The sequence below is a fragment of the Anser cygnoides genome, chromosome 28, assembly GCF_040182565.1.
Source record: "Anser cygnoides isolate HZ-2024a breed goose chromosome 28, Taihu_goose_T2T_genome, whole genome shotgun sequence".
Lineage (NCBI taxonomy): Eukaryota > Metazoa > Chordata > Aves > Anseriformes > Anatidae > Anser > Anser cygnoides.
The window spans coordinates 2,121,595-2,191,610 of record NC_089900.1 but is presented as its reverse complement, the minus strand read 5'-3'; the positions used below and the strand labels follow the sequence as shown (position 1 = coordinate 2,191,610).

The window sequence follows — 70,016 nt, the reverse complement described above, 5'->3', positions numbered from 1 at the left end:
TCAATTAGACTGGTGCTTTAGCAATTGGTTGTCTCCTCATAGGCTTTAGTGGCAGAGAGAACAGCCATAGCCATGGACACAAATATCTCATAAGACAGCTGTCTATGAAGCCGGCCTGGTTCCTGGTGACCAGGCACCTCTGCTCTATGGCATCGCTCGTGGTGCCCAGGCCCTCCTCCTCCTGGGCACGGCTCACTCAGCATGGTCCCAGTCTGCCCTGATGTGTGGGGTTACTCTTGTGTGGTACAGGACTAGGCTCTTCTCCTTGTAAACGTCAAGAGGTTTCTGCAGGAGAAATCCTGGGATTTCTCAAGGTTCTCCCTGACTGACGCTCCATTCTGTCAGCTGTTAATATCTGCAGGCGGATGGCTCACCCTGACTGTGCTATCTATTATAAGATAACTGCATCAACAATTGCAGGACTATTTGGACAATACAGGATTTAGTGGAATAAAACTGCAGCACAGTATCACAGAATGATAGGGGATGGAATTCCACTGGATTCTACCTTTTCTCTGCTTCCTTCTCATGCATGCTGTCGTTTTGTTTGGAACCGTATCCTAAATGTTGTGAGGCTGTGCAGGGACAAAATTAGAAGGTCGAAAGACCAACTGGAGCGCAATTTATTTACTAAAGATATATAAAAAATAATATATATTTTTAAATTCATAAAATTAAAAAAAAAAAGAAAAGATATATGAGAATCTTCATCCTCTATTGGTTGTGGGGGGAAACATAGGTAAAAGTGATGAGGAAAATGCTGAGGTTTTTATTGCTTCCTTTGCCTCAGTCTCCAGCAGCAAGAACAGTTGTTCCCCTGGTACTCAGACTCCTGAACTGGTAGATAGGGACAGTGAGTGGAATGAAGCTCTCATACTCCGTGAGGAAATATTTAGAGACACGCTACTGCACGAAGATATATACAAGTCTACAGGGGCCAGATGGGATCCACCCAAGGGTACTGAGGGAGCTGGCCGAAGCACTCACCAAGTGGCTTTCCATCACTGATCAGCAGTCCTGCCTATAAGGGGAGGTCCCAGTCAACTGGCGACTAGAAAAGGTGACGGCCATCTACAAGAAGGGCCAGAAGGAGGATCTGTGAACTGCAGGCCTGTCAGTCTGACCTTGGTGCCAGGGAAGCTCATGAAGGGGAAGCAGATTATCTTGAGTACCATCACACAACATTTACAGGACAACCAGGAGATCAGGCCCAGTCAGCATGAGGGAAAGTAGTCACCATGAATAGATGAGGTAAAGTCTGTGGATATGGCCTACCTAGACTTCAATGAGTCTTTTGAGACCATTTCCCACAGCATTCTCCAGGAGAAACTGGTTACTCGAGGCCTAGATGGATGTATGCTTCATTGGGTTAAAAACTGGCGGGGTGGCCAGGTCCAAAGAGTCATGGTAAGTGGAGCTAAATGCAGTTGGAGGCTGGTCACTACTGGTGTCCCCCAGGGCCCAGTACTGGGGCCAGTTCTCTTCAATATCTTCAACAATGATCTGGACAAGGGGATTGAGTGCACCCTCAGTAAGTTTGCAGATGACACCAAATTCAGAGCGAGTGTTGATCTGCTCGAGGGTAGGAGGGCTCGGCAGAGGGATCTGTATAGGCTAGACCCATGGGCTGAGTCTTGCACTTGGGGCACAACAGCCCCATCCATGCTGGGGGAAGAGTGGCTGGTCAGCTGTCCGGCAGAAAGGGCCCTAGGGATATTGGTGGATAGTCGGCTGAATATGAGCCAGCAGTTTGCTCAGGTAGCCAAGAAGGCCAAGAGCATCCTGGCTTGTACCAGGAATACTGTGGTCAGCAGGCCTAGGGAAGTGATTGTCCCTTTGTTCTTGGCCCTGGTGAGGCCACACCTCAAGTACTGCTTTTAGCTCTCAGGCCCCCAGCACAAGAAGGACATGGATCTATTAGAATGAGTCCAGAGGAGGGCCATGAGGATGATCAAAGGGCTGGAGCATCTCTCCTATGTAGACAGGCTGAGGGAGTTGGGGTTGTTCGGCCTGGAGAAGAGAAGGCTCTGTGGAGACCTTACAGTGGCCTTCCAGTACCTAAAGGGGACTACAGAAAAGCTGGGGAGGGACTCTTCATCAAATAGTGTAGCGATAGGACTAGGGGTAATGGTTTTAAACTGAAAGAGGGTAGATTTAGATTAGATATTAGAAAGAATAGGTTGGAATTATATGATCTTTAAGGTCTTTTCCTACCCAGACCATTCAGTGATTCTGTAAATATGAAACACAGCACCAAAGCAGCTATTAGGAAGAAAAATTATCGCAGCCAAAACTAGGACAATATCCCCGCTTATTCCATACATTCTACATCATGCTCAGGTCTGACACTTTCCAGTCAATCACTACCACCTTTTCTGTCTTTTGAGACACATAAAGAATGTCATGTCCTTAGTCTATTGGTGTCTATAATAATAATAATAATAATCATCATAATAATTCCTTTTGTGTCCTATGAAACAGCCTTTATCTCAACCCATGAACTTTTACTTTTTTTTTTTCTCCCAGTTCTCTCCTCCATCCCATTGGATGAATAGCTTAGGCATCTGAGCAAGAGAGCTTGAAAATCTGGGGCATTTCACAGAAGAACTGGTCCACAGCATTACCTTGTCAGAGGGTCAGTGAAAATATGTTGGCAGTGTGCAGGACAGCATTGAGAAAGCCACTGCCCCAGGCAACTGCTGCCATCTTCACAGAATCACACGGAGAATCACAGAATGTTAGGGATTGGAAGGGACCTTGAAAGATCATCTACTCCAATCCCCCTGATGGAGCAGGAACGCCTAGATCAGGTCACACAGGCATGTGCCCAGGTGGGTTTTGAATGTCTCCAGAGGAGGAGGCTCCACAACCCCCCTGGGCAGCCAGTTCCAGTGCTCTGCCACCCTCACTGTAAAAAGGTTTCATCTCATGTTTAAGTGGAACCTCCTATCTTCTAGCTTGCACCCACTGTCACTTCTCCTATCATTAGATGTCACTGAGAAGAGCCCCTAGTTCCGTCCTCCTGACACTCACACTTTACATATTTATAAACATTAATAAAGTCACCCCTCAGTCTTCTCTTCTCCAAGCTAAAGAGACCCAGCTCTCTGAGCCTTTCCTCATAAGGGAGATGCTCCACTTCCTTAATCATCCTCCTGGCTCTGCGCTGGACTCTCTCAAGCAGTTCCCTGTCCTTGAGCTGAGGGGCCCCGAACTGGACACAATATTCCAGATGAGGTCTCACCAGGGCAGAGTAGAGGGGGAGGAGAATCTCTCTCGACCTACTAACCACAGCTGTTCTGATACACCCCAGGAGGCCATTGGCCTTCTTGGCCACAAGGGCACAGTGTTAGCTCATGGTCATCCTGCTGTCCACCAGGACCCCCAGGTCCCTTTACCCTTTGCTGCCTCTGCATGCCCATGCTTGGGCACAAGATCTGGGACAAGCCTGAGTTTGGCCCTTGTGCCACAGCTGAGGTGCTGCAGCCCAGATGTGCCCCAATGCCCTCAGCCTGGGGCACAGGCAGGAGGAGCTGAATCCCCACCGTAAGGAAGCTGCGTCAGCCTTAAGGAGTGCACTGCATCTGTCCCAAGCTGTTCACCCTACTCTTCCCTTTGTCTGCAGCACTGCCCTACCCCTTTCCCTTGCCACGAGGTGCTGAGAGTATGTTTGCCATTCCCTCGTGTACTACTTCTGCCTCCTACATGGCAGACCGGGGGATGGTGCTGAGGCCTCAAATCTCAGAGCCGCGTGAGATGTCCGGGAAGGAAGGCACTGGCATGTGCTGCAATTCCCTCCATATAACACATCCTACTTCTCCAAGTGAGGGACATGCATTGAAGAGGAGTTCAGGCATACCGAGGGGCTGTCTTTGCATACTGAGCTGCCTTTGCTCCCATCTTTTGAAAAAAGCCCAGGCCTAGGACAAGCCTCAAAACCCACCTTCCTGGAAGGGCTCCCAAGAGCAGAGGTGTGTTGGTGCAGGGTGGCAGTAGTGACGTCTCCAGGGCTCCACCTCCTATATTCCATGGGCTTGGTCACCATTTGCAGATGTTCCTGGTGGATTTGTCAGGATCCTGTGGAAAAGAACTGGGCAGAAGGGAGGTGACTGTTTCTCAGGACAAGAAGGGAAATCTCTCATCTCTCTCCCAAGCAGTGCCGTCTCCATGCTGCTGACCTCCCAGGCCTCCAAATGACACGTGCTGATGTCACAGGGGGATGAATGCACTGCATCACCAGGATATCGTCACTGGAGCAGTGGCAGAGCCGGCACTTCCCTGCAAGGCCTGGTCCCTGCTGGGCACTGCTTGGGTGCTCCCCACTGCTATCCTTCTGTGGCCAGGATTGGGGGCAGCAGGCTGCGAGGTTGCACTGGGTGACACTCACTGATGGGCGGAGGAGCAGGGGCACCTTGCAGAGGAGCTGTGATTGAGGAGCCAGGGTGGGCATCCCTTGTCGTGAGCTGAGGGCCAGCAGCAAGCGAGATGGATGGCTGCTGGAGTGTGACCATCACCTCCAACCTGACTTCCCTGTTTCCAGTGCTCCTGCAGCTCTCCTCCAAAGGTGAGGGTGTCAGGAGCCCCTTTCCAAGGGGTGTCCCAGGGGCTGTCAGCTGTCCCAAGCTGCAAGCCCTGGGCTGTTTTGGGGGGCTGGGCAGGACAGGTGGCTGCTGCAAGAGCCCTGCCTGAGGATTCCAATGGGCTCAGGGGATGTTGCAGCAACCACGACTCCTTGGTCCTGATGCTAGGGCTGCCCTGAGCCCCAGGGATCCACTAGGCATGGCTCAGCCTCGTCGTGATGGGGGACAATCCAGGGCCAGGTTTCCCTGGGAGCTGGTGCCTCTTTGGAATCTGTCTCTGGGAGGAAAGACCTCTGGTGTCCCAGAGACTGGTGTGGCCTGCAGCTCCCACAGGCCTCTCAGGAATGTTCCAGCCATGCCTGAGTTGGAAATCAAGCCTTCCCCTTGTACTGCTCTCCTTCAGGGGAACCTCTGTTCCTTCCCTCCTGTTCCGCCAGGCTGGCAGAGCATGTCCTGGATGCTGAGATGCCATCCCTGAATGGCCACAATCCTGGTGCTGAACCCTTCCTACATCTCTGCTATGGTGGTTTTACCCGGCTATGCAGGTGAACTCCACAGCAACTGCTCTTTCACTTCCACACCTACAAGGAAAAGGGGGAGAAATATGATGAAAAGAGATCAAGGGTTCAGGTAGAATAGGAGGTCACCCACCAAATATCCTCATGGGCACCAGTTATCATCGGGGCAAGACAGATTTAGCATAGGCAGACTAATATAATTAATTGCCTATCACCGGTGGACTACAACTGTGAGGAATTACAAGCAAACTAAAAACACCATTCCCCCTATCCACACTTTTAAACCTCCTTCCCCTGAGTGGAACAGGGGAATGGGAATTGCAGTCAGTCCATGGCACTTGTCTCCACTGCTCCTTGATGGTCAATCTCTGCCCCTGCATCCCTCCCATGGGATGCCGTCCTTCCCAAATGGATCCTGTGCGGGGCCCAAAGGGTTGAGATAATGACAGCTATGAATGGATCATGTTAAAATAAATCTGTTATAAGCATTATATCACCTTCATGGTTGCTGGCCACAATGTTTATTTTGTTTTTATCTCGACGTAGTAGCTCTGTTTGCCCTCAGAATTGTGTTGGATAGCACATTACATACTGTGTGTGTTCCACGTTGTGCTGTTTATCCTTTCGGGGGCTGGTTTCTTGTTATTAGTTCACTCTACTGCGTAACACTGCCTTATGTTATGGTAAAATTGCTGGTCATGAGACTAATCTGGTAGTTGTACTCAGCATTGCTGTCACCTCCATACTTGAGGAACCTTCTCTCGGAAACTATTCATAATTAACAGTCTTTGCCTTTTCTCCTCGGGGAGCCAATCTATGGGAGGAATGAGGGGGGACACTTCTTCTCCCCACTTCTTCCCTCTCCCTTTCCCCTTCACCTCCCCCTTTCTCCTCCAGGCTAGTTACAATACCTCTTCAAAACTTCAAATATCCTTGGGATGTTCAAACCTGTACCTATTGTTCTATCTCCTGAATGTGTTTCATTTTTTGTTTATGATTAGGGTAAACTATTTCAGAATGCCACACAAAGATCTGCTCTGAGGCAGGATAGCTACGAGTGGCAGGGAGTGTGGGAGGATATGGGCAGGCACCTACAACAGTGAGCACCTGCAGTGCCTTGGAACTTCACCCCTGAACAAGTGCAGAATCCTAAAAAATTGGCAGAATGCTTGAAAAAGGAGTGTCATCACTCTGGCAATCCCAAAGAGACAGAAATCTCTGCAATGTGCTCAGGCTTGGCCTATGCTATCTGCGTTGCAATCTACAAAACTCCAATCCCTGTGACTGGGCCAGAGAACGAGCCTGTGCCTGTATCAGTCATACATATACCCGAGAAGAAGCAAGAGAGATAAAATCATCTTGTTTAGCAAGGAAAAAAGCTCCTACTCATACAGGGAAGGAAGAAGAAGAAGATGAGGCAGGCTACCCTGAAGTAGGGCCATCATAGGAAAAGGTGGATGAATAATGATATCATAAAAGCAGCGATAAGCACCTGATCATTATTCCTTGGGGAGCTGCGAGATAGGCAAAAAGATTTCAGCCATCATCTAGGCCAGCACATTGTCACTTGGCTGCTCTGATACTGGGATAACAGGGCCAGTAGCCTGGAATTAGAGGGCAGGGAAGCCAAGCAGCTGGGATCCCTCCCCAGGGAAGAGGGCATTGGAAAGGGGGCACAAATCCTCACTCTCTTGAGGCAACTCCTGTCAGGTGTAAAGGAAAGGTATCCCTTCAAGGAAGATGTTGCATGTCACTCAGGCAAATGGACCACCAGGGAGAGAGGCAGCCCTTATCTGATGGAATTGGCCATGCTGGAGGTGATTTATGGTGATTTATGCACATTAAACAGTTTTCTACCTTGCCCGGTCCCTCACAGGATCCTTCGGTTGTGGGGTTGCTCAGGGTCGAAGTGCCAGTAGCTACCCAAATGGTGCACCAGTGGCAATACGACACTATCCGAGACTCCCTGATTACCACATATATGCTGCTTCATTACTGGAAAGCCAAGGACTGATCAGCAAAATTTGTTCAACCTTTAATAATCCCATAGGGTCAGTGCAAACGTCTAATGGAGAGCTGCAACTAACAGTGGAGTACTGTGTCTAGAATGAAGTCACACCAAATTCAATAGGTCATCTATAGTCTTCTCTCCTTACAGTCTTAGCTCTAAGAGCAGTTAAATGATCCCTTACAGTATCTGAATGCTGCTGTCCGATCCCTTCCTGGGATCATAAGGAACCAGTACCTCCTGGCCAGAACACTCTCCCTGTACCCGTGGATGCACGCCCTAAGGTCCCATGAACTGTTAAGGGTGTAGTTTGCAAAGTAACCACTGATTTTGTCCCCACCCACCACCTGTTTTACCCCTGCAGAGTCCTGCCTCAAGGCACAAAGGGCAGGGAGACCTTGGTGGTGAGAGCTGAGGCCCTGTGGAGATGTCTGAGACACAACAGCCATTACAGCCAAGGGTCATGTAGAAGAGAACAGAACAGGTTTAGCTCTCCCTGTGACACATGACTCCTTTTGCTCTGCTGACAGCCTCTGCAGGCTGCCCTGCACATAAGGGGTAGGGACAGGTTCAGTTGTCCTACATGTGGCATCTGCTGCCATTTCAGTTACCCAAAGGAATGCCTCCAGCTGACTCTCAGAGGATCTACCACAAATTTCACCAGATGTTTGCATCTGAACAGCTCCTGCCTGACCTCCATCTCCACTAAGGAGCTATTTTGGCTCAGTAATTCTCATTAAGCTGCCTATGTTGTGGACACCTGAACTGAGGCCAGAGGAATCCCAGCTCTTGCGGTTCTGTGGCAGGCATGGGAGGGAGCTGAGACCCCTTCCAGCTCCAGGAATAACAACCAGCATGAGATGCCTCGACTGACTCTGCTGAATTCCTTCCTCAAGTGGGGATGAAGGAAATCAGTCCCCGAACATGACTTCATGTCCAAACTGATAATGGGGGATGATACTGATAAAAAGGGGATGCCCCCAGGTGCTGCCCTGTCCCTCAGGGTACCTCCATGAGAGCTTGCAGATACCTGCACGTCCCTCTGCCCCCTGACATGTCACCAGGTGTTTGCAGCCCCCTGATTTCCTCCATCTCCATTAATGATGTTGGAGCTGAGAAAAGGAGCTCACCTTCAGGTGCCCATGTGGTGTACATTAAAGGGAGGGCAGAGGAATCCCAGGTCCTGTGGGTCTGGGGCAGGCATGGGTGTGAGCTGAGCCCCCTTTTGGTCCCAGTCCTAAAATCCATCATGAGATGTCTCAAGTGACTCTGCTGAATCCCTTCCCTGAACAGGGGATAAAGAAGAAGATTCCCTGACTTTGTCTGGATGCCCAAACTGATAGTGGGACAAGAAGATGTGATTATTACACTTAGTTGGCTCTCTGCAAGGAGAAATGAGTCTGCTGTCAAGTGCATCTGTGCCCAGGGGAGGGAGGGAACCCCAGGGATCCCTTCAGGCTGTTTCCCAGCAGGTTCCCCTGCAGCCCCAGGGCCATGGGCAGGGAGCCTGGTGGGGGGCAGAGCAAGGGAGGCCTTGGGCTGGGCCTGTGCTGCTGAGCTGGGCCGGGCTCCTGGGCCCAAGGGGAGCTCCTGGCAAGCGGGCAGCGCTGCAGAGAGCCAGCTCTGCCCAGGAGCAGCTCCTGTGCCCAGCGCAGCAGGGCTGGGGGCACTGCCTGCAGAGACAGAGTGGGTAAAGGCAGGCAGAAGTGGCAGGATGCACAGAGCTCGCTGGGGGAGAACACTTGCCAGCCCTGACCCCGGTAAGTCTCTGGCTGGAGGGCAATGCAGCCGCAGCTCCTGGAGGAAGGAGAAGCCGCGGGTGCAGGCAGGGGTGCCCAGGGCTGTGGTGCAGAGCAGGGTCCCTGCTGTGCCCCAGGGGCTGTGTGCCGGGGCAGGGCCTCTGCCGCCTGCCAGGCTCAGCACTCAGCCTGCCCGGGGAGCTGCCCAGGGCACTGCGGGGAGAAGCTGCGGGTGGCAGGAGCCCCCCCGGCAGGGCAGGGTCCTGCTGCTGGTGGGAGGCTGCTGCCTGGGGCAGCCTGCTCACAGATCCACAGCACAACCTTGATGTATTCAAGGGGACATTGCAGGATAAGGGATCAGGCACGGGATTTCAGCTTCAGTCCCAGCTTTCCTGAGCCTGCGGAGCTTTCCATTTTGTCTTCTTTGGCTCAGCGGTAATAGCAATAGATGCCGTTATTTCCAAGAGATGTCAGACTCTCCTAAGCTTTCACAACAAGCATTAGAAGGCCTGTACCACGTCCCTTGCCTGCCCCTCTGCCCATAAAAAGCTCCACCACACATGCAGTGTCAGCAGGGTCTGGGTGACCTGGTCTCTAGGATGTGCCCCCAGCGAGCTGCCCCTGGGCAGAGCCCTGCTGCCAGGAGGTGTCTGCAGGGCAGAGCTGAGCACCCAGCGGGTGGGATGGGGGCTGTGACCTGCAGGCAGGAGGCGTGGGGACAGAGACCCAGCTGCAGGCAGGGACAGCTGCAGGCAGCAGAGCCACAAGCAGGGAGTGAGACGGAGCTGCTCCCAGAAACTCAGCGGCAGGGGAGATTTGAGCACTTCCCTGCCATCCCTGTACTGCAGATGCCTCCCCTGGAGCCACTCTCCACTCTCCTTTTTCTCACACCATAGACTTCCAGCCCTAATGTCACTAGGGCTTTTGCTGGGCTGCAGACTGCCTTGCACAGGGACACAGCTCTTCCCTAGCAGCCCTGTGTTATCTAGCAGCCCCATGGAGAAGAAACTTCAGTCCTAAGGCCATAGAAATGCTGGTGGATGGCTGTATATTGGCAGCTGCTATGATCCCTCTGTGTCCGTGGTGAAAAGCAGGGCGCTGAGATCCTCCTCAGGTACGATGAGATGGGTGAGGTGTTTGGAGATCTGCACTTTGAACCTGGATTCCTCTGCTCTCAGCAGCATCCAGGTTCTTTTCAGGGGAACACCTGAGTGTGACCATCCTCCAGAGGTGCCCGCACAGGGCAGCTGAGACCAGGAGTGATGGACACACCAGCTGTCCTCACTCTGCCCTGAGGGACAGTCCCTTTGCCTCCCAGGAGGCCAAGGTTTCACTTGGTGGGCACTAAATGTGCCAAGGATTTGTGCCTTAAATGCACTCCTCAGGTTTAGGGGGACAAGTATAAAGTAACAAACCAAAGCATTGTGCACAAAGCCCTGCTCTGCAGTTGGGTGAATTTTGAGAAAGTGTACTCCAAAACTCCTTGTTACATCAAACACAGTTCATTTGAGACCTCCCCATGTTCCATTTACTTCTTGCTATAGGTCAGCACTGTCTCCTGCAGAGTCTCTTGCCCGCAGTAGCACCCTCAGGCAGCACCACTGTGACATCAAGCAGAGGACCAGTCCTCCCAGAAGTGAAGAGGCAGTTTTTTTATAGTTTAAAATAAATAAATAAATAAATAAATAAATAAATAAATAAATAAATGTAATAAAATAGGCTAGGTTTTCCTCACAGAGGTCTACCCTAACATTTTAATTCTCTTTCCTCCTTGGACAGGCCTCCCTATCCAGAGCAGCAGATCCCCATTCCCAGGAGGATCAGATGTTCAACAGCAGCTCCATCAGCGAGTTCCTCCTCCTGCCATTCGCAGACACGCGGGAGCTGCAGCTCCTGCACTTCGCGCTCTTCCTGGACATCTACCTGGCTGCCCTCCTGGGCAACAGCCTCATCCTCACCGCCGTAGCCTGCGACCACCGCCTCCACAACCCCATGTACTTCTTCCTCCTCAACCTCGCCCTCCTCGACCTGGGCTGCATCTCCACCACTCTCCCCAAAGCCATGGCCAATTCCCTCTGGGACACCAGGGCCATCTCCTATGCAGGATGTGTTGCACAGCTCTTTCTGTTCGTCTTCTTGATATCAGCAGAGTATTTTCTTCTCACCGTCATGGCCTACGACCGCTACATTGCCATCTGCAAGCCCCTGCACTACGGGAGCCTCCTGGGCAGCAGAGCTTGTGCCCAGATGGCAGCAGCTGCCTGGGGCAGTGGGGTTCTCTATGCTCTGCTGCACACTGCCAATACATTTTCCCTGCCCCTGTGCCAAGGCAATGCTGTGGACCAGTTCTTCTGTGAAATCCCCTCCATCCTCAAGCTCTCCTGCTCAGATGCCTACCTCAGGGAAATTGAGCTTCTCACATTTAGTGGTTTTCTGTTTTTGGGGTGTTTTGTTTTCATTCTTTTCTCCTATGTGCAGATCTTCAAGGCTGTGCTGAGGATGCCCTCTGAGCAGGGACGGCACAAAGCCTTCTCCACGTGCCTCCCTCACCTGGCCGTGGTCTTTCTCTTTCTCAGCACTGGCATGTGTGCCTACCTGAAGCCCCCCTCCATCTCCTCTCCATCCCTGGACCTTGTGATGGCTTTCCTGTACTCGGTGATGCCCCCAGCAGTGAACCCCCTCATCTACAGCATGAGGAACCAGGAGCTCAAGAATGCCATTAGGAAAGTGATGTCATGGATGTTTGTAAGGATGTGTTGAGGAAACTGACTGTGCCTTTCCACAGCTATAAAGTGCTTCTTTTCTTCTTCAGACGAATTACAGTTTATGTAATGACATGGCAAGCCTGTCTGAACTTCTGGAGGGATTTGTTTGGTTTTCTTTTTCCCCGTGTGATAATGTTTTCCACAAAGCACTGCTGTTCTTCATCCTGTTGTACTCAAGTACCAACATATCATAGAATCATAGAATGGCCAGGGTTGAAAAGGACCTTAAAGATCCCGTAGTTTCAACCGCTCTGCTCTGGGCAGGGTTGCCAGCCACTAAAGCAGGCTGCCCAGAGCCGCATCCAGCCTGATGGATATCTTGTGTGACCCTGAGGCTTTGCAGAAATGAGGAGCCAGATTCTTTGTGTATTTAAACAAAATAAATGAAGCCACAAAAAATTCTTTGTCTGAGACCCACTCTCAGCTGATCAGGAAGTAATGGGAATAGCAAACCCCTTTTTGGCTGCAGCAGCTCGGGGCAGGCTGCCCTGGCCCTGGGGCAGCAGGAGCTGCCTGAGGACCCCCAGGGATGGCCCAGAGGGGCTGCGGGCCTCTGAGGATGTGCTGCAGAAGAGAGCAGGGGACACAGCAGGGGACACTGACCTCTGTACGCTTGTGCCATGGTTGTCCCATATGTGGGGCTGAGCCCTCTGTGCCCCTAGGAGCTGCTGTGCCCTTCAGAGGAGCTGGGGCTGTGGTGGCAGTGCCCAGAGCCCTGCAGCAGCCTGCGGTGGGCACTGCCCTGGGGCTGCTGCCACTGCACTGGGATGAGGGCAGGGAGGTGGGCAGAGGGCAAGGAGGTGGGAGAGCCATGCTCCGGGTCTGTGCTGGGGGACTGGCCAGCTGTGCTGGCCTCTGTCCTGGCCCAGAGCCCTGCAGACCTGGAGCAGGGCTGTCTGCAGAGGCCCCCATGGGATGTGGCTGGGTCAGGGCAGAGGCCATGGGCTGGAGGAGGCTGCAAAGGCAGGAGGGCCATGGCAGGAAGGGACCCTGAGGGTGCCACTGGGATTGTAACAGGGGGATCTTGACCCAGCCCTGAATGTGCACTGCCATGTGTGGTGCCTTGGCAGCACGGCTGTGGAAGCATGTGTGGGGCAGTGGGGCTGGGACGCTGCAGCGACAGGGCACTGAGAGGGGCCACAAAGCAGCCACCCACGGGTGACAGCAAGGATAGGCTCTGAAACAGAAATTTATGGTGGAGGTGGAGGTATGGTTTTAGCAAGGGCAGAGCTCACCTGGAAGTGGTGTTATCGAGAAAAGTCAAGAGCAAAGAGAAGAGCTTTTGCTGGAGCTAAGGCTCAGATTTCTCACCCAGCTCGCCCAGGGCTCGTCCTGAGCAAGGCGGCCACGAGCCCTGCCTGCCCTCCTGCCTGCCCCGCGCCGTCAGGTGGCTGTAGCAGAGGGGACCCACAGCCAGCCCCTCGATGGGGCTCTGCCAGCCCCTCGCCCTCCCCTCTGCAGTGACGTCATTTCTGCCCAGGGGCTCTCTGATGCGCGGGATGATGTCATAGTGCCTGCCGGCCAGCCCTTCTGAGGGCCAGTCAGGCTGCTGCAGTGGCAGTGACCTCACTCCAGCCCCCTCCCCACGGCCTGCCTCTCCCCTTCCCCTCTCCCCTCTCTGGACCCCGGGGTGTCACGCATTCGGTGTCACGCAGCAGCTTTGCAGTGGTGGCCTCGGTGTTGGTGTTGCCAGGGAGGACATCTGCCCCTGTGCCAAAAGGACGTACTACTGCCAAGATGCATTTGGTGTTTCAAGCTGTCACTGGCAGAGGTCTTGCAAAGTCTTTCTGCAGTTGTGCCCAGGGACCTTCACTCTATGGGTCCTGGGCTGGGGCTTTCACTTCAGACGAACCTGCATCGGTCGTCGCAGAGGAAAGACGCCTCTTACAGCTGTGCTCTGCATCCTCCTTCATGGTAGGGCACCACTCGGTGTCCTTCGCTCTGCTCACAGTGTTTGTCTTAGCTCAGGGATGAACTGCATTAGATCTGCCTGAGTCTTCTGAGGCCCAATCCAAGGCCTCCTGCCTGCTGCACCTACAGCACAAGAACCATTACTTTCCCTTACTGTGCAGATTGACCTCATGGGTCTGTTCCTATTAATCCCTCTTAATTTCCCTAGTTGGAAGGGGACATATTCCCAGACTGGGGCAGGCTGCTGGGCTCTGCCACAGCCAGTCAAAGTCACCTGCTCTTGAGTCTTTCAGCCTGAGTTTATCACACATGATCCAATACGAGTTTCTCGGCGTCTCAATGGCTGTTTCAAGTGTAGTTAACTCCAGGAATTTACGGGTAAGTGTGCCAGTGTGAGAAACATAGTTGTGGTTTTGCAAGAGAAGGGGAAGGTCCCACTGTCCCAAATTAAGGAGGAGAGCTAAGAAAAACAGGACAAGAAGTGCGAAGTCAGTAAAAACAAAAATCATGAGCCTCTAGTCGTGAGAGAATAAGGAAAAGAAAAAAAAAGAAAAAAAAAAAAGGAAAAGGAGAAATTACCAATTGGTCAAAAAAAATGTACATATATGGCATAGAAGGGCATCGAGTAGGCTGTGAACCTGCAGTACTCAGCCAATGAGGACACGGGGGAAATCAGGTCATAGAATCATAGAAACACGGGGTTGGAAAGGACCTACAAGATCATCTCGTCCAAATGTCCTCCTATCACCAATACTACCCACTAAGCTACTAAATCATATAACATAGCACCTCATCCAGGTGCTTCTTGAACACCGCAAGGGACAGTGACTCCTCCACCTCCCTGGGCAGGCCGTTCCAGTACCTGACCACTCTTTGAGAGAAAAAGTTTTTCCTGATATCTAATCTAAATCTCCCCAGGCGCAACTCATGGACATTTCCTCGAGTCCTATCATTAGTTATCTGGGAGAAGAGGCCAAGCCGTCCTCATCACAACCTCCCTTCAGGAAGCCTTAGAGAGCAAAAGTGTAGGTGTCGGGTAATAGGGAATACAAGGTTATGATAAACTTTTACTGTGCACTTCTGCTTGCAGGACGCCCGCCATTGCAATCGCGAATAAAATAGCTTTGCAGAAGATCCTGTCTGAAGAAAATTATTGAGATTTTTCTCACAGCCAGGATGTGTGGTGCCAGCCCACAGGAATCCCTCGCACAACCTACAGACTTGTCCAGGCCATAGTCTCGAGTTCCCAGACTGCAGAGGCTGCCTTCCAATGACTGTGACTTATGTTATACTCATGGAATCATAGAACCATAGAATCACGTAGATTGGAAAAGACCTCTCAAATCATCAAGTTTAACCATTTACCTAACACTGCTACATCTATCCCTAAACCATATCCCTAAGCACCACACCTATATGTCTTGTGAATACCTCCAGGGATGACCACTCCACCACATCCCTGGGCAGCCTGTTCCAATGCATCACAACCCTTTCAAGGAAGACATATACCCAAAACCAAACCTAAACCTGCCCTGATGCACCTTGAGGCCATTTCCTCTTGTCCTGTGTCTGGCCCCAGTACTGAGCCCTGGGGGGCACCCCTTGTGTGTGGCTGCCAATTGGATTTAACTCCATTCACCACAACCCTTTGGGCCCAGCCACACAGCCATTTTTTTTACCCAGCAAAGCTCACGCCCATCCAAGACATGAGAAGCCAGTTTCTCCAGGAGAATGCTCTGGGAAACAGAGTCAAAAGCTTTACTAAACCCTAGGTAAAAAACATCCTCAGTCTTTCCCTCATCCACCAAGTGCATCGCATTGTCATAGAAAGAGATCAGGTTCATCAAGCAGGAGCTGCCTTTCATAAATCCATGCTGACTGATACCAATCACCTGGTTGTCCTGTATGTGTCGAATGATGGCACTCAAGATAATCTGCATCATAATGTTCCCCGGCACCAATGTAAGACTGACAGGCCTGTAGCTCCATGGGTCCTCCTTTTGGCCTTTCCTGTAGATGGGCATCACATTTGCTAGCCGACAGTAAGCTGTGACCTCCCCTGGCAGCCAGGACTGCTGATAAATGACGGAAAGTGGCTTGGTAAGTACTTCTGCCAGCTCCTTCAATACTCTTCGGTGGATCCCCTCTAGCCCCATAGACTTCTGTATGACTAAGCGGAGTAGCAGGTTGCTAACCATTTCCTCTTGGATTAGGAGGGCTTCATTCTGCTTTCTGTCCCTACCTACCAGCTCAGGAGGCTAGGTACCCAGAGAACAACTGGGCTTCATATTAAAGACTGAGGCAAAGAAGGCATTAAGTACCTCTGCCTTTTCCTCATCTCTTGTCACTATGTTTCCCCCCATACAATTAAGGATGGAGATTCTCCTTAGTCCTCCTTTTGTTCCTAAGGCATTTATAAAGACATTTTTTATTCTCTTGCATGGCAGTAGCCAGACTGAGTTCCAGCTGGGCTTTGGCCCTTCTAATTTTCTCCCTGCACAGCCTCACAACATCTTTGTAGTTCTCCTGAGTGTCCTGCTCCTTCTTCCAAAGGTCATAAACTCTCTTTTCCTTACTGAGCCCTATCCAAACCTCTCTGTTCTGCCAGGCCAACCTTCTCCACTGGCTCATCTTTTGGGACATGGGAATGGCTTTTTTCCTGTGCCTTTAGGATTTCCTTCTTGAAGAGTGTCCAGCCTTCCTGGACTCCTTTGCCTTTCACAACTGCCTCCTAAGGGACTCTGCCAACCAAGCTCTTTAACAGGCCAAAGTCAGCCCTCTTGAAGTCCAGGGCGGCAATTATGCTAACCCCGCTCCTTACCTCTCCAAAAATCAAAAACTCTATTAATTCCTGATCGTTATGCCCAAGATGGCCTCCAACCTTCACATTCCCCCCAAAGCCTTCTCTGTTCACAATCAAAAGGTCCAGCCGGGCACATTCCCTGGTTGGCTCACTCAGCAGCTTTGTCAGGAAGTTATCTTCCACCCACTCCAGAGACCTGCTAGACTGATTCCTCTCTGCTGCATTCTCTTTCCAGCAGACATCTGGGAAGTTGAAGTCTCCCACCAAACTGTATTTTCAGTAACCAAGTCAGTATCAGCCAGTGTGTGAGTGGCTCTAGGACATTGGACACACTCCAGGTATTCCAGACTTTGATTCAATAACCTGCAGTGCTCTAGGACAGAAGTCACTGAGCACAAGCCAACATGTCAAAGCTCTTTTGTGTTTGTATAAAGCATTCCCATACTCGAAATTCACCTCTAGAAGAGTCCGAAACACTCCAGGCACTCACGATTGACATAAGCAATGGAAGAATTACTGAAGCCAGTTGCAAGGAGTCCCAGAAGTACCTTTCCGTGATGACAATCTCTGGAGAAGACCTTGGGTTTCTTAGCTTGGACTGAATGCCAATGGATATTGGAAAGCAAGACAACCAAGGCTTTGCACATCTCTGGGCCCCAAGGGCAGATGCCACTCACAGAGGCGAGTGCTGGGTGAATGTGTTCTTATGTGGTCTCTTGTGCCTCAGGAACTTAAAGTCCAGTAGGAAGCATCTGGTCACCTCAGTCTCTGGAGCTGACAGGCCAGCAGCAGTAACATGGCTGGGGACAGGGCCTATGAGGTGACTGCTTCCTGAAGCAGCTGATGTGTCAGCTCTTGCCTCCTGGCTGAGACCTGTGCTTTTCCACCTACACCTGCCAGCATCCCTGATAAGGCAGCAGAAAGCACCTGCTTGGCACATTGATTGTGAGATGCCCTCTGTCTAAGAGCCTGATAGGCCCCATGTAGGAAGAGGCCTTGGGTGTGGGTTTTCAAGTCCCTTCTGCCTGAGAACATGGTGGGCCAGCAACAGGCACACAACTTGGTCATGGCTACCTGAGAAGCTGGAAGGCCAGCAGCAGGTATATGGCTTGGAAGACCATGGTGAGGTTTCTTCTGTCTCGTCAGGCCATAGGGCTCCAGAACGCTGATGGCTTGGGACATCTGCTAAAAAAGTGGTTTGTGGATAATGGCGCTTTCTCTGGTGGTGGGAAACAGCAGGAGTAAAAGCTGCTGCAATGTGCTGCTTGGAAGTTTAAGACTGGGCATGAGGAGGAGAAAATGTCACTGAAAGGGTAGTGCTGTGGTGTCAGAGGTCACCCAGAAGGAGTCTGTGGTCAGCCCATGCTATTGTGTTTCAAGCAACTGCCATGGAGGGTGGGGAGACATCAGTGAAAGTAAGGAAATGCCTGGATGAGAGCAAGGTGGAGAAGCAAGGTGGGTGCCTACAGCTTTCAGGGAAAAGGGGGAAGGGATAGGACAGGGCAGGACAGCCTGTGGTGGAGAAGACTGAGAGCACTGGCAAGGCTGGAAGGCCCCAACAGAGCCAAGGGCTTTGTCCCCCTGGCTGTGGCAGTTGTCTCTGCTACTGAGGCTCATGAGGAGACCTGCTGTGCTCATGACACTGGGGCCTTGTTGCCTCCTTGCAACCCAGTGGGGAGGCCAGGAGGTGTCATAGCATTGTCCTCCACACAGCATCACACACCCCACATCCTACTGCCCCAGGAAGAGCCCTGAGCCATGGGTGAGCGACAGAACCTCCCTTCCCAGGGGCTGGGGGTCCGGGCTTGGCCTTTGTGCTTCACCAAACAAACCAAGGCCTTTACTCAGCACCAGTCTCCTGCCCAGTGCCTTTGCCTACCTGCAATCATGGCCTCCAATTGTCTGCTCTAACAAGTCCATGGGGAGGCTTTGTCAGTAATGACCCTCACTGGGGCCCATTAATACTCCCAGACACTTCAAGGTTTCCTTCTGACTTGAACTTCTCCTGCAGTTACATCATTCTCTTATCACTACCTGAAGTTTATGGACTCAGCACCAAATGCACCATGGGGCTCATTACAATTCAGTCATTTTCATTCAGTCTTCCATACTTGTACAATTAATTAGTGAGGTTTCAAGAATGCAGTTTAAAGAGGAAGTTTTCAATGACCACTTCACTAAGAGCATTTTCCTTATTTAAGATTAGTTTCCATTAGTTTAGAGTTTTCAGAAGAAGTGACAGCATCATCCTATAGTTGTCATGGATCCAATGTGCCCCCTAAGGAGGTCTGTATAGGTGGAAAAGCAGTCCCTTGAAGTCCTAGACTGTATGGACAACCTTGCTGCTCAGCTCCCCATCCCCACCACTTCTCTCATCAGGCACCTGGGACTTGCATCACTTTGCCTTACACCAGACTTCTCCACTGAAGTCTGCAGCTGGAGGTTACAGCATCTTTTCACCAAGTCCCACCTCCTTTCCTCAGACAACTGGCTGCACACAGGCACAGTTTTTGAAGTCGTTGTTATTAACATTTAACCACAAACAAGCAAACCCCACAGTCCTCAACAGTGAGCCAACTCCAAGTTGCCTCCAGTGAGGTGCAACTTCCACAAGGGATGACTGTACAAGAAATGTTTGACATGGGTAGGAAATGATGAATAGAAATGCAATTACAGAGTTGTCTGTAGGGATGATGAGACAGAAAACTGAAATATGGGCAAGCTTGAGATCCCTCAAGTTCTGAGAACCAACTGTGTAGGTGAGAGGTATCTGAATGATCAAAGAGTGAGGGGAGGGGAATCTGGAGAAGAATGGAAACTGCACATGTCCAGACAGTCTGCTGGAAAGGTTACTTCCAACACGGTCTGTTTCACAAAGCCAGGTGGAAATACCTGAAAGACTGGGGAGATGAAGTGCGGTGCATAAGAGACAGAGTTCTGGCAATGCAAGTACAGGGGAAGATTGGTATTTTTTCTTTTGCTGTAATAAACATCCAAGAAAAAAAAAAAAAAAGATGTCATGGGACAATTCAAACATTGTATTAGAACTGTTCAGTCATTTCAGTTGATTGATGTGTGCTGATTGAAGTGAAATGTTTGAAATGGTTAAAAAAAATGGAGGCAATACTCAGGCCTACAGCCATAAAATGACGATTTTCAGTCCTGCATGGAGCCCAGTTACCATAAAACCATCCCTGCTCAGGACTGTTCATGCCACCCCTCACTCCTGCCACAGAGCAAATCTTTGACATGTCGACCTCTCCTGCCTGTTAGAGGCCCAGATGATGTAGGCAATGGTATCTGAATTACCAAATGCGGGTACAGGTATAGCAAACTAGGGATCAGTGGGGGAAAATGTGATTGGTGAGCACTGGTAATTGAGCAGGGCACTGCATGTAAGAAAGGAAGGGATTAAAGTGTCTCAAGGAGGAAGAATCCTGTGGAAGAGGAGGGGAGAGGGATGCAAGGGGCCAGCTGCATGTGGATATGGGGCTGGTCAGGGCTGGTCTGCTCAGGCCCTGTTCCTGATCACTGCCCTGCCTTCTTATTCACCTCTGTTGCTGGCTATTTGCTGTGTGAGTGTGCTCACTCCTGGGTGTGTTGGGGGTGAATCATACAATTATGGAACCACATAGCCATGTGTGCGTCTGCACCCATGGGTAATTGCTGCTGGGGATGCGTGGAGCACTGGTGACCTTCAGAGCAGATCAGGCTGAGGTGGGGAATGGGATGGGGCCAGGTGTGTTGCTCATGGCTCTGTGTGTGCTGCTGGTGGTGTGGTGGCTGTGAAGGTGCTGTTCCCTGTTGGAGTTGCTCTGTGTGTGGTCAGCTGTGTCCATGCCATGTGTGCACATCTTTGTGTGTATGAGAGTGTATGTTTCTGCATGCACGTGTGTGTTTTTCCTGTGTGCACAAGAGTGTCGGAAATTCTGAGAGAATTTCTGCAGGTTCCTGATGAAAGGAGAAGCTGGGCTTTGCTGGATCTTAGGACTGAGGGACATTTTCTGATGCTCCCACAGACACAGAGATGGTGAAAGGGGTGTTAGCATGTTATCAATATGCTCCCTTTTCCTGTGGAGCATGCAAAGGCATCCAGCTATGGACAGGCCCAAGGAGAGGGTTCGTCCTTCCTGTGGTCACAACTGCACTCCAGTCTTTGGGGTGGACCCAAGCTGAGGACTTGCTGAGGACTTCTGGGCTCAGGTTCAGCTCACACAGACTGGGGGAGACTGTCTCACGGCCATGTGCTAGACACAGCCAGAGGAACAGCAGCAAACTGCTATGGCTGCTGGGCCCTGTTTCCATCAGTCAAAGCCCAGACACAGGGCACAGGCATTGCTTTCAATGGCACCCAACTAGAAAGATGGTTGCCTCAAGGGCTGGAGAATATAGGGCACCAGTTCTTCCTCAGCCACTTCCTAGGCTTGGTGAAGCACCAGGAAACCGTGGACTTGTGGCTCTGTATCGTAAGAAGCACAGAATCATAGAATTATTAAAGTTGGAATAGACCTCCTAGATCATCTGGTCCAACCATCCCCCTACCACCAATATCACTCACTAAACCAGGTCCCTAAGTACTACATCCAACCTTTTCCTCTGCACAGCTTTCCAGACAGTCTGCCCCAAGCCTGTAGCACTGCATGGGGTTGTTGTGGCCACAGGGCAGGACGCGGCACTTAGCCGTGGTGAACCTCATCCCATTGGCCTCTGCCCATCGATCCAACATGTCCAGGTCCACCTGCAGAGCCTTCCTATCCTCCAGCAAATCGACACCTCCCCCCACCTTGTTGTCATCTGCAGACTTACTAAGGGTGCACTCAATTCCCTCATCCAAATCATCAATAACGCTGTTAAAGAGCATGGGCCCCAACACCAACCTCTGGGGAACACCACTAGTGACCGGTCACCAGCTGGATTTCACTCCGTTCACCACTACTCTCTGGGCCCGGCAGTCCGGCCAGTTTTAACCCAGCAAAGAGTGTACCTGTCCAAGCCATGGGCTGCCAACTTCTCCAGGAGAATGCTATGGGAGACCGTGTCAAAGGCCTTGCTGAAGTCTAGGTGGACTGCATCAACGTGATTTCCCTCATCCACCATGCAAGTCACCCAGACATAGAAGGAGATGAGGTTGGTCAGGCAGGACTTGCCTTTCATGAACCCATGCTGACTGGGCCTGATCCCCAGATTTTCCCACATACGTTGTGTGACTGCATTCAAGATGATCTGTTCCATCACCTTTCCTGGCATTGAGGTGAGGCCGACAGACCTGTAATTCCCCGGGTCCTCCTTACAAACCTTCTTGTAGATGGGCTTCACATTAGCAAGTCGCCAGTCATCTGGGACCTCTCTGGATGACCATGACCACTGACAGATGATGGAAAGAGTCTGATAGGTGATGGAAAGCGGCACAAGCTTCTGGAAAGCTTGGCAACAACCTTGAAAAAAGAGCCTAGGCTTCAGACTGTGCACTGTGGAGATCCCGTTTTATTTTGCAGATGCTATGGAAGAGTCAGCTCTGACCTTCTGTTAGACACATATTTACAGAGCCTCAAGAGCAAATAGAGCAGTGTCGATCCTCAGCAGAAGTAAGATGAAAAAGAAATATTACTCTAAGAGCATAATAAATGCAAATGATACCAAAGATAAGAATAACAATAATGATAATGAAAGAAGGACCAGGCCTGAGGGGAGGTACCAAGTTAAGTCATTTCTGGAAAAAGAGGGGAAATTTCTCACTATTCAGAAACGTCCATGAAATCACTTTCCTAATAGCCCACTTGAGCTCCTGGTTCCTCATGCTGTAGATGAGGGGGTTCGATGTTGGAGGTATCACCGAGTACAGAACTGCCACCACCAGGTTCAGGGATGGGGAGGAGATGGAGGGGGGCTTCAGGTAAGCAAAAAAGCCAGTGCTGATAAACAGGGAGACTACAAAGAGGTGGGGGAGGCAGGTGGAGAAGGCTTTGTGCCGGCCCTGCTGAGAGGGCATCCTCAGCACAGCCCTGAAAATCTGCACATAGGAAAAAACAATGAAAACAAAACAGCCAGATGCTAAACAGACACCAGTCACAACTACCCAAAAACTCTTCAGGTAGGAGTGTGCACAGGATATCTGCAGGATCTGGGGGATTTCACAAAAGAACTGATTCAGCAGAGATTCAGCAGAGTCAGTTAAGGCATCTCATTCAGGGTTTTAGTCCTGGGACTAGAACGGGGCTCAGCTCATACCCGTGCCTGCCCCAGACCCACAGGAGCTGGGATTCCTCTGCCCTCCCTTTAATGTACACCACATGGGCACCTGCAGGTGAGCTCCTTTTCTCAGCTCCAACATCATTAATGGAGATGGAGGCAATCAGGGGGCTGCAAACACCTGGTGACATGTCAGGGGGCAGAGGGACGTGCAGGTATCTGCAAGCTCTCATGGAGGAACCCTGAGGGACAGGGCAGCACCTGGGGGCATCCCCTTGGAGGCTGGTGGGGAATGCCTTTGGCCAGCTGAAGTGACAGCAAATGCACACATTTAGGACAACTAAACCTGTCCCTCCTCAGTAGGCTCAGGGCAGCCTGTAGAGGTATCCACCTGACCCAATGGAGAGCTGTGCCACAGGGAGACCTGAGTCTCTCTCTCCCTCTTCTCCATCTGGTTTTCCCTCCATCTCCAGTGACTGTAACGGCACTTGTCTCACGGACATCCCTACATTGCCTAACCTCGTTCAGGGCAGCTGCTCCATGTAATAGCCAATTCCAGGCCGGCAGTACTACCTGAGATGCCAACGCTGCCCAGCACCGCTGGAGCATGCAGCTGACACGGGCAGCACAGGACCCACAGGACAGCTCTGGCCATTCATAGCTGGTACTTAACGGGCACCCCGATGGCATCTCCGACAGATCTGGTGCTTATGAGCAAGTGGCCGCTTCCCAGGGCTGCAGCAAGCCAAGGTCTGTCCCTCCTCCATCCATTAGAGGCAGGCAGTGCATGGACATGAGGCACATCACACCGGGCTTTCCACTTGTGTTTGCAAACACTGCTGCTGCTTCTTACCCCCATCCTTTACTCAGTCAAGACACAGCCCAGTGATTTTTTCTGTGTCCCTGGATCACAGGACGCCCATAGGCAAGGACTTTGGCAGCAGCCCCTTCTCCTGCCTGGAGATCAGCCCCAGCTCCAGCACTGGCCCTCAGGGCTGCACCAACACCACAAAAGGCCCTCTGCTGTCAGGGCGGCACAGCCCAGGCCTGTTGCCTTCTGGCCTCAGGAACACCAGGGCGTGCTCTGCTTCGGGCCCCTTATTTCATCCTCCCATGGCCATCTGCCATCCACGGCAGCAGGTCTCTGCTGTGAAGGAAAGCCTCTGCATGCCCATGCTTGGGCACAAGATCTGGGACAAGGCTGAGTTTGGCCCTTGTGCCACAGCTGAGGTGCTGCAGCCCAGATGTGCCCCAATGCCCTCAGCCTGGGGCACAGGCAGGAGGAGCTGAATCCCCACCGTAAGGAAGCTGCGTCAGCCTTAAGGAGTGCACTGCATCTGTCCCAAGCTGTTCTCCCTACTCTCCCCTTCGTCTGCTGCACTGCCCTACCCCTTTCCCTTGCCATGAGGTGCTGAGAGTATGTTTGCCATTCCCTCGTGTACTACTTCTGCCTCCTGCATGGCAGACTGGGGGATGTTGCTGAGGCCTTCTCAAATCTCAGAGCCCCGTGAGATGTCCGGGAAGGAAGGCACTGGCATGTGCTGCAATTCCCTCCATATAACACATCCTACTTCTCCAAGTGAGCGACATGCATTGAAGAGGAGTTCAGGCATACCGAGGGGCTGTCTTTGCATACCGAGCTGCCTTCGCTCCCATCTTTTGAAAAAAGGCCAGGCCCAGGACAAGCCTCAAAACCCACCTTCCTGGAAGGGCTTCCAAGAGCACAGGCGTGTTGGTGCAGGAACACAGGGGTGACTTTTCCAGCGCTCCACATCCTTTATTCCGTGGCCTTTGTCACCATTTCAAGATGTTCCTGGTGGATTTGTCAGGATCCTGTGGAAAAGAACTGGGCAGAAGGGAGGTGACTGTTTCTCAGGACCAGAAGGGAAATCTCTCGTCACTCTCCCAAGCTGTGCCATCTCCATGCTGCTGACCTCCCAGGCCTCCAAATGACACGTGCTGATGTCACAGGGGGATGCACTGCATCACCAGGATATCGTCACTGGAGCAGTGGCAGTGCCGGCACTTCCCTGCAAGGCCTGGTCCCTGCTGGGCACTGCTTGGGTGCTCCCCACTGCTATCCTTCTGTGGCCAGGAGTGGGGGCAGCAGGCAGCAAGGTTGCACTGGGCGACCCTCGCTGACGGGCAGAGGAGCAGGGGCACCTTGCAGAGGAGCTGTGGTTGAGGAGCCAGGGCGGGCATCCCTTGTCCTGAGCTGAGGGCCAGCAGCAAGCGAGATGGATGGCTGCTGGAGGGTGACCATCATCTCCAACCTGACTTCCCTGTTTCCAGTGCTCCTGCAGCTCTTCTCCAAAGGTGAGGGTGTCAGGAGCCCCTTCCCAAGGGGTGTCCCAGGGGCTGTCAGCTGTCCCAAGCTGCAAGCCCTGGGCTGTTTTGGGGAGCTGGGCAGGACAAGTGTCTGCTTCAAGAGCCCTGCCTGAGGATTCCAATGGGCTCAGGGGACGTTGCAGCAACCACGACTCCTTGGTCCTGATGCTAGGGCTGCCCTGAGCCCCAGGGATCCACTAGGCATGGCTCAGCCTCGTCGTGATGGGGGACAATCCAGGGCCAGGTTTTCCTGGGAGCTGCTGCCTCTTTGGGATCTGTCTCCGGGAGGAAAGACCTCTGGTGTCCCAGAGCCTGGTGTGGCCTGCAGCTCCCACAGGCCTCTCAGGAATGTTCCAGCCATGCCTGAGTTGGAAATCAAGCCTTCCCCTTGTACTGCTCTCCTTCAGGGGAACCTCTGTTCCTTCCCTCCTGTTCCGCCAGGCTGGCAGAGCATGTCCTGGATGCTGAGATGCCATCCCTGAATGGCCACAATCCTGGTGCTGAACCCTTCCTATATCTCTGCTATGGTAGTTTTACCCGGCTATGCAGGTGAACTCCACAGCAACTGCTCTTTCACTTCCACACCTACAAGGAAAAGGGGGAGAAATATGATGAAAAGAGATCAAGGGTTCAGGTAGAATAGGAGGTCACCCACCGAACATCCTCATGGGCACCAGTTATCATCGGGGCAAGACAGATTTAGCATAGGCAGACTAATATAATTTATTGCCTATCACTGGTGGACTACAACTGTGAGGAATTACAAGCAAACTAAAAACACCATTCCCCCTATCCACACTCTTCTATCTCCTTCCCCTGAGTGGAACAGGGAAAGGGGGATTGCAGTCAGTCCATGGCACTTGTCTCCACCGCTCCTTGACGGTCAATCTCTGCCCCTGCGTCCCTCCCATGGAATGCCGTCCTTCCCAAATGGATCTTGCGTGGGGACCAAAGGATTGAGATAATGACAACTATGACTGGATCATGTTAAAATAAACCTGTTATAAGCATTCTAACACCTTCATGGTTGCTGGCCACAATGTTTATTTTGTTTTTATCTCGATGTAGTAGCTCTGTTTGCCCTCAGAATTGTGTTGGATAGCACATTACATACTGTGCGTGTTCCCTGTTGTACTGTTTATCCTTTTTGGGGGCTGGTTTATGGTTATTAGTTTACTCTACAGCCTAACACTGCCTTATGTTGTGATAAAATTGCTGGTCATGAGACTAATCTGGTAGTTGTACTCAGCATTGCTGTCACCTCCATACTTGAGGAACCATCTCCCAGAAACTATTCATAATTAACAGTTGTTACCTTTTCTCCTCGGGGAGCCAATCTATGGGATGGATGAGGGGGGACACTTCTTCTCCCCACTTCTTCCCTTTCCCTTTCTCCTTCACCTCCCCCTTTCTCCTCCAGGCTAGTTACAATAGCTCTTCAAAACTTTCAATATCCTTGGGATGTTCAAACCAACTTCTTCTTATTCTTATCTCTCCTGAATGTGTTTCAGGTTTTCTTTAAGGTTAGGGTAATCTATTTCTAGAATGCCACACAGGGATGTGCCTTGAGGCAGGATAATTGTGAGTGGCAGGGAATGTTGGAGGATATGGGCAGGCACCTAGAACTGTAGGCACCTGCAATGCTTTGTTACTTCACCCATGAACAAGTTCAGAATCCTAAAAAAAATAATCACAGAATGCTTGAAAAAGGAGTGTCATCACCCTGGCAATTCCAAAGAGACAGAAATCACTGCAATGTGCTGGGGCTTGGCCTTTGCTTACTGAGTTGCAATCTACACAACTCCAATCCCTGTGACTGAGCCACAGAACCAAACTGTGCCTGTATCAGTCATACATATACGTGAGAAAAAAACAAAATCAGCTTGTTTAGCAAGGAAAGAAGCTCCTACTCATAGAGGGAAGGAGGAAGAAGAAGATGAGGCAGGCTACTCCCAAGTAGGGCCATCAGAGGAACACGTGGATGAAGAGTGAGATATCATAAAATCATCAGTAAGCACCTGATCACTGTTCCTTGGGGAGCTGATGTGCGAAAAGATTTCAGCCATCATGTAGGCCAGCACATTGTCACCTGGCTGCTCTGATACAGGGATAACAGGGCCAGTAGCCTGGAATTAGAGGGCAGGGAAGCCAAGCAGCTGGATACCTCCCCAGGGAAGGGGGCATTGACAAAGCAGTTGGAAAGGGGGCACAAACCCTCACTCTCTTCAGGCAACTCCTGTCACGTGTAAAGGAAAGGTATCCCTTCAAGGAAGATGTTGTCTGCCACCCAGGCAAATGGACCACCAGGGAGAGAGGCAGCCTGTATCTGATGGAATTGGCCACGCTGGAGGTGATTTATGGTGATTTATGCACATTAAACAGTTTTCTACCTTGCCCGGTCCCTCACAGGATCCTTCAGTTGTGGGGTTGCTCAGGGTCGAAGTGCCAGTAGCTACCCAAATGGTGCACCAGTGGCAATATGGCACTATCCGAGACTCCCTGATTACCACATATATGCTGATTCATTAACTGGAGAGCCAAGGACTGATCAGCAAAACTCGCTCACCCTTTAATAATCCCATAGGGTCAGTGCAAATGTCTAATGGAGAGCTGCAACTAACAGTGGAGTACTGTGTCTAGAATGAAGTCACACCAAATTCAATAGGTCATCTATAGTCTTCTCTCCTTACACTCTTAGCTCTAAGAGCAGTTAAATGATCCCTTACAGTATCTGAATGCTGCTGTCTGATCCCTTCCTGGGATCATAAGGAACCAGTACCCCCAGGCCAGAACACTCTCCCTGTACCCGTGGATGCACGCCCTAAGGTCCCATGAACTGTTAAGGGTGTAGTTTGCACAGTAACCACTGATTTTGTCCCCACCCACCACCTGTTTTACCCCTGCAGAGTCCTGCCTCAAGGCACAAAGGGCAGGGAGACCTTGCTGGTGAGAGCTGAGGCCCTGTGGAGATGTCTGAGACACAACAGCCATTACAGCCAAGAAACATGTAGAAGAGAACAGAATAGGTTTAGCTCTCCCTGTGACACATGACTCCTTTTGCTCTGCTGACAGCCTCTGCAGGCTGCCCTGCACATAAGGGGTAGGGACAGGTTCAGTTGTCCTACATGTGGCATCTGCTGCCGTTTCATTTACCCAAAGGACATATGCCTCCAGCTGACTCGCAGAGGATCAGCTACAAATTTCACGAGATGTTTGCATCTGAACAGCTCCTGCCTGTCCTCCATCTCCACTAAGGAGCTATTGTGGCTCAGTAATTCGCATTAAGCTGCCTATGTTGTGGACACCTGAACTCCCGGGTCCTGTGGGTCTGTGGCAGACATGGGAGGGAGCTGAGACCTCTCCCAGCCCCAGGAATAACAAGCAGCATGAGATGCCTTCACTGACTCTGCTGACTTCCTTCTTCAAGTGGGGATGAAGGAGATCAGTCCCTGACCATGACTTCATGTCCTAACTGATACTGGGACAACAAGATGAGATTGTTACACTTAATTGGTTTTCTGTAAGGAGAAATGACCCTGGTGTGAAGAAGTGTGTGTGCCAGGTGAGAGAGGGAACCCCAGGGCTTCCTTGAGGCTGTTTCCCAGCAGGTTCCCCTGCAGCCCCAGGGCCATGGGCAGGGAGCCTGGTGGGGGGCAGAGCAAGGGAGGCCTTGGGCTGGGCCTGTGCTGCTGAGCTGGGCCGGGCTCCTGGGCCCAAGGGGAGCTCCTGGCAAGCGGGCAGCGCTGCAGAGAGCCAGCTCTGCCCAGGAGCAGCTCCTCTGCCCAGCGCAGCAGGGCTGGGGGCACTGCCTGCAGCTGGCACAGGTAGGGAGAGAAGGGAGGGAAAGATTACGGGCTGAGTGGAATATGAGCATACTGAGAGCTGAGAGGAGGAGAAATCTTCATAGCACATAACAGGGTAAGTCTGCTTCTGCAGTGCAGTGCACAGGAGTATCAGGGAAGATTTCCAGACCCAGAACTTCCCACAGAAGATCTGGCTGGTTGCACTTGGTATTTCTTTAGTGTGGAGAAGCACAAGCTCCATTGCTAAGGTTCCCTGCTGCAGGGTGAACGTGCAGGCCTCTGAGGGCTCCCTTGTCGCAGGCCAGCTGCAGGCTGTGAATCCTGGGGTGCAGGCAGGGGTGCCCAGGGCTGTGGTGCAGAGCAGGGTCCCTGCTGTGCCCCAGGGGCTGTGTGCCGGGGCAGGGCCTCTGCCGCCTGCCAGGCTCAGCACTCAGCCTGCCCGGGGAGCTGCCCAGGGCGCTGCGGGGAGAAGCTGCGGGTGGAAGGAGCCCCCCCGGCAGGGCAGGGTCCTGCTGCTGGCGGGAGGCTGCTGCCTGGGGCAGCCTGCTCACAGCTCTGTTGTACGACAAGGGCATTTCCCAAGCAAACAAGGTCAAAATAGGGATTTTCTGCCCTCTTTTCAATTGCCTACTCTACTGGACAGGAGGGGAAGCAGGAAGAAATGGAAGAGGAGCTGTAAGTATGAGCACATTGCTGAGACTCCTGAACTGTAACTCTGAGGATCAGTATGTTTGTGAGCTGCCCCAAATGTACCTTCAGCCTCTCCTCTTCATATTGAAAGCGACAGCATCAACTTTGCTGAACCCAGCAGGGCTTTCTGACAGGTCCTTTTCCACCTGCAAAGATGCACATGCACCTAGGCACTCTCTTGCATACAGGCAGGTTTCTGAAGGGCAAAGATTACTGCACACAGATTTGGTTGAGGCTGTGAGCAGAAACAGGAATAAGACATGAGACAGGGAAACAACTGCCAGAAATAAAACCTTCAGGCATCAGGGGTATGATCAAGGAATGAGGGGAAAGTTAATCAGAAATCTTGTCAGAGGGAGAATTCATCAGAAAACTCCATATTATTTCCATCCAGTGCAGACTCCTTCCTCTGAACATGCCCCCTTGCCTCCTCTCCCACCCAGAAAAACCTCTGCCCTCACGCCCATGGGTCCAAGGCATGGGGCATGTCTTCTGCAGCCAGAGCTCCAGCAGAGCAGAGGTGCATCTCTCCAGCCATGCGCCCATGTCCACCTGTGCTGCAACTGCAGAGGGGGTCAGCTGCCTGGGGGTTGTGGGCAATGCAATCTGTGAGGATGGGGAGAGAGTTGACTTTCCCTTCATGAAAGATCATCACTAGGTCATTTGGTTATCTCCTTGGGGTGTCCTTTCAATCTGTGAGCTGTCCTGCAGGATGCAAATCTTTTCCATAGCACTTCTGTGTTATGTGAAACCCAGGGAAGAAGCAGAGAGATGCTACATGCAACTGTTGGGTTGGTGAAATGAATGATAGGTGTCCTTGGCTAGAGGTGTGGTGCTGAGACCTTGTTCAGGTACCTTGAGAAAGGCTGGGCATTGACAGATTGGCAGTGGATTCATCTGGTCTCAGCAGCATCTGGCTTCTTTTCAGGGTAACATAAATATGATTGCCCTCCATCTACAAAAGCTCAGGCAGCTGGGGACAAGTCCAGCCAGCTCCCTCACTCTGCTCTGAGCCACAGGGAATCCCTTTGCCTCTCAGGTCTCACAACCATTCCCTGTGAGTGCAGCAGAAATGCTCAGGATTTCTGACTTCAGAGAACACTGTTTGGGCATGAAGAGGGGGAAGAGAATGTGTATAAAAAATTGCCCCTAAAACTCCTTTCTGCCAACTACATTATGTAGCACCGGAATGCAGATATTAACATGCTGACATGAAGATGATCAGCATGCTGGAGCACCTCTCTTTCGAAGAAAGGCTGAGAGAGTTGGGGCTGATCAGGGTGACCTCACTGCAGCTTTTCCATATTTAAAGGGGTCTTATAAAAAAGATGGAGAGCTACTTTTTGATCAATCAGATAATGACAGGATCGGGGAATGTTTTTAAACTAAAAGTGGGGAGATTTAGATTAGAGATTAGGAGGAAATTCTTCACTCAGAGGGAGGCGAGGTACTGAAACATATTGCCCAGATAGGCTGTGAATGTCCTATTCCTAGAGGTGTTCAGGACCAGGTTGGATGAGGTCCTGGGCAACTTGATCTAGTGGGTAGCATCCCTGCCCATGGCAAGGCGTTTGGAAATGGATTATCTGTAAGGTCTCTTCCAACCCGAGCCATTCTGTGATTCTATGCTCTTTTGTGTAAGAAGGGATTTCATCTGACAAAATCTGAAAATAAAACCTTACCCTCCTGCTATGTTCCTGTGTACTCCCTGCACTGGGTCAGGACTGATTCCCTCGCGAGACCAGCAGCAGAGGCCCCTGCTCCTCATTGCACACTGAACCTTAAAAACGAAGCTCATGTCATGGAGCTAAATGAAAGATTCCAGCAGAGAAACAAAAAGCATTTGAGTATGGCAGGGGGAGGTCTACAAGGAATGGCACAGGGTTCACTCAGAGAAACCTGTCCTAACTTTTCATTGTCTTTTACTACATGTACAGATCTCCATACCCAACAGGCATCAGATGTCCAACAGCAGCTCCATCAGCGAGTTCCTCCTCCTGCCATTCGCAGACACGCGGGAGCTGCAGCTCCTGCACTTCGCGCTCTTCCTGGCCATCTACCTGGCTGCCCTCCTGGGCAATGGCCTCATCCTCACCGCTGTAGCCTGCGACCACCGCCTCCACACCCCCATGTACTTCTTCCTCCTCAACCTCGCCCTCCTCGACCTGGGCTGCATCTCCACCACTCTCCCCAAAGCCATGGCCAATTCCCTCTGGGACACCAGGGCCATTTCCTACATGGGATGTGTTGCACAGGAATTTCTGTTTGTCTTTTTGATGTCATCAGATTTTTCCCTTCTCACAGTCATGTCCTACGACCGCTACGTTGCCATCTGCAAGCCCCTGCACTATGGGACCCTCCTGGGCAGCAGAGCTTGTGCCCAGATGCCAGCAGCTGCCTGGGGCAGTGGGTTGCTCAATGCTCTGCTGCTCACTGCCAATACATTTTCCTTGCCCCTCTGCCGAGGCAATGCTGTGGACCAGTTCTTCTGTGAAATCCCCCAGATCCTCAAGCTCTCCTGCTCACATTCCTACCATAGGGATCTTAGACTTCTCGCATTTAGTAGTCTTCTGTTTTTGGGCTGTTTTATTTTCATTGTTCTCTCCTACATTCAGATCTTCAAGGCTATGCTGAGGATGCCCTCTGAGCAGGGACGGCACAAAGCCTTTTCCACATGTGTCCCTCATTTGGTCGTGGTCTCTTTGTTAATCGTCACTGGCATGTTTGCCTACCTGAAGCCCCCCTCTATCTTTTCCCCAGCCCTGGACCTGGTGGTGGCAGTTCTTTACTCTGTGGTTCCCCCAGCACTGAACCCTCTCATCTACAGCATGAGGATGCAAGCACTAAAGGATGCTATTGTGAAAGTGCTTTTATGGACATTTTTCAGGAATCATAAATGTCCCATATCTCTCCACAGGTGACGCCCTGTATATCCCATTCAAACCTTGTGTTTCCTTCTTTTCCATTATTATATTTTGTCTTGTTTTCATATTTCATTATTTTTAACTGTTTGTGCTTCTGCTTTTCATCCCCCCCAATATTTTCACTCCTACCACTGCTATTGAGGAATGAACATGCATTGTGTCAGATGAAGCCTGTCCAAGCCTGTTTAAAAGTGTGTATCAATGTGGACTTTCTCGTAGCAAAGTAATAGCTGTATATAAATTAAGTGGGACTTTTTCACTTTCTGATGGCTGAGCTTTTAGTTTAAATCTCAGTATTAGTGGCATCAACCAAAGGGAAAGTACAAAATCCCAGGTGGGAGCTGGTCTTGGAAATGTCTGACTTCTTCCTCCTGTTGGGATCCGTGGCTGTGAGTGGGGCAGTGATGCTGGGCCAGCCCAGAGACAGGCCTGTGGACAGGAGCCACAGCACTGCAGCAAGTTCTCACACAGCCACCACCCCCAAACTACTGCCAGGCCCCACGCCCCAGCCAGGCCGGCCTCTCCCCTCAGTCACAGCCATGGCTGCAGGGACCAGGAGACACCTGGGGCAGGATGTGTGGGTGGGCAGCACCAGCCCCAGCGCTCCTGGCAGCCCCTCTGCAGCCAGAGCAGCTCCCAAAGGTCAGGACGGGCCTCAGTGCTGCCCACAGGGCTGGGGGGCTCTGGGGGCTGCAGGTACTGACAGCACCTGCTGGGAGACCCCAGAGCCAGGGCTGAGTGTCAGTGCCTGGCACCACAGCTCACAGTGCCTCCTGTCCCGTGTCCTGACCTCTCTCAGGAGCACCGCTGGGTGTGTTATTCCCTGCCTGGGTGTGGAAAGGAGCTGCTGGAGGGCTTCACTGGTGATCTCTGCAGCCCCTGGCTCTGGCCCCACATCAGCTCACAATTACTGCCACTGTCCCTCTGCACTGGCTGTTGGGTTTCTCACGTGCCCTCCTCTGGTCTCATGCAGTGCATCTCTTCCTGGAGCAGGCCCTCACAGCCTGCTTGCAGAGTCCCAGGGGATCCTGGTGAGGCTGTGCTTCAAGAGCAGGCTGGGATTGCCCTTGGTCTGAGTAGGTGTGGTGATCTGGCAGGGGCACAAGTTGGGGCAGAGAAGATAGAAAAAGCAGAAAGAGAGATATCAAATGAAAGGGGGAAAAAAATCATCTCTGAGCATGAGAGGTGAACCAAGCACTGACCAACGTGATCTAGCTGCCAAGTTATCCCAGATGAGGGCAGGCCAAGGTACAGGCCTCCAAAGGTTCTTCCAATTCATAATCCTCAAGGAAGAAGGAGCTGGTCAGTGGAGTCTGGACCTGGGAATACTGCTGTGGGTTGAGACTCTGCCTGCTTTTGTGATCTCTGCTCATCAGGGTTACCTAGTGAGTGAGGTCATCCTAAAAGCAAACTCTGTTCTATGGACACCAGGACTCAGACTGGTTTGAGGTACCACGGAAAAGTTCTCAGAAACACTGCCAGGTATCACAGAACGACAGAATGTTGAAGGTTGGAAGGGAGCTCTGGAGATTGCCTAGGCCAACCCCTTTGCTCAAACAGGATCAGCCTGAGCAGGTTGCCCAGGTCCATGTCCAAATGGGTTCTGAATACCTCCAGGGATGGAGGCTCCACAACTTCCCTGAGCAACCACAAGCCTCCACGATCTGAGGACATCTTTTAGTGGAAGGCAGTCAGGTTTGTTAAACACATTTTCCACTTTATAAATTCCTACTTACTCCTCCCAGTTGTGTTCTTAACCACCACTTCTTTGGAATACAGTTTGCCCAAGGGTTCCCTAACAAGGTCCTCCACCTCACAAAGTACGACTTCCTTGCTTCAGGTTTTTTTTGTTCTGATCTCAAGGACTTGCCGTTCCAGAAGCCAAGGTTGGAAAGAATGCAGCAAAGAGGACAGTGAGCAGTGCCTCAGCCTTCTCTATGTCCTCTGCCACCTGGGCCTTCTCTGTAATTAGCAGTGAGTCTGCATTTTATCCAGCTTTCCATTCAATGCTGATGTCCTTGTAGAAGTCCTTCTTGATATTCTTCATTATCCTAATATGTACATGTTATTCTTCATGTCCTTTGCCAGATTCAACTCCAGGAGGGCTTTGGTTGTCCTAACAATATCTCTGCATGCTCATCAATTTAGCATCGATGCCCTCCAGAAACCCGTTAGATGGCTTGTGCTCTGTTGTACTGGTATTCTAGCAGAAATCTGGGTGTTTCAACTTCCCCCGTGAGGACCATTTCCTGCAAACTTGAGGCATTTTCCAGTTGTCTGAGGAAGGCCATACCTGCTGCTTCTTCCTTACAGAAGGTCTCTAGGTGACACCAATGACAAGGTCACCCATGTTCATGTGCCGTCTAATCCAGACCCAGATGGTTCTCATCACCAAAACCACGGCAAAGCTCCTTACGTTGCTGCTGCTCTCCCCCTGAAAGGTCTGCTCTCCCTCCATGCCTTACAATCCTCTCCACCCCTGGACGCACCCCTGTTGTGGGCTGTCACACCATCTCTGCTATCCAAAATGAGAGCTCTGTAACCACACACAGACCTCTGGTTCTTCCTCTTTTTCTATGCACTATACACATCAGTGCCCTGGCACTTCAGGGAGATGCCCAGGAATTCCAGTTTCCCAAAAGGGATATCACTGGCTGTCAAGCTGGTAAGTCTCAAGAAACTCTTGGTGAATCCATGCTGGCTCCTGATCACTTTGTTATCCTCCGTGTGCTTGGAAATGTTTTCCATGTTTAGCTACCCCATCCGATTCCCAGGAACTGAGGAAAGGCTGTCTGGCCTATAGTTTCCTGGGTCTTCCATCTTGCATTCCTTCAAGACAGGGGTCACATTTGCTTTCACCAGCTGTGCTCTGGGCCTTAAAAAGGAGTCTCAGGGGAGACCTTACGGTGCTCTACAATCACCTTAAAAAGGCTATAGTGAAGTGGGGATCAGTCTCTTCTCAAAGTACCAAGTGATAAGACAAGAGGAAATAGCCTTAAGTTGTGCCAGGAGAGGTTTAGGTTTGATATTCAGAATAATTTCTTCTCTGAAAGAGTTATGAAGTATTGGAACAGGCTGCCAAGGGAAGTAGTTGAGTCATCATCCTTGGAAGTCTTTAAAAAACACGAAAATGTAGGGCTTCATGACATGTTTTAATGGTGGACATGGCAGTGCTAGGTCAAAGGTTGGACTGGATAATCTTAGAGGTCGTTTCCAACCTAAATGATTCTGTGATTTGCTGATAATTCTGTGCTCTGGGCTTCTGGGTGTTGGAGTTTGTCACAAAGATTTGGCTGGTTCATAAACAGGAAGGATGTGTGAGGGAATTCCTAGCACAGGTGTGGCCGCTGCTTGACAGCAAAGAGATAAAAGCAGGATGTATCCAACCTCTCTAACCTTCATTGCTCTCTGCTCTGCTTAGAGCTGAGATGTAAAGGTGAAATGTGCCAATATGCGCATGTCCTGGGAACATAATCTCCCTTTCAAGTGTTGGGAAGAAATATATTTTTGGAGAGAAATGCATTTTTTTTTTCTTTACACAAAGGGGGAGAAAGTGTCATAACTCACTGCTCCATGTACATCACCTTCTAAAAAAATGATGATAACTTGTAGACAAGCATAAAAAACTCTGAAATTGAAGTCTTCTTACAGATTTATTACATTAAGGAATTTTCCACATACATTTCAGTTTGGCCTACAATGTCCTTCAGGGCTTGATTCAGTTGCCCACAAAGATGTTGCTGCTGCCTCAAGGATACCCTGGAATAGCTGAAGCACCCATTTGGGGCTATGAGATATGACACAGGACCTTCCGTCTTTAAAAAAACATGTTCAGAGTCCCTTAGAAGACATTCAGAATTAATATCAGTTGGAGGTCGCTGATATCATTTTATCTGTAGGCAGACAACTTAAAAAAAAAAAAAAGCAGAAAGAAGAGATTCTTTCCTAGAAGGTTGTTTTTTATTATTATTATTATTATTATTATTATTATTATTAAATTCTTTCCCTTTAAGAAGACTCCTGGCATCTCTCTAATTAACCCCATAAGAATTGAAGACTTCAGGAGAATTATGCCCAGAGCCTTGGCTGCTGAGGGAGTTTTGCATGTTGATTCGCCTTCTGCTGCCAAGTTCCTGAACTGCAGATCCAGAAAGCTGGAGCAAGCCTCTGAAGAAGTAAAAGACGAGCAAGCCTCTGAAGAAGTAAAAGACAAGCAAGCCTCCAAATGTTTGAGGGTGTTGGCCAGCTCCACTGAGGGCCATGCCTGAAGAGACCACGATGGGAACAAGCAGACAAGGTGCCTGTCCCTGGGAGATGGTGAAGGAGGAAATCAGAGGCACTGGTTACAGGTGGAAAATCAAGTGGGGATGTGGCTCTGAAAGCCCTTGATGTGTTTCACCAAGGGGGATGGCCAAGGCCTGAGCGCATCCCCTGGAAAGGGGCATCCTGCACTTCCTGGGCTGCTCGGGGCTCTGGCAGGGGCAGTGTGATGTGGGGGTGTGCAATTCCGAGTGCAGGACATTCGTAGGACACTTGCCAGGCTCTGTGGGGTTGAGGAGGTAACAAGGCCCAGGGGCTGTAAGGGACCGGTGTCCTCTGCTGGGCCTCAGTGGAAGAGGCTGCAGCTGTAGCCCTAAAGACACCGGTTCCATTGGGGGGCTCCAGCCCCACAGTGGCCCTCCGCCATGCCCCTCCACATCATGTCGTACATTTTCCTGTATCTGTGCTTGCATCCCTGCAGAATTTTACCACACACTCACATTCCCACCTCCCTCTGACCCCATGATTGCCAAAGCTCTCCTAATTTCTCTCCATCCTTACTAGCTTTGGCTTCAAACACAAACCTGTGTTTCCCTGAGGATTTCCCAATACCTGTGGTTTCCCCACGACACATCAGGCTTCTTCCAAAGCCTCACCCTCTTGGAACTCTATCAGCCAGTATGTCCCAGCCCCACAGTTGCCTGAATTGTCATTGGATTGAATCTCTACATTGCCGCCCTGAACTCGACATAATCCCCCGGCAACATGCAATTTCCTCCTTTTGGAAACCGAGCATGGCCTTGGCGCACACAAGCACCTCCCGGGATCAGCCCTGCAGAGCCTTGGAGGAGACAAGAAGCTCCCTGGGCACACCAGGCTCTTCCCAGGGCACTCAAGCACCTCCCTGGAGCACCCTGGAATCTCCATTTCAACCTTGGTTGCCCTGGGACATGCCTGGGTGCTCCACGAACATGCCTAATATCTAATGGAAATGAATGCTCTGGTAGTTTAAGACCGTCTCCTAGAAGATGCTTGAGTGCTCCAGAATGGGGCTTGCATGGCATGGGGAGATGCTTCAGTGCTCAAAGTGAGAGCTTGCGTTCTAGGGTTATGTGCTTGGGTGCCCTGGGACGCTTTCCCTTTTTTCCCCTGACTTTCTACTTGGGTGCAAAGGGAATTACTTGCGAGCACCAGGGGAAGAGTTGGGGTCCTGGGGCGATGGATGGGCACTCCAGAGGCTCTTGGGCACTCCAGGGAGATGCTGGTTTGCTCTGAGGAAATGCTTGTGTCATCCAAGGAGATCTTTTTAGTGCCCTGTGGCTATGCTTGGCAACTTAAGAGAGGTGCTTGGGTGCCCTGGGGTGATGCCTGGGTGCTCCATGAAGTGCTTAGCTTCACCAGGGAAGTGCTTCAGTGTCCTGTGGAGATGCTGGAGTGCTCTGGGAGATGCCTGGGAAATGCCTGGCTACCTGCGGAAGATGCCTGTGGGATCCAGGGAGGTGCTTGAGTGACCTGCTCAAATGCTTGGGGATGTGGGAAGCTGCTTGGCTGCTCCAGAGACATGCTTGAACAATGCAGGGAGATGTTCTGGAGCTCCAAGACGACGCTTCTGTGCCCCAGGGAGACGCATGCTTTCTCCAGGGAGGTGCATGGCTGCTGTGTGCAGGTGCTTGGGTGTTCCAAGGATGATCCTGGGTGCCCCATGGAGATGCTTGGGTGCCCCCAGGTGATCCTTTGGTGCCCCTTGGTTTGCTCACGCACAAAAGATGGAGACTCACAACGATGCTTGGGCTCTCCAAGTACGTGCTTGGTTTCCCCAGGGAGATGCCTGGGTGCCACAGGAAGATGCTTGGGTGTTTCAGGAAGGTGTCTGGGTGGCCTGGGGATATGCTTGGGTGCTCCCAGGGAGGCGCTTGTGTTTCCAGGAAAATGCTCTAGGATGTCCAAGTATGCCTGGGGCAGACGCTTGGGTGCTGCACAGAGATGTTTGCATGCTCCAAGAGACACCACGGTGGCTTGCTGAGAGACTTGGGTGCTCCAGGGAGGTTCTTGAATACCCCACGCAGGTGAGCGGGTGCTCTGGGGAGATCTTTGGCTGCCTCAGCAAATTGCTTGTGCAGCACAGGGAGGTGCTTGTGCGTACCAAGGCTGTGATGGGTGACACAGAGCGATGCTTGGGGATCCTGGGGGTCTACCTCTCCTACCCCAGGGAGAAGTTACGGTACTCCAGAGAGGTCTCTGCATGCTTCACAGAGGTGCTTTTTGAACGACCGAGATGCTGAAAGAACTTGCTTGGGAGCTCTGGAGGGACGTCCGAGTACCTTGGGATGTGCTTGGGTTCCCTGGGGAGATGTTTCAATAATGCTGCAGTGGGGTGCCTGAGTGCTGCGGGGAGATGCGTGGGTCCTCCAGGAAGATGCTTGCGTTCTCGGGGGGTTATGCTTGTGTGCCTCAGGGAAATAGCCGTGTTCCTGGGGAGATGCTTTGCTGCTGCTGGGGAATCGTAGAATCACAGAATATCCCGAGTTGGAAGGGACCCATAAGGATGATCAAGTGCAACCCCTGGCACCGCACAGGTCTACCCAAAATGCTTGGGTCCTTAAAAGGGTCACGTTTGGATGCCCTGCAATGACGCTTGGGTGCTCCAGAGAGATGCCTGGCTGAGCCAGGCAGAACCTTGTGAGCTCAGGGTGCTGTTGGGATCTCCTGGAAGGTGCTGGAATGCCCTTGGATGATGCCTCACAGGTAGAATGTAGTGCTTAGGTGTCCTGGGGAGATGCTTGTCTACTCCAACACAAGGCTTGTGTGCCCTGGGGAAAATCTCGGTGATTTCAAGAGGTGCTTATGTTCCTTGGCGAGAGGCTTGGGTGTCGTGGAGAGTGCTCCAGGAAGGTGCTTGTATTCCCAAGGGAGACTGGTTCTTTCCCTAGGGAGGTTCATGTCTTCTCTAGGGAGGTGCCTGAATGCTCCTTGGACATGCTCGTGTACTCTGGGGAGCTGCTTGGGTACTCCTAGTACAATAGTCGGGTGCTCCGGGGAGATGCTTGGCTGCTCCCAAGATGGGGACTGGTCTGGGGAATGTTTGGCTGCACCTTAGAGCACAAAAATCTATCCCCTAATCACACAAAGTTCTGCCCCGGGCACCCAAGCATCTCCCTGCAGCACAGAAGCACCTCCCTGCAACACCCAAGCACCTCATTGCACCTCCCACAGGAACCTTCCCACCACAGTCCTACATCTGACTGGAGAACCCAAGCATCTCCCCAGGGCACCAAAACACCACCTGGGGCACACAAAGATCTCACTGGACATGGGAAGCACCTCCCTTGGCACCCAAGAGCTTCCGAGGGCTGCACAAGTACCTACCAGGGTCATTCAAGTATGTCCCCGTGCTCATGCACGCATCCCCCAGGGGACACAGACACCAAAGAGCAGGAACCAAGCATCTCCCCACAGCACTCCAGCATCTCCCTGGAGCCAAGCATCACACAAAAAGCACCCAACCATCTCCCTGGAGCACCCAAAATCCTCCCTGGAGAACCCTGAATCCACCCTGGAGAAACAAAGCTTTACCCTGGATCAAACTAGCCTCTCCCTTGGGCACACAAGCACATCTCCTAGGGTACACAAGCATCCCCAAATGGCACTCAAGCATTTCTCTGGAGCCACCAAGAAACAGCCAGGATCACCAATCCATCTTCCTGAGACATCCAAAAGAATCTCTGCATCACCCAGCTGTCTTCTTGGAGAAACCAAGCATCTCCCTGCACACCCAGGGAGCATCTGGACACAGCAGCTAAGAAGCCTGGGGAGCACCCAGATTCTTCCTGGCATAGCCAAGAACTTCCATCGAGCAAGAAAGCAGCTCCTGAGTCCCGCGGGCATCTTCTGAGGCACCCAGGCATCATCTCCGCACTGGGATGAGCACACAAGCATCTCCTCCCCACAGCGGTTCCTGGGCCATTCAGGCTCGCACTGCACTTCAGCCCCTGCTCCATCGCGCACTCACCTCCCTGTCCTGCCCTGCTCTGCCATCTGCAGCCTGCTGCCAGGGGCTTCCATCCCGACTGGGGCCTGCCCGCAACCAGGGGCCTTTTATCCCGACTGGGTTGCCGTGTCATGGCCCCACTGTGACGCCTGGGTGACACAGCCACCGCTGCCCCGCTGCCCATTGTGACGCCTGGCTGACACATTTCCTGCGTCCCATTTCCCTGGGACAGCCAAACACCTTGCTGGGGAACGCAATCACCTCCCCTGAAGACCAAAGATCTCCCTGGGGGACCCAAGCATTTTCCCAGGGCGTGCTGCCATCTCCTCAGGGCGTTCAAGCACATTCCAGGAGCACACAGTCTTCTCCTGGAGGCACCCAAGAACATTCCCAGAGCACCCAAGCATCGATTTGGAGCAAGAAAGCACAACACAGGGGCACCCAGGCATGTCTCGAAAGCACCCAAGCATCTCCTTCGTGCAATCTAGCATCTCCTCAGGGTACACAAGCACCTCCAGGGGCATCCAGCTATCTTCCTGGGGACCCCCAGCACTTCCCTGTGGTCCACAAGCACTTCCCAGGCGGACACAAGCTTGTTTCCAGTAAACCAATGCTTCTCACCTGAGGAAACACACATATCCCCACAGCACCCACGCATCGTTCTCCAGCGCTCAGCGCTCTCGTTGGAGCATGCAAGCACCTCAGCGGGGCAAACAAACACCTTCTCAGGGAACTCAACAACACTCTTGGAGCGCTCAAGCACCTCCCTGGAGCACACAAACTGCTCTCTGCAGTACTCATGCACATCCTGGGGCACCCAAGTGGCCCCAGAGCAATAGAGCATCTTCCTAGAGAGCCCGAAGACATTCCCAGGGCACACAAGCATCTACCCGGGGTACATAAGCATAGCCCTGGGCCACAAGAAAAGCCTCCCTGGAGCACACAAAGTTATCCCCTAATCACACAAAGTTCTGCCCAATCACCCAAGCATCTCCCTGCAGCACAGAAGCACCTGCCTGCAACACCCAAGCACCTCATTGGAGTGCCCAAGATTCTTCCCACAGCACTCGTGCATCTGAGTGGAGAACGCAAGCATCTCCCCAGGGCTCCACAACACCACCTGGGGCACACAAACATCTCACTGGACATGGGAAGCACTTCCCTTGGCACCCAAGAGCTTCTGTGGGATGCACACGCTCCTGCCAGCCATCAGCCGAGGGGACGCCAGCATTTTCCATCTGGCACCCAAGCATCTCCCTGGTCACCCAAGCATCTTCCTGGACATCCCAGGATCTCCCCGGGGCAAACGGGCATCAATCCACGTCACCCCTACACTTTCCGAAAGCCCCAAGGCTCCTCCCTTGCTCTTTACATACTCTGTCCACGGGGCACACAAGCACTATCTTGGAGCACCAAAGAATCTCCCCAGGACACCCAAACACCTCCCTTGAATATGCAGACGCCTCCATGAGGAACCCAAGCATCTCCCCAGGGCACCCAAACATCTGCCTGGAGCACCAACACACCTCCCGACAGAACACCAGCATCTCACTGCAGCACCGAAGCATCTCCCCTGGGAACCCAAGCACCTCCTGAGGCACACACCCATCTCCCCAGGGCTGCTCAGTGTCTGGGTGACACCAAGCATCCCCCTGCAACATGCAATTCCCTCCTTTTGGAAACCGAGCATGGCCTTGGCGCACACAAGCACCTCCCGGGATCAGCCCTGCAGAGCCTTGGAGGAGACAAGAAGCTCCCTGGGCACACCAGGCTCTTCCCAGGGCACTCAAGCACCTCCCTGGAGCACCCTGGAATCTCCATTTCAACCTTGGTTGCCCTGGGACATGCCTGGGTGCTCCACGAACATGCCTAATATCTAATGGAAATGAATGCTCTGGTAGTTTAAGACCGTCTCCTAGAAGATGCTTGAGTGCTCCAGAATGGGGCTTGCATGGCATGGGGAGATGCTTCAGTGCTCAAAGTGAGAGCTTGCGTTCTAGGGTTATGTGCTTGGGTGCCCTGGGACGCTTTCCCTTTTTTCCCCTGACTTTCTACTTGGGTGCAAAGGGAATTACTTGCGAGCACCAGGGGAAGAGTTGGGGTCCTGGGGCGATGGATGGGCACTCCAGAGGCTCTTGGGCACTCCAGGGAGATGCTGGTTTGCTCTGAGGAAATGCTTGTGTCATCCAAGGAGATCTTTTTAGTGCCCTGTGGCTATGCTTGGCAACTTAAGAGAGGTGCTTGGGTGCCCTGGGGTGATGCCTGGGTGCTCCACGCAAGTGCTTAGCTTCACCAGGGAAGTGCTTCAGTGTCCTGTGGAGATGCTGGAGTGCTCTGGGAGATGCCTGGGAAATGCCTGGCTACCTGCGGAAGATGCCTGTGGGATCCAGGGAGGTGCTTGAGTGACCTGCTCAAATGCTTGGGGATGTGGGAAGCTGCTTGGCTGCTCCAGAGACATGCTTGAACAATGCAGGGAGATGTTCTGGAGCTCCAAGACGACGCTTCTGTGCCCCAGGGAGACGCATGCTTTCTCCAGGGAGGTGCATGGCTGCTGTGTGCAGGTGCTTGGGTGTTCCAAGGATGATCCTGGGTGCCCCATGGAGATGCTTGGGTGCCCCCAGGTGATCCTTTGGTGCCCCTTGGTTTGCTCACGCACAAAAGATGGAGACTCACAACGATGCTTGGGCTCTCCAAGTACGTGCTTGGTTTCCCCAGGGAGATGCCTGGGTGCCACAGGAAGATGCTTGGGTGTTTCAGGAAGGTGTCTGGGTGGCCTGGGGATATGCTTGGGTGCTCCCAGGGAGGCGCTTGTGTTTCCAGGAAAATGCTCTAGGATGTCCAAGTATGCCTGGGGCAGACGCTTGGGTGCTGCACAGAGATGTTTGCATGCTCCAAGAGACACCAGGGTGGCTTGCTGAGAGACTTGGGTGCTCCAGGGAGGTTCTTGAATACCCCACGCAGGTGACCGGGTGCTCTGGGGAGATCTTTGGCTGCCTCAGCAAATTGCTTGTGCAGCACGGGGAGGTGCTTGTGCGTACCAAGGCTGTGATGGGTGACACAGAGTGATGCTTGGGGATCCTGGGGGTCTACCTCTCCTACCCCAGGGAGAAGTTAGGGTACTCCAGAGAGGTCTCTGCATGCTTCACAGAGGTGCTTTTTGAACGACCGAGATGCTGAAAGAACTTGCTTGGGAGCTCTGGAGGGACGTCCGAGTACCTTGGGATGTGCTTGGGTTCCCTGGGGAGATGTTTCAATAATGCTGCCTCCTCCTCCTGGGCACGGCTCACTCAGCATGGTCCCAGTCTGCCCTGATGTGTGGGGTTCCTCTTGTCTGTACAGGACTAGGCTCTTCTCCTTGTAAATGTCAAGAGGTTTCTGCAGGAGAAATCCTGGGATTTCTCAAGGTTCTCCCTGACCGACGCTCCATTCTGTCAGCTGTTAATAGCTGCAGGCGGATGGCTCACCCTGACTGTGCTATCTATTATAAGAAAATATCCCCCGCTTATTCCATACATTCTACGTCATGCTCAGGTCTGACACTTTCCAGTTAATCACTACCACCTTTTCTGTCTTTTGAGATACATAAAAAATGTCTTGTAAAAACTACAAAACTGTTCAGCTCTGTTATTGGCACCAGCTACGAAAGGAGAGGAAAACTTTCTGTCAGTATATTGGGGAGATTCTGTTTTATTACAGAAAAGCAAAGAGAGAGGCAGTGCTGATATATAGGTAGACAAAACAAAACAATACAAAAAAAAAAAAACACAGAGCAGTTTCATAACTGAATGGACACTGTATAATTCAAAACCATTTTTCTAGGAAACTAATGAACAGAAGTGACAATGAAGATAAAAGTAACAATAATGATAATGAAACAAGTATCCAGGAAATCACTTTTGGAGAAAGAGGAGAAATTTATCAATATTAAGAAACATCCATGAAGCTACTTTTCTAACAGCATCTCTGAGCTCCTTGTTTCTTATGCTGTAGATGAGGGGGTTCACTACTGGAGGCACCACCGAGTACAGAACTGCCACCACCAGATCCAGGGATGGGGAAGAGACGGAGGGGGTCTTCAGGTAGCCAAATATGACAGTGCTGAGAAACAGGGAGACCACAAACAGGTGAGGGAGGCATGTGGAGAATATTTTGTGCCGGCCCTGCTCCGAGGGCATCCTCAGCACTGCCATGAAGATCTGCACATAGGACAGCACGATGAAAACAAAACAGCCAAACCCCAAAAAAGCGCTGAACATGAGAAATCCAACTTCCCTGAGGTAGGAGTCTGTGCAGGAGAGCTTGAGGATCTGGGGAACTTCACAGAAGAACTGCTCCACAGCATTGCCTTGGCAGAGGGGCAGGGAAAATGTATTGGCAGTGTGCAGCAGAGCATAGAGAACCCCACTGCCCCAGGCAGCTGCTGCCATCTGGGCACAAGCTCTGCTGCCCAGGAGGCTCCCGTAGTGCAGGGGCTTGCAGATGGCTACGTAGCGGTCGTAGGACATGATGGTGAGAAGAGAATACTCTGCTGAAAACAAAAAGAAGAAAAAGACCTGTGCAGCACACCCTGAGTAGGAGATGGCCCTGGTGTCCCAGAGGGAATTGGCCACGGCTTTGGGGAGAGTGGTGGAGATGCAGCCCAGGTCGAGGAGGGTGAGGTTGAGGAGGAAGAAGTACATGGGGGTGTGGAGGCGGTGGTCGCAGGCTACGGCGGTGAGGATGAGGCCGTTGCCCAGGAGGGCAGCCAGGTAGATGGCCAGGAAGAGCGCGAAGTGCAGGAGCTGCAGCTCCCGCGTGTCTGCGAATGCCAGCAGGAGGAACTCGCTGATGGAGCTGCTGTTGGACATCTGATCTTCCTGGACAAAGGGAACTACACAAGGAAGAAAAGATGGTGATAAACTAGGAGAGACAACTCTGAGGAAAACCAGCCCCAGTTCTCATCGAAGCCCCCCTACAGTTACTTTCCCCTTTCTGAGACCTTGCTTGAGATCTGTTTGGTGATGGCTTGAGGGTGCCTCTGGGAGCAGCGGTCTGTGCTGTGGGCACTGGAGGAATCAGACTTGCCCTACAGCTCTAGGTAAATAAGAACAGGTTGTTTTCTCTGCTTTAATCTCTCTCTGATCTATGTAGCATTACAACTGTCAATACTCTTGACTGCAGAAAAGCGTTTGTGGTTTAGTTTCTTCCAGCTGCCTATGTCACACTCAGAAGCATTTTATATGAGGGAAGAAAACCCTGGCATTTCTAAGGTATTCCAGGGGAGATCTTGTGAGTCCCAGGAGGCAAAGGAACTGTCCTTACTACAGTAAGGACAGCCAGTCTTTCCATTTGTCCTGGTCCCAGCCAGAGTCCTCAAGGGCTTGGTCTAGTTGCCCACAAGGAGCTGCCCAATTACTGTGGCCTCAGGAACTCACTGGACAGAGATTCAGCTGCTGTTGGATATTTGATCCTCCTGCGAACGGAGATCTGCTGCCTCTGAATAGGGAGGCCTGTCCAAGGAGGAAAAAGAGTTAAAATGCTATGGTAGACCTCTGTAAGGAAAACCTACCCCATTTCTTGTGGTAACCTGAAAAAAATTGCCTCTTCACTTTCGGGAAGACTGGTCCTCTGTTAGATCTCAAATTGGTGCTTCAGGACTCAAGGGACTCTGCAGGAGACGGTCCTGCCCTAGAGCAGTATACAGATGGAACACAGGGTGCTCTCAGATGAACTGTGCTTGGCAAAACTAGGAGTTTGTCAGCTAAAACTAGCAGTTTGTCATTCTCAAAATTCACCCAACTGCAGAGCAAGGATTTTTGCATAACGTTCTGCTCTGTTTCTTTATACTTGTCCCCCCACACCTGAGAAGTGTATATAAGGCATACATCCTTGGCACTTGTACTGCCCACCAAGGGAAATCTTGGGGATCCTGCAAGGCAAAGGGACTGTCCGTCAGGGCAGAGTGAGGACAGCAGTTGTTTCCATCCATCCTGGTCCCAGCTGCCCTGTGCAGGAACCTCTGGAGGATGGTCACACTCAGGTGTTCCCCTGAAAAGAACCTGGATGCTGCTGAGAGCAGAGGAATCCAGGTTCAAAGTGCAGATCTCCAAACCCCTCACCCATCTCATCATACCTGAGGAGGATCTCAGCTCTCTGCTCTTCTCCAGGGACAGGGAGGGATCATAGCAGCTGCCCACATACAGCCATCCAGCAGCATTTCTACAGCCTTAGGACTGACGTGTCTTCTCCATGGGGCTGCTAGACGTGGAGCAGCTCCCTCTCACTCCCTGCCCATGGCCCTGCTGCCTGCAGCTGTCCCTGCCTGCAGCTGGGTCTCTGTCCCCACGTCTCCTGCCTGCAGGTCACAGCCCCCATCCCACCCGCTGGGTGCTCAGCTCTGCACTGCAGACACCTCCTGGCAGCAGGGCTCTGCCCAGGGGCAGCTTGCTGGGGGAACGTCCTAGAGACCAGGTCACACAGACCCTGCTGGCACTGCACGTGTGGTGGTGGAGCTTTCTGTGGGCTGAGGGGCAGGAAAGGGACGTGGTACAGGCCTTCTAATGCTTGTTGTGAAGGCTTAGGAGAGTCTGACTTCTCTTGGAAATCAGGGCATCTATTGCTATTCCCACTAAGCCAAAGAAGACAAAACTGAAAGCTCAGCAGGCTCAGGAAAGCTGGGACTGAAGCTGAAATCCCCTGCCTGATCCCTTCTCCTGCAATGTCCCCTTGAATACATCAAGGTTGTGCTGTGGAGCCATGAGCAGGCTGCCCCAGGCAGCAGCCTCCCGCCAGCAGCAGGACCCTGCCCTGCCGGGGGGGCTCCTTCCACCCGCATCTTCTCCCCGCAGCGCCCTGGGCAGCTCCCCGGGCAGGCTGAGTGCTGAGCCTGGCAGGCGGCAGAGGCCCTGCCCCGGCACACAGCCCCTGGGGCACAGCAGGGACCCTGCTCTGCACCACAGCCCTGGGCACCCCTGCCTGCACCCGCGGCTTCTCCTTCCTCCAGGAGCTGCGGCTGCATTGCCCTCCAGCCAGAGACTTACCGGGGTCAGGGCTGGCAAGTGTTCTCCCCCAGCGAGCTCTGTGCATCCTGCCACTTCTGCCTGCCTTTACCCACTCTGTCTCTGCAGGCAGTGCCCCCAGCCCTGCTGCGCTGGGCAGAGGAGCTGCTCCTGGGCAGAGCTGGCTCTCTGCAGCGCTGCCCGCTTGCCAGGAGCTCCCCTTGGGCCCAGGAGCCCGGCCCAGCTCAGCAGCACAGGCCCAGCCCAAGGCCTCCCTTGCTCTGCCCCCCACCAGGCTCCCTGCCCATGGCCCTGGGGCTGCAGGGGAACCTGCTGGGAAACATCCTCAAGGAATCCCTGGGGTTCCTCCCTCACCTGGCACACACTCTTTTTCACACCAGGGTCATTTCTCCTTACAGAAAACCAATTAAGTGTAACAATCTCATCTTGTTGTCCCAGTATCGGTTTGGACATGAAGTCATGGTCAGGGACTGATCTCCTTCATCCCCACTTGACGAAGGAATTCAGCAGAGTCAGTCGAGGCATCTCATGCTGCTTGTTATTCCTGGGGCTGGAAGAGGGTCTCAGCTCCCTCCCATGCCTGCCACAGACCCTCAGGACCCGGGATTCCTCTGGTCTCAGTTCAGGTGTCCACAACATAGGCACCTTAATGCGAATTACTGAGCCACAATAGTTCCTTAGTGGAGATGGAGGACAGGCAGGAGCTGTTCAGATGCAAATATCTGGTGAAATTTGTAGCTGATCCTCTTCGAGTCAGCTGGAGGCATATGTCCTTTGGGTAACTGAAATGGCAGCAGATGCCACATGTAGGACAACTGAACCTGTCCCTACTCCTTATGTGCAGGGCAGCCTGCAGAGGCTGTCAGCAGAGCAAAAGGAGTCATGTGTCACAGGGAGAGCTAAACCTATTCTCTTCTCTTCTACATGCCCCATGGCTGTAATGGCTGTTGTGTCACGGACATCTCCACAGGGCCTCAGCTCTCACCAGCAAGGTCTCCCTGCCCTTTGTGCCTTGAGGCAGGACTCTGCAGGGGTAAAACAGGTGGTGGGTGGGGACAAAATCAGTGGTTACTTTGCAAACTACACCCTTAACAGTTCATGGGACCTTAGGCCCTGCATTCAAGGGTACAGGGAGAGTGTTCTGGCCAGGAGGTACTGGTTCCTTATAATCCCAGGAAGGGATCGGACAGCAGCATTCAGATACTGTAAGGGATCATTTAACTGTTCTTAGAGCTAAGACTATAAGGAGAGAAGACTATAGATGACCTATTGAATTTGGTGTGACTTCATTCTAGACTCAGTACTCCACTGTTAGTCTCAGCTCTCCACTAGATGTTTGCACTGACCCTATGGGACTATTAAAGGGTGAGCGAGTTTTGCTGATCAGTCCTTGGCTCTCCAGTAATGAAGCAGCATATATATGGTAATCAGGGAATCTCGGATTGTTAGTAATAGAAGAAGAAATAATACAATATTGTTTAATATGTTACATTTGCGATGTACTGTTCCGAGGCTGCGCTTGGAAGATACAAAATATATGTGCAAGGGTAGCATGAGAATGCACCAATTCATGATGAGGAGTAAGGAGGATTAAAAGAATGCTCAATTTGCAAGACATCTAGATAACTGGGGCTTCTTGGACTCTGGGAACTGGATCAAACCAACCTTGCGTTTTGGACTGAGACCAAGGGCTCAGAGAGCATGCGTGAGAAGGAAAGGTTAAAAAGTTCAACTCTGATGAAGACATCTTACTTCATCCCGACGACCACCCGGACGACCACCAGGGAGTAGTATGCAAGCGCAGAAGGACTGATAAGATAATTAGCATACGAAGCGAGGCTAGGCGGAACTAGGAAATGAATATGCATAGATGAGTTGTGAAACCTAATGCATATGTAGTACCTTAGGAGATAAAAGAGAACTAAGAGAACAAATCAGATGAAGTTAGATTTGGGCAGGCATGCCCCTAACTTCCGGCGCCTAATAAAGCACCTTAATATAATCACTTTGTGGATTATGTGTTTTCATGAACGCTAACAGGATAGTGCCATATTGCCACTGGTGCACCATTTGGGTAGCTACTGGCACTTCGACCCTGAGCAACCCCACAACTGAAGGATCCTGTGAGGGACCGGGCAAGGTAGAAAACTGTTTAATGTGCATAAATCACCATAAATCACCTCCAGCATGGCCAATTCCATCAGATACGGGCTGCCTCTCTCCCTGGTGGTCCATTTGCCTGGGTGACATACAACATCTTCCTTGAAGAGATACCTTTCCTTTACACCTGACAGGAGTTGCCTCAAGAGAGTGAGGATTTGTGCCCCCTTTCCAATTGCTTTGTCAATGCCCCCTTCCCTGGGGAGGGATCCCAGCTGCTTGGCTTCCCTGCCCTCTAATTCCAGGCTACTGGCCCTGTTATCCCAGTATCAGATCAGCCAGGTGACAATGTGCTGGCCTACATGATGGATGAAATCTTTTCGCACATCTCACAGCTCCCCAAGGAACAGTGATCAGGTGCTTACTGATGATTTTATGTTATCTCACTCTTCATCCACCTGTTCCTCTGAGGGCCCTACTTGGGAGTAGCCTGCCTCATCTTCTTCTTCCTCCTTCCCTGTATGAGTAGGAGCTTCTTTCCTTGCTAAACAAGCTGATTTTGTTTTTTTTTCTCATGTATACGTATGACTGATAGAGGCACAGGTTGGTTCTTTGGCCCAGTCGCAGGGATTGGAGTTGTGTGGATTGCAACTCAGTAAGCAAAGGCCAAGCCCCAGCACATTGCAGTGATTTCTGTCTCTTTGGAATTGCCAGGGTGATGACACTCCTTTTTCAAGCATTCTGCCAATTTTTTAGGATTCTGCACTTGTTCAGGGATGAAGTTCCAAGGCATTGCAGGTGCTCACTGTTGTAGGTGCCTGCCCATATCCTTCCACACTCCCTGCCACTCATAGCTCTCCTGCCTCAGAGCAGATCTCTGTGTGGCATTCTGAAATAGTTTACCCTAATCATAAACAAAAAATGAAACACATTCATGAGATAGAACAATAGGTGCAGGCTGGTTTGAACATCCCAAGAACATTCAAAGTTTTGAAGAGCTATTGTAACTAGCCTGGAGGAGAAAGGGGGAGGTGAAGGAGAAAGGGAAAGGGAAGAAGAGGGGAGAAGAAGCGCCCCCCCTCATTCCTCCCATAGATTGGCTCCCCGAGGAGAAAAGTTAGACTGTTAATTATGAATAGTTTCTGAGAGGAGGTTCCTCAAGTATGGGGGTGACAGCAATGCTGAGTACAACTACCAGATTAGTCTCATGACCAGTCATTTTATCATAACATAAAGCAGTGTTACGCAGTAGAGTGAACTCATAACCATAAACCAGCCCCCGAAAGGATAAACAGCACGACAGGGAACACACACAGTATGTAATGTGCTATCCAACACAATTCTGAGGGCAAACAGAGCTACTACATCGAGATAAAAACAAAATAAACATTGTGGTCAGCAACTATGAAGGTGATATAATGCTATTAACAGGTTTATTTTAACATGATCCAGTCATAGCTGTCATTATCTCAATCCTTTGGGCCCCACACAGGATCCATTCGGGAAGGAGGGCATCCCATGGGAGGGACTCAGGGGCAGAGATTGACCGTCAAGGAGTGGTGGAGACAAGTGTCATGGACTGACTGCAATCCCCATTCCCCTGCTCCACTCAGGGGAAGGAGGTATAAAAGTGTGGTTGGGGGGAATGGTGTTTTTAGTTTGCTTGTAGTTCCTGGCGGTTGTAGTCCACCGGTGATAGGCAATAAATTATATTAGTCTGCCTATGCTAAATCTGTCTTGCCCCGATGATAACTGGTGCCCATGAGGATGTTCGGTGGGTGACCTCCTATTCTACCTGAACCCTTGATCTCTTTTCATCATATTTCTCCCCCTTTTCCTTGTAGGTGTGGAAGTGAAAGAGCAGTTGCTGTGGAGTTCACCTGCATAGCCAGGTAAAACTACCATAGCAGAGATATAAGAAGGGTTCAGCACCAGAATTGTGGCCATTCAGGGATGGCATCTCAGCATCCAGGACATGCTCTGCCAGCCTGGCGGAACAGGAGGGAGGGAACAGAGGTTCCCCTGAAGGAGAGCAGTACAAGGGGAAGGCTTGATTTCCAACTAAGGCATTGCTGGAACATTCCTGAGAGGCCTGTGGGAGCTGCAGGCCACACCAGTCTCTGGGACACCAGAGGTCTTTCCTCCCAGAGCCAGATCTCAAAGAGGCATGAGCTCCCAGGGAAACCTGGCCCTGGATTGTCCCCCATCACGACGAGGCTGAGCCATGCCTAGTGGATCCCTGGGGCTCAGGGCAGCACTAGCATCAGGACCTAGGAGTCCTGGTTGCTGCAACATCCCCTGAGCCCATTGGAATCCTCAGGCAGGGCTCTTGCAGCAGCCACCTGTCCTGCCCAGCCCCCCAAAACAGCCCAGGGCTTGCAGCTTTGGACAGCTGACAGCCCCTGGGCCACCCCTTGGGAAGGGGCTCCTGACACCCTCACCTTTAGGGGAGAGCTGCAGGAGCACTGGGAACAGGGAATTCAGTTCGGAGGTGATGGTCACCCTCCAGCAGCCGTCCATCTCGCTTGCTGCTGGCCCTCAGCTCAGGACAAGGGATGCCCGCCCTGGCTCCTCAACCACAGCTCCTCTGCAAGGTGCCCCTGCTCCTCCGCCCGTCAGCGAGGGTCGCCCAGTGCAACCTTGCTGCCTGCTGCCCCCACTCCTGGCCACAGAAGGACAGCGGTGGGGAGCACCCAAGCAGTGCCCAGCAGGGACCAGGCCTTGCAGGGAAGTGCCGGCACTGCCGCTGCTCCAGTGACGATATCCTGGTGATGCAGTGCATCCCCCTGTGACATCAGCACATGTCATTTGAAGGCCTGGGAGGTCACCAGCATGGAGACGGCACAGCTTGGGAGAGAGATGAGAGATTTCCCTTCTTGTCCTGAGAAACAGTCACCTCCCTTCTGCCCAGTTCTTTTCCACAGGATCCTGACAAATCCACCAGGAACATCTGCAAATGGTGACCAAGCCCATGGAATATAGGAGGTGGAGCCCTGGAGAAGTCAGTACTGCCACCCTGCCCCAACAAGCCTCTGCTCTCTGGAGCTGTCCCCGGAAGATGGGTTTTGAGGCTTGTCCTAGGCCTGGGCTTTTTTCAAAAGATGAGAGCAAAAGCAGCTCGGTATGCGAAGACAGCCCCTCGGTATGCCTGAACTCCTCTTCAATGTATGTCGCTCACTTGGAGAAGTAGGATGTGTTATATGGAGGGAATTGCAGCACATGCCAGTGCCTTCCTTCCCGGACATCTCACGGGGCTCTGAGATTTGAGGCCTCAGCAACATCCCCCAGTCTGCCATGCAGGAGGCAGAGGTGGTACACGAGGGAATGGCAAACATACTCTCAGCACCTCGTGGCAAGGGAAAGGGGTAGGGCAGTGCTGCAGACGAAGGGAAGAGTAGGGAGAACAGGTTGGGACAGATGCAGTGCACTCCTTAAGGCTGACGCAGCTTCCTTACAGTGGGGATTCAGCTCCTCCTGCCTGTGCCCCAGGCTGAGGGCATTGGGGCACATCTGGGCTGCAGCACCTCAGCTGTGGCACAAGGGCCAAACTCAGCCTTGTCCCAGATCTTGTGCCCAAGCATGGGCATGCAGAGGCTTTCCTTCACAGCAGAGACCTGCTGCCGTGGATGGCAGATGGCCATGGGAGGATGAAATGAGGGGCCCGAAGCAGAGCACGCCCTGGTGTTCCTGAGGCCAGAAGGAAACAGGCCTGGGCTGTGGCGCCCTGACAGCAGAGGGCCTTTTGTGGTGTTGGTGCAGCCCTGAGGGCCAGTGCTGGAGCTGGGGCTGATCTCCAGACAGGAGAAGGGGCTGCTGCCAAAGTCCTTGGCTATGGGCATCCTGTGATCCAGGGACACAGAAAAAAATCACTGGGCTGTGTCTTGAATAAAGGATGGGGGTAAGAAGCAGCAGCAGTGTTGGCAAACACAAGTGGAAACCCCGGTGTGATGTGCCTCATATCCATGCACTGCCTGCCTCTGCTGGATAGAGGAGGGACAGACCTTGGCTTGCTGCAGCCCTGAGAAGCAGTCACTTGCTCATAAGCACCAGATCTGTCGGAGATGCCATCGGGGTGCCCGTTAAGTACCAGCTATGAATGGCCAGAGCTGTCCTGTGGGTCCTGTGCTGCCCGTGTCAGCTGCATGCTCCAGTGGTGCTGGGCAGCGTTGGCATCTCAGGTAGCACTGCAGGCCTGGAACTGGCTATTACATGGAGCAGCTGCCCTGAACGAGGTTAGGCAATGTAGGGATGTCTGTGAGACAAGTGCCGTTACAGTCACTGGAGATGGAGGGAAAACCAGATGGAGAAGAGGGAGAGAGAGACTCAGGTCTCCCTGTGGCACAGTTCTCCATTGGGTCAGGTGGATACCTCTACAGGCTGCCCTGAGCCTACTGAGGAGGGACAGGTTTAGTTGTCCTAAAAGTGTGCATTTGCTGTCGCTTCAGCTGGCCAAAGGCATTCCCCACCAGCCTCCAAGGGGATGCCCCCAGGTGCTGCCCTGTCCCTCAGGGTTCCTCCATGAGAGCTTGCAGATACCTGCACGTCCCTCTGCCCCCTGACATGTCACCAGGTGTTTGCAGCCCCCTGATTTCCTCCATCTCCATTAATGATGTTGGAGCTGAGAAAAGCAGCTCACCTGCAGGTGCCCATGTGGTGTACATTAAAGGGAGGGCAGAGGAATCCCAGGTCCTGTGGGTCTGGGGCAGGCATGGGTGTGAGCTGAGCTCCCTTTTGGTCCCAGTCCTAAAATCCATCATGAGATGTCTCAAGTGACTCTGCAGAATCCCTTCCCTGAACAGGGGATAAAGAAGAAGATTCCCTGACTTTGTCTGGATGCCTAAACTGATAGTGGGACAAGAAGATGTGATTGTTACACTTAATTGGTTTTCTGTTAGGTGAAATGAGTCTGCTGCCAAGTGTGTGTGCCCAGGGGAGGGAGGGAAGCCCAGGGATTCCTTCAGGCTGTTTCCCAGCAGGTTCCCCTGCAGCCCCAGGGCCATGGGCAGGGAGCCTGGTGGGGGGCAGAGCAAGGGAAACCTTGGGCTGGGCCTGTGCTGCTGAGCTGGGCCGGGCTCCTGGGCCCAAGGGGAGCTCCTGGCAAGCGGGCAGCGCTGCAGAGAGCCAGCTCTGCCCAGGAGCAGCTCCTCTGCCCAGCACAGCAGGGCTGGGGGCACTGCCTGCAGAGACAGAGTGGGTAAAGGCAGGCAGAAGTGGCAGGATGCACAGAGCTCGCTGGGGGAGAACACTTGCCAGCCCTGACCCCGGTAAGTCTCTGGCTGGAGGGCAATGCAGCCGCAGCTCCTGGAGGAAGGAGAAGCCGCGGGTGCAGGCAGGGGTGCCCAGGGCTGTGGTGCAGAGCAGGGTCCCTGCTGTGCCCCAGGGGCTGTGTGCCGGGGCAGGGCCTCTGCCGCCTGCCAGGCTCAGCACTCAGCCTGCCCGGGGAGCTGCCCAGGGCGCTGCGGGGAGAAGCTGTGGGTGGCAGGAGCCCCCCCGGCAGGGCAGGGTCCTGCTGCTGGCGGGAGGCTGCTGCCTGGGGCAGCCTGCTCATGGCTCCACAGCACTGCAAGGGCATTTCCCAAGCATTTTTTTCAGAAGTAAGGTCAAAACAGGGATTTTCTACCGTATTTTCAGTTACCTACTCTACTTGATGGGGGGATGGACAGGAGGGGTGGGAACAGGGAGAAATGGAAAAGGAGACCTGAGCAATTTTGTCAGTTGTGAGCAATTATGAGCATATTGCCGAGACTCCTGAACTGTAACTTTTATGATCAGTATGTTTGTGAGCAAGCCCTGAGAATGCCTGCAACCTCTGCTCTTCCTATCAAAAGCAACAGCATCAACTTTGCTGAACCTGTCAGAGCTTTCTGACAGGTCCTTTTCTACCTGCAAAGATATACAGGCACCCAGGCACCTAGGGAGGGTGCTGCCTGGGGCAGCCTGCTCACAGATCCACAGCAGAACCTTGATGTACTCAAGGGGACATTGCAAGAGAAGGGATCAGGCAGGGGATTTCAGCTTCAGTCCCAGCTTTCCTGAGCCTGCGGAGCTTTCCATTTTGTCTTCTTTGGCTCAGTGGGAATAGCAATAGATGCCGTTATTTCCAAGAGAAGTCAGACTCTCCTAAGCCTTCACAACAAGCATTAGAAGGACTCCAGCAAGTCCCTTTCCTGCCCCTCAGCCCATAGAAAGCTCCACCACCACATGTGCAGTGTCAGCAGGGTCTGTGTGACCTGGTCTCTAGGACGTGTCCCCAGCGAGCTGCCCCTGGGCAGAGCCCTGCTGCCAGGATGTGTGTGCAGGGCAGAGCTGAGCACCCAGCGGGTGGGATGGGGGCTGTGACCTGCAGGCAGGAGGCGTGGGGACAGAGACCCAGCTGCAGGCAGGGACAGCTGCAGGCAGCAGAGCCACAAGCAGGGAGTGAGACGGAGCTGCTCCCAGAAACTCAGTGGCAGGGGAGATTTGAGCACTTCCCTGCCATCCCTGTACTGCAGATGCCTCCCCTGGAGCCACTCCCTACTCTCCTTTTTCTCACACCATAAACTTCCAGCCCTAATGTCACTGGGGCTTTTGATGGGCTGCAGGCTGCCTTGCACAAGGGCACTGCTCTTCCCTAGCAGCTCTGTGTTATCTAGCATCCCCATGGAGAAGAATCTTCAGTCCTAAGGCCATAGAAATGCTGGTGGATGGCTGTATGTGGGCAGCTGCTATGATCCCTCTGTGTCCGTGGTGAAAAGCAGGGCGCTGAGATCCTCCTCAGGTACGATGAGATGGGTGAGGGGTTTGGAGATCTGCACTTTGAACCTGGATTCCTCTGCTCTCAGCAGCATCCAGGTTCTTTTCAGGGGAACACCTGAGTGTGACCATCCTCCAGAGGTGCCCGCACAGGGCAGCTGAGACCAGGAGTGATGGACACACCAGCTGTCCTCACTCTGCCCTGAGGGACAGTCCCTTTGCCTCCCAGGAGGACAAGGTTTCACTTGGTGGGCAGTAAATGTGCCAAGGATTTGTGCCTTAAATGCACTCCTCAGGTGTAGGGGGACAAGTATAAAGTAACAAACCAAAGCATTCTGCACAAAGCCCTGCTCTGCAGTTGGGTGAATTTTGAGGAAGTGTACTCCAAAACTCCTTGTTACATCAAACACAGTTCATCTGAGACCACCCCATGTTCCATTTACTTCTTGCTATAGGTCAGCACTGTCTCCTGCAGAGTCTCTTGCCCCCAGTAGCACCCTCAGGCAGCACCACTTTGACATCAAGCAGAGGACCAGTCCTCTCAGAAGTGAAGAGGAAGCTTTTTATAAAAAAAAAAAAAAAAAAAGAAAGAAAGAAAAATAAATGTAAAAATGTAGGCTAGGTTTTCCTCACAGAGGTCTACCCCAACATTTTAATTCTCTTTCCTCCTTGGACAGGCCTCCCTATTCAGAGCAGCAGATCCCAATTCCCAGGAGGATCAGATGTCCAATAGCAGCTCCGTCACTGAGTTCCTTCTCCTGCCATTTGCAGACACGCGGGAGCTGCAGCTCCTGCACTTCGCGCTCTTCCTGGCCATCTACCTGGCTGCCCTCCTGGGCAACGGCCTCATCCTCACCGCCGTAGCCTGCGACCACCGCCTCCACACCCCCATGTACTTCTTCCTCCTCAACCTCGCCCTCCTCGACCTGGGCTGCATCTCCACCACTCTCCCCAAAGCCATGGCCAATTCCCTCTGGGACACCAGGGCCATCTCCTATGCAGGATGTGTTGCACAGCTCTTTCTGTTTGTCTTCTTAATGTCAGCAGAGTTTTATCTTCTCACCATCATGGCCTATGACCGCTACGTTGCCATCTGCAAGCCCCTGCACTACGGGACCCTTCTGGGCAGCAGAGCTTGTGCCCAGATGGCAGCAGCTGCCTGGGGCAGTGGCTTTCTCAATGCTGTCCTGCGCACTGCCAATACATTTTCCCTGCCCCTCTGCCAAGGCAATGCTGTGGACCAGTTCTTCTGTGAAATCACCCAGATCCTCAAGCTCTCCTGCTCAGACTCCTACCTCAGGGAAATTGAGCTTCTCACATTCAGTGGTTTTCTGTTTTGGGGATGTTTTGTTTTCATTCTTTTCTCCTATGTGCAGATCTTCAAGGCTGTGCTGAGGATGCCCTCTGAGCAGGGACGGCACAAAGTCTTCTCCATGTGCCTCCCTCACCTGGCCGTGGTCTTTCTGTTTCTCAGTACTGGCATGTGTGCCTACCTGAAGCCCCCCTCCATCTCCTCTCCATCCCTGGACCTTGTGATGGCTTTCCTGTACTCGGTGATGCCCCCAGCAGTGAACCCCCTCATCTACAGCATGAGGAACCAGGAGCTCAAGAATGCCATTAGGAAAGTGATGTCATGGATGTTTGTAAGGATGTGTTGAGGAATCTGATTGTGCCTTTCCACAGCTATAAAGTGCTTCTTTTCTTCTTCAGACGAATTACAGTTTATGTAATGACATGGCAAGCCTGTCTGAACTTCTGGAGGGATTTGTTTGGTTTTCTTTTTCCCCGTGTGATAATGTTTTCCACAAAGCAATGCTGTTCTTCATCCTGTTGTACTCAAGTACCAAGATATCATAGAATCATAGAGTGCCCAGGGTTGAAAAGGACCTTCAAGATCACGTAGTTTCAACCGCTCTGCTCTGGGCAGGGTTGCCAACCACTAAAGCAGGCTGCCCAGAGCCGCATCCAGCCTGATGGATATCTTGTGTGACCCTGAGGCTTTGCAGAAATGAGGAGCCAGATTCTTTGTGTATTTGAACAAAATAAATGAAGCCACAACAACTTCTTTGTCTGAGACCCACTCTCAGCTGATCAGGAAGTAATGGGAATAGCAAACCCCTTTTTGGCTGCAGCAGCTCGGGGCAGGCTGCCCTGGCCCTGGGGCAGCAGGAGCTCCCTGAGGATCGCCAGGGATGGCCCAGAGGGGCTGCGGGCCTCTGAGGATGTGCTGCAGAAGAGAGCAGGGGACACAGCAGGGGACACTGACCTCTGTATGCTTGTGCCATGGTTGTCCCATATGTGGGACTGAGCCCTCTGTGCCCCCGGGAGCTGCTGTGCCCGTCAGAGGGGCTGGGGCTGTGGTGGCAGTGCCCAGAGCCCTGAAGCAGCCTCTGGTGGACACTGCCATGGGGCCACTTCCTCTGGACTGGGATGAGGACAGGGAGGTGGGCAGAGGGCAAGGAGGTGGGAGAGCCATGCTCCGGGTCTGTGCTGGGGGACTGGCCAGCTGTGCTGGCCTCTGTCCTGGCCCAGAGCCCTGCAGACCTGGAGCAGGGCTGTCTGCAGAGGCCCCCATGGGATTTGGCTGGGTCAGGGCAGGGGCCATGGACTGGAAGAGACTGCAAAGGCAGGAGGGCCATGGCGGGAAGGGACCCTGAGGGTGCCATTGGGATTGTAACGGGGGGATCTTGACCCAGCCCTGAATGTGCACTGCCATGTGCGGTGCCTTGGCAGCAAGGCTGTGGGAGCATGTGTGGGGCAGTAGTGCTGGGACGCTGCAGGGACAGGGTGCAGACAGGGGCCACAAAGCAGCCATCCGTGGGTGACAGCAAGGACAGGCTCTGAAATAGAAATTTATGGTGGAGGTGGAGGTATGGTTTTAGCAAGGGCAGAGCTCACCTGGAAGTGGTGTTATCGAGAAAAGTCAAGAGCAAAGAGAAGAGCTTTTGCTGGAGCTAAGGCACAGATTTCTCATCCAGCTCACCCAGGGCTCGTCCTGAGCAAGGCGGCCACGAGCCCTGCCTGCCCTCCTGCCTGCCCCGCGCCGTCAGGTGGCTGTAGCAGAGGGGACCCACAGCCAGCCCCTCGATGGGGCTCTGCCAGCCCCTCGCCCTCCCCTCTGCAGTGACGTCATTTCTGCCCAGGGGCTCTCTGATGCGCGGGATGATGTCATAGTGCCTGCCGGCCAGCCCTTCTGAGGGCCAGTCAGGCTGCTGCAGTGGCAGTGACCTCACTCCAGCCCCCTCCCCACGGCCTGCCTCTCCCCTTCCCCTCTCCCCTCTCTGGACCCCGGGGTGTCACGCAGTCGGTGTCACGCAGCAGCTTTGCAGTGGTGGCCTCCGTGTTGGTTTTGCCAGGGAGGACATCTGCCCCTGAGCCAAAAGGACCTACTACTGCCAAGATGCATTTGGTGTTTCAAGCTGTCAGTGGCAGAGGTCTTGCAAAGTCTTTCTGCAGTTGTGCCCAGGGACCTTCACTCCATGGGTCCTGGGCTGGGGCTCTCACTTCAGACGAACCTGCGTCAGTCGTGGCACAAGAAAGACGCCTCTTACAGCTGTGCTCTGCATCCTCCTTTATGCTAGGGCACCACTCGGTGTCCTTCGCTCTGCTCACAGTGTTTGTCTTAGTTTAGTTCATGGATCAACCAGATTTGATCTGCTTGACTCTTCTGAGGCCCAATCCAAGACCTATTGCCTGCTGCACCTACAGCACAAGAACTATTCTACTACTACTATTTCTACTACTAACTATTTCTACTACTTCAAATCAGCCTATCCTGCAAGGGCATTTTCCTTTTTGAAGGACCCTCTTTAGGAGTTCTGCAACATACTTTTCTTCCCTAACATGTGTATTGGGCTGCATGGGTGGCCTCTGTGAGAAGGGACCAGGAGCTGCCCCAGATGTGGAATAATTGCTGGAGGTGGCTTATTGAGACTAAAGGAGCTGCCCCAGTTCAGATCAGAGCTAGGAGCTCCCTCTCAAAAAGGGATCCGCTGGCTGCAGGTCAAAGCTGAGCCAACGAGTGACACTAGTTGTGCATCTTTGATAATATTTTTTAGAAAGTATAAAAAAAATTCTTTGTGCAGCAACAGCTGGCAGAAGAGTGAGAAAATGTGAGAGAAGCAGCCCTGCAGATGCGTGGAGGAGCCCCTGGTGGAGCAAGTGGATGTGGCCTGAAGGAGGCTGCAGCCCATGGAGAGGAGCAACCACAGGAGCAAGATTTCTGGTGGGAGCTGCAGCCCATGGAGAGGAGCAGTCCATTCCTGAAAGATTTTCCCCAGCTTGGTACAGATCCATACTGAAGCTCTTCTTGAAGAGCTGCTGTCTGTGGGGAGGTCATGTAGGATCAGTTTGAGAATGGCATCCCATGGGAGTGACCCCACACTGGAGAAGGGAAAAGAGTAACCTGGAAGGAGCAGCGGAGACAAAGCACCATGGACTGAAGCCCCCATTCCTTATCACCCTGCACCTCTTGCTGGGAGGAGGTAGGAGAAGTGAAGTGGTGGTAAAGTTGTTTCTAGTTGTCTTTACTTGTCACTGCTCTACACTGTTATGTGCTGGCAATAAATGACGTTAATCTTCCCCAAGTCTGTCCTGTCTGCAACAGTAGTTGTGAGCCATTTCTTGGTCCTTACCTCAGCCCATGAGTTATTTATTTGTATTTTCTCCCTGTATCCTGCTGAGGAGGGGTGTTGAGAAAGCAGCGTGGTGGGCACCTGGGAGACAGCCAAGGTTAACGCACCGAAGCTGGGCATTGAGTTTTGGGGTAAATTGGGGGTCACTGTGGAAGCTTCCTGTACTATTATGGCTTTTTGTGCATTCCCCTCTGCAGGACAACCAAGCCCCACTGTCCCACCTGCAGCCCCCTGGGACCTCTCTGCAGTCACCACATGGGGCAGCACGCGTGCAGGGGTAAGGAAACGTTCCCCCAGCACAGCCCCCTGCCAGCCCTCACTGCCCCTGCCCCCACTGCCCTTCTGCTTTAGCAGCCTCCCCCCCTTCACCCAGCCTTGTCCCAGCCCCAGCATGTCCCACACAGGGGTTCGCAGACAGGCCTGCCCTGGGGCTGGCTGGGCTCTGGGCCCGGAGAGGGACCAGGCTGGGCTGGCCGTTCCCCTGGTACAGGCCCTGAGCCCAGCAGGAGGATGGAGGTGCTCACATTTCAGCAGTTGGCCCTCCCCAAACCGTGGTGGAAGGCTGGTGCTGGGAACTACTGGCATGAGGGGCTGGGGCTGGTGGTAGCTTTCTTGGGCAGTTTCTCCTTTTTTCCTGCTACAAGAAGCACAGCAAATCATGTCTGACCAATCTGGTGGCCTTCTCTAATGGAGTGATTGCATCAGCTGACAAGGAAAGATGGCACCTACCTGGACTTCTACAAAGCCTTTGACACAGTCCCACATGACATCCTGATCTCCAAGCTGGAAAGCAGTGGATTTGAAGGGTGGAGCATTCAGTCAATAATGAATTGGCTTGAAGGCTGTGCCCAGAAGTGTTGGCTCCATGTCCAGGTGGAGGCCAGTGGCGAGTGGTGTTCCTCAAGGGTCTGTCTTGGGACTAGTGCTGTTTAATATCAATATCGACGACATAGACAGCGGGATCGAGTGCACCCTCAGCGAGTGTGCAGATGACACTAAGCTGAGTGGTGCAGCGATACACCAGAAGGAAGGGATGCCATCCAAGGGACCTGGACAAGCTAGACAAGTGGGCCCATGTGAACCTAATGAGGTTCAACAAGACTGAGTGCAAGGTGCTGCATCTGGGTCAGGGCAATCCCAGACATGAGGACAGACTGGGTGAAGAACTCATTGACAGCAGCCCTGCAGAGAAAGACTTGGGAGTTCTAGCGGATGAAAAGCTCGACATGAGCCAGTAGTGTGTGCTTGCAACCCAGAAGGCCAACTGCATCCTGGGCTGCATAAGCAAAGGATAATGACAGGACAAGGGAGATTGTTTTTAAAGGAAAAGAGGGGAGATTTAGATTAGAGATTAGGAGGAAATGCTTCACTCAGAGGGTGGTGAGGCACTGGAACAGGTTGCCCAGAGAAGTTGTGGATGCCCTATCCCTGGAGGTGTTGAAGGCCAGGTTGGACGAGGCTGTGGCAACCTGATCTAGTTGGCGGCATCTCTGCCCGTGGCAGGAGGGTTGGAACTAGATGGTCTTTAAGGTCTCTTCCAACCCAAGCTGTTCGATGATTCTGTGATTCTACGATCTCTGCCTTGAGGTATGCTGCTTGAGAGCCCCTTGGGCATGAGGATGGTCTGCAGGGCCCCAGGACCTCCTCTGTCTGCTCCCTCCTCTCGTGGGGCTCACAGAGGCTGCCAGCCCTGCAGAGGATCCAGAAGAGGGCTTGTCCTGCCCATGGTCACAACTGGACCATGGCCCTCCAGATTCACCCTAGCACCTCCAGCCTCACCCAAGGGTTATATTTGCGGTACTGGCAAGCACTCAGGGTGGGGACATTGTCTCAAGGACATGTGCTAGGGACAGGGACTGAGGAACAGCAGCAGACTGATATGGCTCCTGGGTCATGCTTGCCTCTCCAAGGCAATTTAAAGCCCAGATCACCGTATCAGTCCCCATCCCTCCTCTCATCTTTTTGAGTGCTCCTGGTTGACTCTGTTCTGGCCATGCTGGTCAGGGTGGAGAGAAAACCCAGATGGATGGGAACGAGTGCTGCCAAAACTCCTTCCCCAGGGGTCTTTAGATATGCAAGGTGCTTGGAAGGATTATGGAGCATTTCCAAAGGCACTAGGTGTGTTCAGATATGCCTGAAGACAACATGAATCCCCCTGCAGTCTCCCTTGCCTGTGCCTGCTGCATCCCCACTGCCTCCACAGAGACAGAAGACACCTCCTTTGCCTCAGATACAGAGATATCACACAGAGGCTATGAGAGGGTAACCTCACACCCAGATACATACTTTATGTGGGCTCCAGGAGAAAGAGAGAAGGTTGATGCCTCAGCAGAAGTGGAAGGAATCCAAACAGTTGTGAAGGAACATGGTAACCACGTATAACAAGAACAACAGAAAAAAATGTACTCGTGTATATTAATAAATAATATATATTATATGCATAAAAAAACAGTAACAGCAACTAAAACCAAACAGGTCTGTCATGGGACAGACTGTGAGTCATTTGTGAAGAGAGAGGAAAAGTTTATCACTTCTGAAAAATGTCCATGAAATCACTTTCCTCAGGGCATCCTTCAGCTCCTGGTTCCTCATGCTGTAGATGAGGGAGTTCACTGCTGGAGGCATCACCGAGTACAAAACTGCCACCACTATATTCAAGGATGGGGAGGACAGGGAGAGGGGCTTCAGGTAGGAAAAACTTCCTGTGCTAATAAACAGGGAGACCACGGCCAGGTGAGGGAGACACGTGGAAAAGGCTTTGTGCTGTCCCTGCTGAGAGGGGATCCTCAGCACAGCCCTGAAAATCTGCACATAGGAAAAAACAATGAAAACAAAACACCCCAAAAACAGAAAACCACTCAATATGACGAGTGCAACTTCCCTGACTTAGGAATTTGAGCAGGAGAGCTTGAGGATCTGGGGGATTTCACAGAAGAACTGCTCCACAACATTGCCTCTGCAGAGGGGCAGTGAAAATGTATTAGCAGCGTGCAGCAGAGCATAGAGAACCCCACTGCCCCAGGCAGCTGCTGCCATCTGGGCACAAGCTCTGATGCCCAGAAGGGTCGCATAGTGCAGGGGCTTGCAGATGGCAACGTAGCGGTCGTAGGACATGATGGTGAGAATTAAATACTCTGCTGACATCAGGAAGAGAAAAATAAAGACCTGTGCAGCACATCCTGTGTAGGAGATGGCCCTGGTGTCCCAGAGGGAATTGGCCATGGCTTTGGGGAGAGTGGTGGAGATGCAGCCCAGGTCGAGGAGGGCGAGGTTGAGGAGGAAGAAGTACATGGGGGTGTGGAGGCGGTGGTCGCAGGCTACGGCGGTGAGGATGAGGCCGTTGCCCAGGAGGGCAGCCAGGTAGATGGCCAGGAAGAGCGCGAAGTGCAGGAGCTGCAGCTCCCGCGTGTCTGCGAATGGCAGGAGAAGGAACTCGGTGATGGAGCTGCTGTTGGACATCTGGTGCTCCAGGAATTGGCACCTGTCCTAGGAGAAAACAGAAGGAGATATTAAGACAGATTTCAGAGGACTCATTCCTGCTCACACTGGACACATGGGGCTTCCTATATGTGAAAGGAGATGTTTTCAGCGACTGGGTCCCTGCATTTCATGAGTGGCATTTGGTCCAGTGAGGGTTTTTGCCTATTTACCACCATGAGAGATGATGGCATATTGGCCATCAGCCTGTGTAAGGGAAGAAAGACAGATTCATCTCATCCTAGTTTACCCTCCTTCACAGATGATATCAGAACCAGAAACAGGCTCATGGAGGCACAATTGGCCCAATCATCTGCATACCTCTTTGTTTTGATAAGGTAGACTCTGTCTTCACATCAGTTTCCCTTTATCACACCCTTTATCCGGGTACTGTATGGGTAATGGAATTTTAAAAGCTTGGAAGTACCCTTTCACCCTGTAAAACTTCACAGCCTGCTCCCCAGAAGACAAGGTGCAACAAAAGTGTCTACTTCTGTACCTTTTTAGGATTTAGATTCCCCCATAACATCTGAGAAATGGTAAAAATCTTTTTCCGTTTTTCTCAGTGTCAACACAAGCCAGTGCTTGGAGGCAAAGTGCTCAGCTGGAGGGTGACTGCCCCCACACGTTGCTCTGAAAAGGAGCCCGGACTGTGCTGAGTGCGAATGCACAACTCCTCTCTTTCCCTGCCCAGCTATGGGGAGAAGGTGGAGAGGGACAGGACGGGGCTCCTGATTCACGTGGCTGAAATAAGGGCTCTGGGAAATGCAAAGGGCACAAAGAAGCTGTGCCCTTCTGGGGGCCTGTTGCAGCTTTCCAGGGATACCTTCATAGCGATAACCTCAAGCTGACGTCTCCTCAGGAGCGTGACCTCATTGCCCAACTGAAGGGACTGCATTGCACAGGACTTGAAATGTTCAAAGGGGACCTGGGCACCTTGGTCCAAGGAAAGCACCTCTGGGTCTGGGGCAGTGCCAGAACAGGAGCTTAACATCCCCCATCAGCACTGTTACTGCCAGAGAGTGCCACAGCGAGAACAGGAGCAGTGCACACAAATGGAGAAAGAAGGAAATGTACTGTGTTCCTCCTGCTGAGAGGAGGAGAGGAGACAGCCGGACACTCAAGAAAGCCTCCTCCCTACGCAGCTGTTCACATCACCCCCAGACAGCAGAGTCACAGGGCTGTAACTCCCAGCCTCTTTGATCCGCAGAGGGAAACCAGCCCGTGTCAGGGGAGACGGAGCTCTGCTCTGCGGGAGCTGTGGCTGCAGAGGAGGCGGCTCATGGCCTGGACCCCCCAGCCTTGAAGGCAGAGGCTCTGCTGGGGGGAGAGGAGAACGAGGGGGCTTGCTCAGAGGACAGCATCCGCATGGGAGGGACAGACAGGGAGCAGCCAAAGTCCACCCTCCACAGCATTTCTGTCACAAGATCCCTCTCCTTCTCTGCCAATGTCTCTGCTGCCCGCAGCTGTCCCTTCCAGTAGCTGCTTCCCACATCTCCTTCTTGTCATCACTCACAGACCCCAGCCCAGCCCCTGTACACACAGCTTTGCCCTGCAGACACCCCCTGGCAGCAGGGGAGTGATCAAAAGCATCTCCCTGCTTGCAGGTGCACAAGAGCAGGTCAGACAAACCCAGATGTGTCCAGCAAAGGCGATGCTGGTGAGTCTGTAAGCAGAACAGTGTGTAAAAGGCCTTTATGAGGTACCCGGCAGATCTACTGATTTCTCCTGATAAAGATCTTAGTGCTGTATTCACACCTGCCAGTGCCAACTCATTCTCCTTTAGGAGGAAACAAAAACCACTCATTTTACAAGTTCCTCGTCTGAAAGCTGTCATCCCTTGCCTGTATTCTTAGTAACACCTTCCTGGAATGCTCCTTGTAGTGCTTTGGAGCTGTGAGCAGGCTGCCCCAGGCAGCAGCCTCCCGCCAGCAGCAGGACCCTGCCCTGCCGGGGGGGCTCCTGCCACCCGCAGCTTCTCCCCGCAGCGCCCTGGGCAGCTCCCCGGGCAGGCTGAGTGCTGAGCCTGGCAGGCGGCAGAGGCCCTGCCCCGGCACACAGCCCCTGGGGCACAGCAGGGACCCTGCTCTGCACCACAGCCCTGGGCACCCCTGCCTGCACGCGCGGCTTCTCCTTGCTCCAGGAGCTGCGGCTGCATTGCCCTCCAGCCAGAGACTTACCGGGGTCAGGGCTGGCAAGTGTTCTCCCCCAGCGAGCTCTGTGCATCCTGCCACTTCTGCCTGCCTTTACCCACTCTGTCTCTGCAGGCAGTGCCCCCAGCCCTGCTGCGCTGGGCAGAGGAGCTGCTCCTGGGCAGAGCTGGCTCTCTGCAGCGCTGCGCGCTTGCCAGGAGCTCCCCTTGGGCCCAGGAGCCCGGCCCAGCTCAGCAGCACAGGCCCAGCCCAAGGCCCCCCTTGCTCTGCCCCCCACCAGGCTCCCTGCCCATGGCCCTGGGGCTGCAGGGGAACCTGCTGGGAAACAGCCTGAAGGAGTCTCTGGGGTTCCTTCCCTCCCTTGGGCACACACACTTCTTCGCACCAGGGTCATTTCTCCTAGCAGAAAACCAATTAAATGGAACAATCACATCTCCTTGTCCCAGTATCGGTTTGGACATGAAGTCATGGTCAGGGACTGATCTCCGTCATCCCCACTTGAGGAAGGAATTCAGCAGAGTCAGTCGAGGCATCTCATGCTGCTTGTTATTCCTGGGGCTGGAAGAGGGTCTCAGCTCCCTCCCATGTCTGCCACAGACCCACAGGAGCTGGGATTCCTCTGGCCTCAGTTCAGGTGTCCACAACATAGGCAGCTTAATGCGAATTACTGAGCCACAATAGCTCCTTAGTGGAGATGGAGGACAGGCAGGAGATGTTCAGATGCAAACATCTGGTGAAATTCGTGGTTGATCCTCTTCGAGTCAGCTGGAGGCATATGTCCTTTGGGTAACTGAAATGGCAGCAGATGCCACATGTAGGACAACTGAACCTGTCCCTACTCCTTATGTGCAGGGCAGCCTGCAGAGGCTGTCAGCAGAGCAAAAGGAGTCATGTGTCACAGGGAGAGCTAAACCTCTTCTGTTCTCTTCTACATGCCCCTTGGCTGTAATGGCTGTTGTGTCACGGACATCTCCACAGGGCCTCAGCTCTCACCAGCAAGGTCTCCCTGCCCTTTGTGCCTTGAGGCAGGACTCTGCAGGGGTAAAACAGGTGGTGGGTGGGGACAAAATCAGTGGTTACTGTGCAAACTACATCCTTAACAGTTCATGGGACCTTAGGGCGTGCATCCACGGGTACAGGGAGAGTGTTCTGGCCTGGAGGTACTGGTTCCTTATGATCCCAGGAAGGGATCGGACAGCAGCATTCAGATACTGTAAGGGATCATTTAACTGCTCTTAGAGCTAGGACTGTAAGGAGAGAAGACTATAGATGACCTACTGAATTTGGTGTGACTTCATTCTAGACACAGTACTCCACTGTTAGTTGCAGCTCTCCATTAGACATTTGCACTGACCCTATGGGATTATTAAAGGGTGAACAAATTTTGCTGATTAGTCCTTGGCTCTCCAGTAATGAAGCAGCATATATATGGTAATCAGGGAGTCTCGGATAGTGCCATGTTGCCACTGGTGCACCATTTGGGTAGCTACTGGCACTTCGACCCTGAGCAACCCCGCAACAGAAGGATCCCATGGGGGACCGGGCAAGGTAGAAAAGTGTTTAATGTGCATAAATCACCATAAATCACCTCCAGCATGGCCAATTCCATCAGATACGGGCTGCCTCTCTCCCTGGTGGTCCATTTGCCTGGGTGACATACAACATCTTCCTTGAAGGGATACCTTTCCTTTACACCTGACAGGAGTTGCCTCAAGAGAGTGAGGATTTGTGCCCCCTTTCCAATTGCTTTGTCAATGCCCCCTTCCCTGGGGAGGGATCCCAGCTGCTTGGCTTCCCTGCCCTCTAATTCCAGGCTACTGGCCCTGTTATCCCTGTATCGGAACAGACAGGTGACAATGTGCTAGCCTAGATGATGGATGAAATCTTTTCGCACATCTCACAGCTCCCCAAGGACCAGTGATCAAGTGCTTACTGATGATTTTATGATATCTCACTCTTCATCCACCTGTTCCTCTGACAGCCCTACTTGGGAGTAGCCTGCCTCATCTTCTTCTTCCTCCTTCCCTCTATGAGTAGGAGCTTCTTTCCTTGCTAAACGAGCTGATTTTATCTCTCTTGTTTCTTCTCCTGTATATGTATGACTGATATAGGCACAGGTTGGTTCTGTGGCCCAATCGCAGGGATTGGAGTTGTGTAGATTGCAACTCAGTAAGCATAAGCCAAGCCCCAGCACATTGCAGTGATTTCTGTGTCTTTGGAATTGCCAGGATGAAACCTGAAACACATTCAGGAGAAATAAGGATAGGAACAAGCTGGTTTGAACATCCCAAGGACATTCAAAGTTCTGAAGAGCTATTGTAACTAGCCTGGAGGAGAAAGGGGGAGGTGAAGGAGAAAGGGAGAGGGAAGAAGTAGGGAGAAGAAGCGTCGTCCCTCATCCCTCCCATAGATTGGCTCCCCGAGGAGAAAAGTAGACTGTTAATTATGAATAGATTCCAAGAGAAGGTTCCTCAAGTATGGACCTGACAGCAGTGCTGAGTACAACTACCAGATTAGTCTCATGACCAGTAATTTTATCACAACATAAGGAAGTGTTAGGCTGTAAACTAAGAACCATAAACCAGCCCCCAAACAGAATAAACAGCACAACAGGGAACACACATAATATGTAATGTGCTATCCAACACAATTCTGAGACCAAACACAACTACTAAAACAACATAAAATAACATTTTGGTCAGCAAATATGAAGCTGATATATTATAACAGGATCTTTTTTATAATTATAACAATATTATTTTAACATGATCCGGTCATATCTGTTATTATCTGAACCCTTTATGTCCCCATGCAGGACCCATTCAGGAAGGAGGGCGTCCCACAGGAGGGACCCAGAGAGGGCAGAGATGGATTGTCAAGAAGCAGTGGAAACAAGCGTCATGGACTGACCGCAATCCCCATTCCCCTGCTCCACTCAGGAGAAGGAGTTACAAGAGGCTGGATGGGGGGAATGGTGTTTTTAGTTTGCTTGGAGTTCCTCACAGTTGCAGTCCACCGGTGATAGGTAATAAATTCTATTAATCTGCCTATGCTAAGTCTGTCTTGCACGTGATGACAATTGGTGCCCATGATGGTATTTGGTGGGTGACTACCTTTTGGTGGGTGACTTCTACCTCAACCCTTGATGTCTTTTCATCATATTTTTCCCCCTTTTCCTTCTAGATGGGGAAGTGAAAGAGCGGTGGCCATGGAGTTCACCTGTGTAGCTGAATAAAACCACCACAGTAGGGACGTCGAAAGTGTTCAACACCAGAACTGTAGCTATGCAGGGATGGCATCTCAGCACCCAGAATATGCTCTGCAGGACTGGCAGCACAGGAGGGAAGCAAAAGAGGTTCCCCTGAAGGAGAGCAGTACAAGGGGAAGGCTTGATTTCCAACAGGCATTTCTGGCTC

The 70,016-nt window shown here is 52.3% G+C and overlaps 4 protein-coding genes and 1 pseudogene across 4 annotated transcripts; 3 read left to right on the top strand and 2 right to left on the bottom strand.

The window, feature by feature from the left end:
• Window positions 1–10,669: 10,669 nt before the first annotated feature.
• LOC136787260 (olfactory receptor 14C36-like) lies at window positions 10,670–11,725 on the top strand. The gene has a single exon (XM_066984415.1). The coding sequence runs from the start codon at window positions 10,670–10,672 to the stop codon at window positions 11,603–11,605; it is 936 nt and encodes a 311-aa protein (XP_066840516.1). The 3' UTR covers window positions 11,606–11,725.
• Window positions 11,726–31,463: 19,738 nt separating this feature from the next.
• On the top strand, window positions 31,464–32,255 carry LOC136787310 (olfactory receptor 14J1-like). Its single transcript, XM_066984469.1, has one exon. It carries the CDS (start codon window positions 31,464–31,466, stop codon window positions 32,253–32,255), a length of 792 nt encoding a protein of 263 aa, XP_066840570.1.
• A 12,141-nt stretch (window positions 32,256–44,396) lies between these two features.
• Window positions 44,397–45,359, bottom strand: LOC136787246 (olfactory receptor 14J1-like). The gene has a single exon (XM_066984395.1). The coding sequence runs from the start codon at window positions 45,351–45,353 to the stop codon at window positions 44,397–44,399; it is 957 nt and encodes a 318-aa protein (XP_066840496.1). The 5' UTR covers window positions 45,354–45,359.
• Window positions 45,360–57,058: 11,699 nt separating this feature from the next.
• Window positions 57,059–57,994, top strand: LOC136787128 (olfactory receptor 14C36-like). The gene has a single exon (XM_066984263.1). It carries the CDS (start codon window positions 57,059–57,061, stop codon window positions 57,992–57,994), a length of 936 nt encoding a protein of 311 aa, XP_066840364.1.
• A 5,475-nt stretch (window positions 57,995–63,469) lies between these two features.
• Window positions 63,470–64,429, bottom strand: LOC136787259 (olfactory receptor 14A16-like; annotated as a pseudogene).
• Between the last annotated feature and the right edge of the window lie 5,587 nt (window positions 64,430–70,016).

Excerpts from the sequence above, each read along its gene's own strand:
- LOC136787260 (XM_066984415.1), top strand. The coding sequence starts at position 10,670 with ATGTTCAACAGCAGCTCCATCAGCGAGTTCCTCCTCCTGCCATTCGCA.
- LOC136787310 (XM_066984469.1), top strand. The coding sequence starts at position 31,464 with ATGTACTTCTTCCTCCTCAACCTCGCCCTCCTCGACCTGGGCTGCATC.
- LOC136787246 (XM_066984395.1), bottom strand. The coding sequence starts at position 45,353 with ATGTCCAACAGCAGCTCCATCAGCGAGTTCCTCCTGCTGGCATTCGCA.
- LOC136787128 (XM_066984263.1), top strand. The coding sequence starts at position 57,059 with ATGTCCAATAGCAGCTCCGTCACTGAGTTCCTTCTCCTGCCATTTGCA.